The sequence below is a fragment of the Anopheles coustani genome, chromosome 3 (genome assembly GCF_943734705.1).
Source record: "Anopheles coustani chromosome 3, idAnoCousDA_361_x.2, whole genome shotgun sequence".
Lineage (NCBI taxonomy): Eukaryota > Metazoa > Arthropoda > Insecta > Diptera > Culicidae > Anopheles > Anopheles coustani.
Genome location: NC_071288.1, coordinates 84,832,650 through 84,895,802, shown reverse-complemented (window position 1 = coordinate 84,895,802; position 63,153 = coordinate 84,832,650). Strand labels below are relative to the sequence as shown.

At 43.4% G+C, this 63,153-nt stretch overlaps 3 protein-coding genes across 3 annotated transcripts; 1 reads left to right on the top strand and 2 right to left on the bottom strand.

Annotated features, from left to right (window-relative positions):
- Nucleotides 1-2,708: 2,708 nt before the first annotated feature.
- On the bottom strand, nucleotides 2,709-44,695 carry LOC131268218 (lachesin-like). The gene is made up of 10 exons (XM_058270803.1): nucleotides 44,629-44,695; nucleotides 26,042-26,188; nucleotides 24,499-24,699; nucleotides 24,024-24,145; nucleotides 22,899-23,046; nucleotides 15,103-15,200; nucleotides 12,576-12,697; nucleotides 8,031-8,211; nucleotides 6,760-6,930; nucleotides 2,709-2,894 (listed from the first exon to the last, which is right to left on the bottom strand). Exons 1-10 carry the CDS (start codon nucleotides 44,693-44,695, stop codon nucleotides 2,709-2,711), a joined length of 1,443 nt encoding a protein of 480 aa, XP_058126786.1.
- On the top strand, nucleotides 18,444-22,733 carry LOC131271013 (proton-coupled amino acid transporter-like protein pathetic). Its single transcript, XM_058272497.1, has 7 exons — nucleotides 18,444-18,846; nucleotides 20,018-20,077; nucleotides 20,180-20,330; nucleotides 20,405-20,526; nucleotides 20,608-20,925; nucleotides 22,013-22,225; nucleotides 22,319-22,733. Exons 1-7 carry the CDS (start codon nucleotides 18,746-18,748, stop codon nucleotides 22,731-22,733), a joined length of 1,380 nt encoding a protein of 459 aa, XP_058128480.1. The 5' UTR covers nucleotides 18,444-18,745.
- Nucleotides 44,696-48,044: 3,349 nt separating the features above from the next.
- On the bottom strand, nucleotides 48,045-49,097 carry LOC131268202 (fibrinogen-like protein A). The gene has a single exon (XM_058270802.1). The coding sequence runs from the start codon at nucleotides 49,095-49,097 to the stop codon at nucleotides 48,045-48,047; it is 1,053 nt and encodes a 350-aa protein (XP_058126785.1).
- Between the last annotated feature and the right edge of the window lie 14,056 nt (nucleotides 49,098-63,153).

Below are 63,153 nucleotides of genomic sequence, written 5' to 3'. Positions count from 1 at the left end.
AAATGCTGTAACTATTTACAAACTTGCATCCCGCAGTTCCTCAGCGAAACGCAAATGTGGCTCGCGAAACAGCTTCCTAAGTTTAGTACAAATGTGTCGGTTGCTTTCGGTTGGTGGGCGAGGATTCGTACTTTGGGGGAGTGGGAGGATTGGTAGGGTGCAGGAAGAAGTGCTTGATGCCTAATGTGCATGCCTAAAATTATGCTACCATTTCTTGCCACCTATTTACAGTGTTAAATAAATTAAAATCAGCTTCACCAATGTTTACTTATGGTAAGGGCTTTTTTTTAATTTCACTTTTTCCTCATCTTTTTAAGAAATATTTCCATATAGTCCTACTTTTCTTTTTCTCTCCTCTCAGTTATGTGGGACAATATTGCTTTAGAATGATACTAATGAACTATACATAAAATTTCTGCTTTTAGTTTTGGACTGTTTCATTTACAATGAGAATAAAACATGTGAATAAAATATGGACTTCATAAATCGGGGTTTTCTCTAAAAAACAAGCAATAAGCTAAAGAAAGTATTTATTTAACTGTAGGAAGTATAAAGTTTCTAAACACTTACTATAAAGCAAATGTGAGATGAACTAATTTTAACAAAAAGTCGCCATCAAATCTTTCGTTTGGCAATTTTTTGAAGCATTTCAAAGATCAAAACAGTACAAAAAGGATTCGTCACAACATTATTCTGCAATAAAGCTTTATGGACAATCGGTTAGAAGATTCTTTTTTGCTTGTTGCAACGAATGGCTGGTTGACTTACTTTCGATTTGGTGATAAAACCCGTGGAAAGTAAGTCCCTTTTCATCCCGAACCCGGCTAATGCACCTTCCGTTAAGATGTCTTCAAAACGTGCCAAATGCTTCCGGTTGCCACTTCCCTACCCTTTGCAGTTAGTTTCATCAACCACACAGCAACCGCCGGGTGGCAAAAGAGTTCTCAATTTATTTATAGATAAGGCACTTTAGTGTATGTTTTTCTTTTCTCGTTTTCAATCAAAGATTGATCATTTTCGAGAAGCAAACTTTTGCCTCCCAGCCGCTTTGAGTGTTGATCAGCAAAGACAACAATCGATTCGATAGCATATCGGCACTGTCGTTGTGTGTGTGTATGTGTGTGTATGGATTTTACGTGGCACACCGCAACCACAAAAGGAGGCAGAATGCTTCCTGCCCGCATTAACACTCTTCCAACGAAGGGCGTCCTAATGCTAACCACATCCGAACCGGTTCCGAAAAGTGGTCAAAGAAGGAAACGTGAAAGAGGAGGGGAAAGGATCAAGGATCACTGGTCGCCATTTTTAAAAGCCTGCTCAGATTGGACGACGACAAAACAAAAAATGTTCCCGAAAGCCGCCTTTCTTGGGAGTTTTGCGAGTCAGAAGGGAGGTAGGAAAATCCATCATCCGGTCTGACGGAAAAGTTTTCCATTCTCGTGCCGCATCGGAAAGGTATCGACGAGCGTGGCAAATCGGCAAAAGCCACGGCTTTCGCCGGAAAGTTTTGTCTTCGGTTTGTTGCCGGGCGCTAAGTTTTCCCACCCCGGGGGCAAAGGGTTGCCCTGAGAAAAAGCTTCCGGTGGGCCGCTTATGCGCATCCCATCTTTGCCGGTCGGGGATTTGTTTGGAATGGATGAATTAAAAATTTACCTACACTCCAGGGACAGTCGGCAAAGCCATTACATCCTGGCGAAACAACATGCTCTTCAAACCCACACAAACACAAAACACACACATACAAGGTTAAGACTTGCTAAGACAGCTTCCACGGGGTGAAAACTTTCGATCCATCACCAGGACGAGATTTTCCGGTTTTTTGGTACGAATCCAATGCACGACCACTAATGGCTACTTCCGGCAGCCTAGAGCAATATCTCATCTAGCAACGAGGACGAACGGTGTGGGCTAATTGTGTCGGCCACACGCCGATGCGAGTTGCTAGCCGGATAGACGATTTTATCCGTTTGTTTAATTTTGATTATATATGTACAGCTAGGCGAACACTTACATTCTGCTCACGTCTACGGTTGGCCTACGGATTTGGGTGTCTCGGTCACGATTAGTCCTCTGCCTTCCTCTTTCATTTTTGCGCGCATGCATTCGGGGAATGGCGTTTTTTTTTCTTCCTTCATCTCACCCGCACCCGGCGAAGACATCCTTTGAATCTTATTTCGACTAAAAAGGTTTTTGCTTTCCTACGAATACATTGAATGCTCGCTCGGCGAGTTATTTTTTTCCTCAAACATTCACTTTTTCCTCTCTCATTATCTCATCTCGCTTCCTTGCCTTGCACACAAATGGTGTCCTTACCACCGTCTCTTCTATCACGCACCCTATCTTCTATTACTCACATAAAACATGATTCTTACCGTTGTATACAGTTACCTACCGCTAGTGATGTATGTGTATATGGATTAGTGTATGCAGCTGTAGTTTTCGTACTAATATTCCAGGGACGACTGAGTGGACACAACGTGCGTGAGTTGGTGCCGGCTGCATTCTTTTCGCTTCCTATTATTATTCTATATCACTTTGTATGTTCTGAGATGAAAGGGAAACAACATAAATAAAGCTTGGAAAACAAATAAAATCACTAGACAAGTCAAGATATGCTCTTTAATCAGGGAACAAAAAGAATATAGAAAAAAAAACATTAAAAAACATGAAAAATAAAGTAGGAGTGATTAATGTAAACAATCCCTATTTTAGCGAACGGTTGTTGACCAACGGAGAATTAATAGAACTGTCAGAGAAGCCGCGAGCATCCGTAGGCTGGTCTCGAGGGAAAACATTTTCCAGTGGCCACTGTTGGAGATGGAACTCATCACAAACTCTAGCTCGTTCGGTGTGAGTTCAAAGTTGCGCGTGTAGAACTGGTGAATGTCGCTGATCTGGGGAAGACGAAGATAAATATTACCATACGAGTTGATAATAGTGTTTTATAAGGACGAATGAAAGGTTGTGATATATCAAACTGTATAGATATGACACATGATTAACGTGAAAACTTTTAATTAAAACAAACTATTCTTCTGTTTCAAACTCTGGTTCCCGTGTAAAGGTTCAACTGTTGATAATATCTTCAAGGTGAAGAAAAATATGGGATGAACATTTGGTGTCAAGGTACTAGTATTCAATGGATATGAAAAATAAATACACTATTTGGTAAATTGAATAACATCAAAATGCAGCGATCAAACTCTTATTCTCATTATAAGGATGTGTTCATTTACAATAAAAACAAATTGAAATGCCTTACATTGTTGGCTTTCTTTTAACTGAAAAAAATATTCAACATATTGTAATTTTTTCTGAAATGTTCAATTAATGTTTCCACTATCGGATAAACTGATGAGGTGGATATTGCATTTTGCTTATGACTACGGTATCTTCTAACTATTGGTTTAGTTTTGATGAACATTTATTCTAAATTTTTTCCAATACTTTTATAACAAAAAGTTTTGTTTAGCTATAAAAATGTAGAAACAGTCATAATCATTCGTAGACCAGCAAAATAATTTTAAAAGAAAAATGAGATTTTCTCCAAAATATGGCCAGCTATGTGTATTCTTTTTAATAGAAAAGTGTCAGTAGAATATCTCTTAACTGGTGTGAGTTCATTATTTGATCTAACAGGTGAAACATGTTCGGTTGGAAAATCACATAATAATGAGGTGCGCATAATGCCGTCCCAGAATCGAGCTCACAAGCTAGGAGTTAAAGTGATTCGATTAGCCCGGAAGTCGGCCGCCATTTGGCCGGTTCTCGAGAACCCGAGAGACAAATGTTCCTCTGCGGACGGCGGATTTGGCACCCTCCGGTGCGAAGCCACGGGGGCGAAATCGAATTAATCAATCCAATATACATATCGCCTATGATAGATATTTCACGCCTTTCTGCGAAGCCATTACGCTTCTTCCCACGACCGTCGCCGCCACGACGTCGCTCTCCTACTCCTTCGATCTAGTCGGAAACACCCTACGGAAGTGGGCCTCGGAGCGGCTTGGATTAATGCCAGCGCAAGTCCCGAGCCCTCAGGCACGGTGATGAACAGAAATAATTAATTCAAGAGGATACTATTTCCATCCTTTCGGCCCAAGCCTGGGAGCCCTAACTTCCCCCCTTCCTGAATACTCCCCGGGGCAAGCATCGTTATCATCGGCACGTCTCAGCTTCCTGCCGCCGCTTGCCCCTGACTCCCGAGCCTGACGTGACGGCTCGGAAAAGGGCTCGGGACCGATTCGTTCGCCAAAAAGGAGGTCGCCGGTCGCGCCTAATGATAATCGGTTTAATAGTTGTTTAGCAGCGAACAATACGATTTAATCTATTGTGATGATGGTACAAGTTGAAATTAATGATCACCCGAAATAGAGCCTATTGTCGACCGGCCTCGGGGCCATCGTTTTGGACGCCAGTTTTCCCGCTCCGGCTGGACGGTTGTGATGGTTGGGCTGCCCGATGAAGGTTTTCGATCCGTGGACTTAACCGAACGCCGTCCGATCGATTGACAAAAGCGGTAAAACCAATTATGACAAATCCTCTTAGCAAAGGATTGCTACACCCGGGGATGTTTGCGTGTTTTATTCTGAATCGAACCGCTTAATCAACTATTCCTCTACTGTTAACAACAAAAAATAAACTTAATGATGTTCCTTCGTTACAATTAATTTTCACAGCTTTTATTTCGCTGTGGAAATTTGATATTCTAATAATTGTAAAAATAATCAACCATCAAACAAAGTTTCATCTGACGAAACGTTCTCCTTTGGCCTGCATGAAGGTTCTCCATGTCGCATTAATCCATTACGGGTAGCTCCAAACAAAAATAAAACAGCGGACTGTTGGCAAGATGCTTTCATTTGCTCATTCCTCCGCACGTAAGCGCTTGAAGAAAAGCTAAGATTTTAAATATTCCTGTACACAACCGGCACCGTTGCTACTTTGCATTCCGATCGCATAACAAAACCTCCGGACAGCCTTCGCGACCCCGGAAAGCGCGGTACGGCATTTGCATTCTCAAGAAGCTGGCGAAAATTAATGTAGGCTCGTCCGACCGCCAATCGAAGTTTTCGAGGAGCACCCTCGGAATATTTGTTTTCCTTCCAGGCAAGCAAAGGCTCACGATCGTCCGTCCGGCACGAAAGCACTCTTCTGGAGGCGCTTAACTTTCAGGCGGTCAAACTTTGGTATCGCTTACGCGGTCCTGCTAAAAGTCGCTACAATCGGAGTCCATGTTTATTATGATAATAAGGATTACAGACATCAGCGTGGGATGCAAACTGACCCGATGGAAGTGAATGGAGGCTTGTTGATGTTTTTACTGTCGGTTGGATTTTTTTTTTTAAGTGAAGGCGATACGCGAAACACGGTCTTCTTTTTTGTGTCGCTTGTTTGTTCTAGGGTTGTGTTGATATTCGATTAAATCGTGTTTGCAAAAATAAAACAAGAAGTGAAACTTTACCTAGAATATATTAAAATCATATTGTCACTTGTACTGAAGGACACTTTCTTGCCAACATTGTCGAGGATGCTTTAAATCATATAAGAAAGCAATCAACAAATTGCTACCAGCTTAAACAGCTCTTGCGTTGGCGGGAAATTCAGTTTTCCAATGCAACAGGCCTGCCAGCAAGGCGAAACGAACGTGCGCTCGAAGCTGCCCGAAAATCCGTCCAAGCGTAAGAAAATGAAAATCATGCTTATAAATCATTGTCCGTCCGGTACGTCTAGGAGGGCACACGTGTTGAAGAACGTCCTAGGACGGTTTTGTCTGTCAGTGCGGAGTCCTGTTAATATTCCATCTGATTAACAAATGATGAGGCAAAATCGTAAACCATTCTCCCCGCCACCAGTTGGACGAGATGCCCAAGTCCGATCTGTCCACATTGCCGAGATTGAACGGAACGCGCTGACTGTGTCTTTTTGCTATCTCATAATGAATTCTCACTAATGGATGATGAATAAAATATCTTCCGATTGGAATCGGACTTTGCGAACTCAAAAAAATTCTTACATAACTTTTGGCCATGTTAGAAACCTTTCGAAAGCTGCTTGAATGGGGTTGAGAAGAATCAAATGAAATATTGGGAGCAATGATTTGAATGAAGTTCCATTACCTCGACATTTGTAAAAGCCGTATTGAGAAATTGTTTCTAAAATCTATAAAAGAAAGATAAATTGGACTAAGTAATAAAAAAACAACAGTTCTGCTCTACAACAAAAACCAACAAGGTCTTATGAAATCTCATCTTGTGTTAAACAAGCAATGCAAGTCATCGTGTCCTTGGCAAAGGGAAAATTATTCTAGACGCCACACGGAAACATCCATCTAGCAGTAAATCTGTCCTGTCTGCTTTCGTGACAAATTTCGTCCCATTTGTGCTTTCTTCAGCTGCGGCTCAATTTTATCCATTTTCACCACCGAACCTGATGAGGGAAATTCGAAGCAGCACAGCGGCGCACTTTCGCATGGAAAACGTGTAATGAAACAATTCATCAAATCCATCCGGAAGGATGGAGTTGTTGGCGTAAAAGTCGGGTAGGAGAGAGCATCCTGTAATTCGCACGCAGACCGCAATGAAGATTTTAAAGACGTCACAAACATCGCCACATCGTTTGTGCTGCTGTGTAATTCCCTACCCTCTATTAGGGATTCACTGTTCACTGTGCAGCTCGAGATGGATGAAACGGAAACGGGCAACGAAATGCACAGCAAACACGTTTTATCAACGACAAAAGTGGTCGACCCGCACTTACCTCGTTCCAGCCGTGCACGTTTCGCGCCTGGATCATCACCTCGTAGACGGAGTTCGGCGAAAGCCCCTTTATCACATGCGACATAATAAAATGTGTAGGATCGGATCTGGTTAATGTTGGCACTAAAATCGTGTCCTCCCAGCTGCCCGGATGTTGATATGTTTCGTTCATCTGCAAATTCGATGGTTTCGGGTTTCAGGTTTTGCAATGCAGTCGTTTGTTGGCGGTGTATGTATGTGTTTGATGTGCACGTGCATTGTTGCCACACAAAGGCGAGCACATCATTGTCGCATCATCATCACCATCACCAACATCGTGATGGCAGCGGTACAGTGCATCATCATTATCATCGTCAACAGTGAGAAAGTAACAAAAAACATCACGTACGACACCCCACCAGGGAGTTTCGTCGTTTGTTTGTGGGAAAAGCGGGCGTTTGTGAGGGTCGGAAAGGAGACGAAGGACGTGGCCGAGATTTGCGTGATGATCCATCCCGACAGCGCACGGCGACACGCGGTGACATTGGTGTTGACCGATGATAAATATTCGCGACCCGGGAGGTCGTGTACGATTTTCCGGCGGTGTACGCATTTCCGGACCGGGTACCGGAATGGAGTGAAAATGGAAATGGTGCGCATGGAAAGAGAAAAGAGTGTAAAACAAGGGTATAAAATGTAAGATGTGATAAAGGTAAATTATGTTTCGGTTATTATTTTTCATGCGGCCCTTGTCAGAACAGAGGTTAACATTACTTTGACATGAGTGATGACCGAAAGTAGGGTAAGCTAATTGAACATTAATAACTTCGGCAAGTTATTGCAGCGAGGCAAATGGAAATACAAAACATTATTTTGTTGATATGCGTGTGAATGGATGATAGAAAACAATGGATTGTTTTTAGCATAAAAACACACTTAAATGATAGGAGTAATTAATTAAGTTACCTTTAGCAAATAATGCCATTGCCAAAACAATATGTAAATAAAAAACTCATATAAAGTAAGGCTTGCTCTATCTGGAACGTTGTATCTGATAATCAACGGAGTTTTAGAAATAAATAAATTAAATTCTAAAGTTTAATCATCTATACTTCATTTAACATTGATTGGTGCTGCCACAGCACAATATAAACGATCCAAAGCTCTTTGTATTAAGAAGAGATGTTATCAATTTAGCAGACTTAAGAGTTGCTAACTAGTTTTGAACTATTAACGAAACAAAGAAGGAACAGAAAATCTACTTAGAAACTAAGAAATAATAATTGCACTCACCATCAGCTTTCGGTAGAGCAGCTTGATTTCATCCAGCGGTGGAATCGACTCTATCGTGTAGGTGAGGTTGTAGCGATCCAGATAGTTACTGTAGGCGGCCGACTGGAATGCCGCCGGCCCGGGACGGCCCGATACTTCGATGTACTTCTTCGTGCGGCCCAAGGCGTTGTCAGCCACACAGCTGTGGAAAAACGGCGGGAAAGCGTTCCACGGACAGAGAGAGAACGAGAGAGAAACAAAGAACACGAGTAATGAGAACGAGAGGCGATCATCAAGAAACGGCGGGCGAAACTTTTCCCGTAGCTCGTGGGAAAGCATCTCGATGGCGTGCGGGAGAAAGTGGTGGACGTTCACACCAGCAAGCCCCGAAGACGTCATTAACACAAGCCCACGAGTTGTTGCGGTAAGCCGCGAGACGGTGGGAAGGCTTGCGGTGGTTGCTTTAATTCCTGCAGATAAGCTGCAGTTTTTCGCCTTCGCGCCCACTGTGCGGGCTTGGCCTAGAACGGCACAGAGTCGGAAGTAGATTTCCTGCAATTTTCACGACCGTAAATCATAAAATTAGGAAGAGATTTATTATGTACTGGTCGCTGTAGCTGTCGCTTCAAGAATGTAAAAGCGAACTCAGTCGAATGAGCTGCCAGCTTAAGATTTACGAGCCGTGTTAAATTTTAAACGGAGCTGTCTGGTTTTTGCGGGCCGGAAACTAGGATAGCGTCGAAGGAAACATATTCACCGTTTAATTGAATTCTAGCTTCGAAGACAGATTCTACTCACTGACAGTTCTGATATCGTTTAAGAGCTAGAATGTGCTTTTGAACGTTGGTCTGCTTTAAGGCACTGCGAACTGCGACACACTTATGCCGTGTTGCCCGACACCTACACTAACCTTTGGTTGTTTTGTTTTTGCTTTACCCACAATTAAACCCGTCCTAGTTTTCACTCAATTTGTCAAATACCATCCCGAATGAATTTCTCACGAACCAATTTGCAGCCCTAATTAATCCTATTATTAGAGCCCGGTTTCAGCTTTCTTTTCCCTGGCCGGGCTTTTCCACAGAGTAAAGTGCGATGCCCGAATGCCAATTATTGTGCGGGCGGCTCGTATGCGAATCGATTCCCGAGGCTCCATCACAAACCGAAGAGCTCAACCGTTCTCGACTCGAGCCGTTCGTTATTTGCAGCTTAAAAATACGAGCCGGCGATGCGATAGGAAATTAGTTCCAATATCCAAAGACGACGCAACGCTCTGGGGTCATCTTGCACCTCACGCTTGCTAATGGAGGCGAGCCGGACACGGGCACGGTAAGCAAAGCCATCCCGTCGCACCGTGCGCGTGGTTGGAGTGGTTCGTTCCAAAAGAATAAATTGCTTTTCTCATTTCCTAAAATACCGGCCCGCTTTTCCCGGGAAAGGACGTTGGATGAACAGTTTTGGAACACCGCGGAAATTGGGTATTCATTTTTGAACAACTCTGTCCACCCGGGAAAGTGGCTTGTGCGCTGCTGCAATCCCCGGGTGAAACAATTGAGTATGAACTGGGTGTTCCGTTTGTCGACATATATTATGTGCCCCCCACTGGAGGATGTTTCATTCACGAAGATGATAAACTTAATCCGGCCTGGTTAAGCTGTGTCGTAAGGCTTAAGGATTGAAACTTCTCCAAGTCCATCATAATTTGATGATTTATTTGAAAATATTTTCAAATGAGTTGAACACCATAAAGCTTAAAATAAAATACACTTCATCGCAACGTACGAAGGTGAAAACAAAAAGTTATTCGTCATCAACCGTTGGCCCTTATCATAATTATTCAATAATGTATACTACAATATTCAATTTCTTAACATGTAAAAAGTTATTTTATTGTAATGGGACGTCAATGGTTAAAACAAAGTTGTGGTTGGCTTTCAATACTTAAAATAAGTCTTTTTAAACCTTAAGTTGAAAATAAGCAATGATTATCTTTTTTAGCAGAAGTGTCAAATTTCATTTCATTGCAGTGAAATATTGCATCAGTTTTAGATATTAAAGTTGAGTACAAAAGACCTGGTTTAAGGTGAATACAACAAACTGGCCAAATAACGTTTGCATTAAAAAACATTAAAATTTTCATCGGCGATAAAAAAAAGTTAACGGAGCTAATTTTATAAAGTAAATTTTATTGTAAAGAGACATCTTTTAATTACATTTTAAAAAATATTCTGACGGCCAGTGTGCCGGTCTTACGGTCCTTGGCCGAAACTTTAGCCATAGACGACAAAGCCAATCGTGTATGATGTTTTTCAGTTGTTGTGTGGCATTTGTCAAAAAATGCTAATCCGTTTCGACTTTAAAATGTTCGAATAAGACCTATATTTACGTGTTGTGAATGTTTTTTTCCAATTGGTTGTAGTTAAGAAGCATAAGAAGGGTTAGCAGTGTGGAGTGTATCAATTATATTTGACCCGTTCAACTCCTCCGATGCTCTTTGAGCATAATTTACTGTAGCTAGGTATGTCCAACCCATTGTATCATACTCTTTACGATGTTTTCTGATAAAGTTCCTTTATTCCGGATGACACTGCACATTATACACTTTCCCATACTTTGTGCAAATCCTTCTTGCTGGTTTTCAGCCACGATATGGCGTTCTATGGGAGTTAAGAGACCCCAAAACATTTTGAATATACTGTAACAAACTTCAAAACCAACATAAAGAACCAGGGTTTTTTTCCCATTTGACACCGTCTGGCTTTAAATAATCTTTGGTCATGTTTTAACATTCAATCAAACGTAGAAAGTTTAATATTTTGGCCACGGCCAGTTGTCAAACTTGTTCTGACTTTAAAAGAATTTCCACCCCTAATTTGCTTTTCACAGAAAGTTGCTAGCGTTGTCCGTTTTTGCATGAAAAGTCGTTGAAATTTGTCTATTTTTTAAATGTAAACGTTAGTTTCAGCACATTCGGATTAGAAACTCTTGTTTGTAGGTATAAATTAAAATAACAATCGATAGTTTAGTAGTAATCAAGTATCCGATGGGACCAGACTTCAACTTGGTGCACTAGTTCATTCAAATATTCTTCAACAAAACCCCCAACTCATTTTTGACTTATTAGTTTAGGACGGTACATCTACTCCACACTGAACCTGGAAAAGAAAGTTTGTTAATAAACTCTAATCCACCGCACCATGTAAAGCCAATTTGGAATATTTAAGAAGCTTTCACGTGTCACGATTATTGGAACAACCCTCCAAACTACTGAAACAACTTTGCTTCTGCTCATCTCTCGCCTCAAATGGTCCATGCTGACCATCTGCTCGGATAAACTTTGCAGCAACCAACTCTTTGCCAGAAGCGTGCCGCACGACGCTTGGAGTTGCGTCCTTATGAGGTGGTACATCTTTATTGCCGCTCGAAGAAACACAGAACTACAACACGGGATCCAATAATGAAAGATCAGCACTATTGCTTCACCGACCCGGTCGGTAACCGGCCTCCAATCGTAACATCCTTGGCCACGGATGATGGACAGTTGGAAAGTGGTTTCTGTGAACTAAATCCCACCTCTCGTACTTCTCTCTCCCCTTCCAGTTTATACGGAGAGGGAGGAAGCGAACTTTGCGAAATGATTTCAGGCCAAGAACAGCGAAGCCACAGTCCGGCCCCTCCGTTGTGGAGGATGATTAAAATGATTTAGATCTGAATTTTTAAACGCTCTTTATGACTCCACCGGGAAGCTTTTCAAGGCGCCCAAGGGGAAGGCCGAATGTGGCGGCGGAGCGGCGCACACAAGGGGAATCCTTTTTTGATGGATCATCTGGCAGGCGAGAACCGAAAAGTCATTTATGGACGTGGTTTTCGGTCGGTTCCCCTCCGCCCCCAAGCCTCGCTCGGCGAACCGACGGGCATAAAAGCTTAAAAGTTTGATTATTTGCCGAGCGAACGGCGAAAGGTTCTGTGCGGTTAGTGCCGGTTTCGGGTCCCGGGGCATCCTTTACAAAATGAGTTCTTACTCGGCGTCCGCTTCCTTGCGGTGACGAAGGTATGGCCTGGGAAGGCAGGCAGAACGGGTAAAACTTTCTCCGGAATCACTTTGCCAGAAGAGTCCCTCAATCACCGGGAAAGGGAGTGTGGGAAAGAGAGCGACCGAAAGTTGATGTTTGATGTCCCATCGGCCAGCCCGCCCGCCCGCCCGCTTCCCGTGGCAACAGATGAAAGATGAAGTCATTTGGTTAATTGTTAACGAGCGATTGCAGCGCAGGCTTTTCACGGTCGGGTTCGTGCGCCATTCGGGCGATTTGTTTTGCGATAATTTTGCCGAGAGTGGAATGCGAAAAGTTTTGCTTATTTTGGTTTTAGTTCGGGCAAGGTACCTAATTGCCGCATTAGATCCCACATTTTGACCCCTGAAAGGGCACCTCCTATCGTAACTGGTGCCGATTAGAAAAAGTGCTTAAAGTTGAACGATTTCAATTTCATACTTTGCTAAAGAAATGTTGAGTCCAGTTCGACCCGCTTCAATGGTGCCTCATAAAATCGAACCAAACTGAAAGGACTCACCTGTAGTTGCCAAAGTCGGACTGCTGGAAGTTCCTGATGTTTAGCGTGTATTTATCTCCCCTGGAGTACATCGACCGCCGATCGGTTGGATCCAGCAGAAATGAGTTTTGGTACCAGAGCATCTGGAAAACGGGAAAGGAATTAATTTGCATACCCGTGGAGTCTGGCTCCTGTAATTAGTGTCAATCAACAGATTTTCATTCATTATAACGATACGATAATCGATGAGGATGGATCGGGAGGTCCCTCCCGGGGAAGGAGTTATCGGTTCGTATTAATTTTTCATCAACCAGCAGTCGCCGTTATCATCATCTTGAATAGTTTTTCATCGTGTGGTGTCAGGTTCTCCGCTTGCCGTTCTCCCCTTAGTGCTTGAAACAAAAACCCCTGAACATTGTCATCAAGCTCCCAAGTAATGACCATGAATAGTGTATGCAAAGTGGCCGAAAGAAAAAGCAGAAGAAGCAACGGGGCAAAAAATGAACTTCTACCCCGCTGAAGTTTTAATTAATCTATGAAAGTTTCAGACTAATACGGTGCGCAGCCGAGAATGTCTGCTGATATTTCCGTACCGGGGAGACTTCCGGATTTTCAACTTCCGTTATCGTGCGTTAGGATAAGTTTCATTCTTTTTCGTCCTGTCGAGCTCGGCGCGCATTTCACGAGATCACCGTGTTGGGACAGTATTATTTCAAGCGCTTTCCACCGCTTCAAAAGGTGGGTACGGAAGGGGATACTTTTTGTCTAAAAATTCTTTCGTCGTAGCACAAGTTGCATGCAGTAGCAGCAGCAGCATCATCCAGCAGTGAAAAAGTTTCATTCCGACCTGTCACCACTGCCGCTTGGCTAGTTTTGTGGCTCGCAATGGCAGGAAAGTAGAAAAAGAAGAAAATGAGAGGACAGGAAACACGAGGTTTCCTTTTTTATTTCAGAACCCACTTGCACAAATTTCGCAAAGGATTAAAAGACAATTAAAAACGAAGCTCTTCATGCCGATGATCCATTTTCTTGTGCTGCCACTCGCGCACAGGGAGTTCACTTCACTTGCTTGAAGAAAGTCGGACGTCGCGCGTGCTACATACAGCCTTCAGCTTCATTTTGTATAAAACTTCCCGCTCGGTAGTCGGTTTTTTTTTAACTCCTTTCTCCTTGTCAATGCCGATGACATTTGCAAGAGAAAAGAAAGAACCCCCACAACCCCCCTTTCCCCCGCGATCGATGGAGTGCTTAGGCGGCTGACAAAACGACGATTGTACCGTACGAAGGTGCAAGAAAAAGGAATCTAATATCGAATTAAGTGAATGAAATCAACGTGCGAAAGGATTGGAGTTTTAATTTATAAATGCTAATTTACTGAGCAGCTTCTTGCATGCAAATTGGAGAAATTAGAAGGGAATTCCAATTGCGGATGGGAAAACTACAATCGGTAGTGATGTCCTAGTATTGAAGTGAATTGGCCAATTTAAAAAGGTGTTCTTTTTTCTGGTCGTTTTGTCTTTGCCTTTGGCTTTGTCTTTAAACGAATTTTAAAGCTTGTTTCATACTAAGTAAAAGTGATCTAACTAAGTACTTGTTTTAATCAATTAAATATTTCCTTCCTCATCAATGTTCGTACAATTTGACTTTCTTCTGGTTGAATGGCGAAGAGTTTCAAACTGGAAATCATATTTCACGAACTTTAGAAAGATCAGCATAAAATCAACATCAAAATACAGGCAACGAACGTAGAAGTTTCGTTCGCATCTCATTTGAGTGACATTTATTCCGCGCGCCGATGCTGCAGGCAGAAAGCAGCACGTATTTGGAAAACTTATTTACCCGTAACTGCTGCAAGAGTTACAGTGTAAATAAATCGTTAGCAATTTTATTCGCCAGCCAAAAAAAAACGGACAAGAAACCGTTGTGCAAAAGTGCAGCACCGAGACCGGAATGTTTATCCCAAAGTGGATGACAAAGTTTGACAGGAAAGTTGTCACATTGCTGTAAAATCCTAAATGCATCCTGGACAATGTGCTGGTGGGGGGGAGGGGAGGGGGGAGTTTGGAAGGGGTGAAACAAGTACAAACATCGGCTGTATCGCTATGGAGTGCCTTGGGAGGAAAACAAGATGGTTGTACAACCAAGCGGTGTAGAACACTCAACTCTCGGTAACGTGATCCCTCAACCTCTCTTGAGAAAACTATGAACGAACCGTCTCGGATGCCGGGTTTCGCTGCAATCGTTTTGACTTTCGTCGCCAAGCTCATCGCCTCATCGTCGTCGGCGTCGTCACCATCATCATCGTCGACCACCGTGCAACATATCTCATCGGGAAACGATGCACACTTAATCATATACCTTCCCGCGTGCGCAAGAGCCCATCTTCCCGGGCAACGACAAAGTTTTCTCGACTCTTTGTAAGCTGTCAGAAATCGTAACAATTAGTAGAATTTTTCCTAGTTTACTTTTCACTTTTCCCCGAGCGCGTCGTGAGAGGCAGAAGAGTCGGGATGTTGGTTGTTCGGCAGAAGTTTTAATGAATCCTTACCTCGGAGTTAACGTCCCCGTGCACGATGCACACCAGATCGATGTCAAAGCCCTCGCTGGCGTGAACCCACGTCTTCTCGACCGTAATGTCCGGGGGTGCTGCATGGAAGGAAGGGAACAAGAAACGGAGATGATTACGATTAGCTGACTCGGTAGGGGTGTGATCTGTAATAACACATTGGATGGAATATTTAAACGTTTAAGAATGTTCATTAGCACTGACAGATTGATTTTGCGATGATTGTTTGCTTTTGATTGCCATGCGTTCGGTAATAGATGTCAATGTTCTTTAATAGTAAAAAGTTTTGATAATTGCTCCCTTCAAACACACCTGGGCACTGTCATATGGAAATTATATATTCTCCGACATTTCCCAAATTCATTCACGATGCATATGCAAACACGGCGAGCTGGATGAATACAGATTTATCCTCTAAGATTAATGCGACGAAAAATAAAACCACATAATCATGTGAAATCCATGCAAATGTTCTGCTAAGTGTTTATGCAATTTTCGTGACGCTTCACCCGTGCTAAACATCCGCCGTTCAGAAGCGTGTACCGCTTTTTCTTTCGTAACGATCGGGCTCGTTACGGAATAAAAAGGATTCCCTCACCCAAAACACGTCCAGGCACGTACCAAGATTGCGGAATGGAATCGTCGCCGTGGCACCTAGAAAAGGAAACGGAACGTTTCCGGCAGTGCACATTCCCGAGCGCAATTGCACATGCATGCTTCTCGTGTGCAACAAATTGGGAAATACGCCATTGGCACGAAAATCTGAATAAAGGTAAACATTTCGTTGGAGAATGCCCGACTCGCAGCGGTCGAATCGATTGAACGCCAAATGCGACGCCGGGTCGCAAATATTATTGCCAATGTGCGAATGGCGATGCTGGCACGACACGAACACCAACACCGGCATCTGTCCACCATCCATCCCAATGGTGCATATCTTGCGTCTTCCATCGCGATGTCGCTGTAGAGTTCACGCATAAGTGCCGCCTTTTGGTTGTTTTTTACGTTCTTTTTCTAGTGCTTTACGACGGGATGCGCGTTCGAATAATATTCTGAATTTTCAATCGTTTGCTATGCTTCTTGAGTGAAATTATTTGCCCTATTGAGTGAAACTGCGCAGATGCCTTTTCAAACTGTGAATAAAAGTGTGATGCAGGGAAAGGAAAAGATGCAAATCCATGGTTTGAAATGTTCAAGAACGGATGTTTAAACGTTATTGAAAGTATATCCGAAACGAACCACATTTTTTGGTTTCTTGAAATGATAAACCCTGGCACAACAGTGGATAACATGAATGAATAAATAAATTCATACCCATGATCGATTAGATTTAATATGCTATTTTAAATTTGCAAAAAAAACATTGTTTTTTAATATAAACTTAATACAGGTACTCCTAAAAGTAAAGGTACAGTGTTAATTACTATGTTTGACCTCAAATTTATTTGTCAATCCTCGTCGTAGCTAGAAATTACACAAGTAATATGTAGAAGAACAAAAACCTATCATATGAGCAACAAATTATATGTTTATTGGCTTTTTGAGCTTAGTTTTGTACCATTGACTAATTAAACACCATTTAAAGAAGTTAGAACTCGTCACAAAGTTGTTACCTCATGAATTGTAAACCACTATTGATGATAAAGCAGAGTGCACTATAGCAATTTTTAATATTTTTGATTGATTCGCTTATACTGTTAAGGATTTATTAAGGCCATTTTACAGCTTGAAACCATTACTTTTGCTAAATTCCGATACCATTCACTATGGTAATTCAAATTTTTGCTTGGGTTTTTTGTAGGTATCATGTATCCGAAACAAGTTTTCGGAAATGTTCGTCTACAGTAAGAGTTAGTTAAAATATTTGGCGTCAAACGTATTCAATATGTGAATACATTTTCGGTAGAAACTGCTATGTTTTATTAAATCTTAACTAAAAGTCGAAATGTCAAAAGTACTCGTTTTACGTCACTCATTATGGAACATTATTTTCACTAAGATTATTTTGACACATTTTATAACTACTCTGGTATCGAGTTCGTGTATGAAAGGAAACACTGGGGATATTGTTATTGAATAAGTTATTCTTTGAGCTTTAATGAGTTACAAAAAGCTTCGTCTGAACTGATAACATAGCCGCATATAAAGGAGCGCAGTTTTATCGAGCCACCGCATTGTATTGTGTTAATATGGTTTGATTGACGCGTTGATTGACACCCGGAGCGTTTTTCCTTGGGAGTTAAACTAGATCCTAACAAATTATGCTTTGGGAAGTTAATTAACATTAACGAAGCGTGCATGAAGTTAAACCCTCTGCCCTTCTACAAAGCGTCACGACAACTGCATGCAATCTTTAATTCATGTGCCAGTCGCAAACACAGACAAATGGACTCCGACTCCGAGTGGATTTCGCCGGCTCGCAGTGAACGGTGCAAAAAACATCGCGAAAACTATGTTGCCACCGCCAGCAGCAAACCCGCTGGCGATCGGTCAGATCGGTTCGGTCGGTGTCATAATTAACCGAACCGGCGGTAATGAAAATAACGATCTCTTGGAAGTGCGGCGCGCATGGCGTGACCTTGACCCACATGAAAAACACATCACTCCAGTCAAGTGTAATAATTGGTACCCTGCGGTGGTCGGTGAAACGTTCGACAATGGACACGGTTGCGGTTAAGAACGGGAGACGAGGAAATAAACACTCCGAAATGATTTTTAATTCCGCTACGCCGGCGCAAGGAGCGGAGCGTTGAGAGCGGGAAGCGCGAAGACAAGAAACGCTCGTCAAGACATCAGCCGTCACAAGATAAATCTTGCAGCAGCATGACGAGTTTTATTGTTTTCATTGCGTAAGACAAGACACGCAGTCTCACCCCGCCCGCCCTGTGAAACCCCTTCTAACAGGGTGGCATATTCTTTTCATAGTTTTTTTTGTTTCGCGAAAGCGAAACCTGTTCGTTCCGGCCTCCAGGCGGGGAACCCTTTAGCGGCCCCCGGGCACGGGGAAGAACACTCCTCCACTGTGGTGGAGGCTCGTGCTCGAGATGCAGCGTCGATGAAGCATCGCAGTAACCGTGCAACGGTGAACCGAAGTGGACGGTTTTGGCATCTCCTCCGGCAAACCTGCAAGCCCTTAACTCCGAGCATAACACCAGAACCCCTGTGTCCCTCTATCGTCATCCTCGGATAGGTGACAACGCGTGATCTTATCGCCCAAGACCGCAGATACGCCATACGAATGGGCAATTAACGTGAGCAAGGCCTTTATGCGCGACAAACATATCGAACGTGTTGTTTATCTTCCTCCCCGATAGAGGGACCGTCTTTCGAACGTGTCTGTGACCCCGGAGACGCCAGTCGTTGTTTATGCCACCGAGAAACGCGTGCCGGCCGTGCTTGTGTACGTCACATCAATTAAGTGCGCTCGAATCGCAGTTCCAATTGAAATAAATCGGATACCAACACGGCGCTCGGTTTTGCTCCCTGCGTCTGGCTGATGAAATGTGATTCGGGGTTGACGACTCGACGGTAGATGGTTTTTGCCTGCAAGCTTACAAGTGTGCCCCAGTGAAAATCCTGTTCATCTCGAGAAGCAGCTTAGAGTCGAGCGGTAAACCGCGGTGCGATGGATGCGAAGAGAAATGGTCGCGGTGTGGGTAGTGGAAGCGTGGAAAAGAATCCGCCACCGGAAGGTGTCGAGTTGCTTCCGATAAAAGCTGACGGAAGGTAATGTGAATATCAAGTGCATGTGTAGTTGTTTTGTGGTAACCGTCTAGGACAATTAACAAGCTGCTTGAAGGATATCCTGTCGCGAATTACTTCAAACACAAATAGATAAAGGCTATAGTATATGTCTTCACTGGTTGTTCAAATTAATGGTTCTAGTGCCCGAGCAGAAACTACGTTTCATTAAGTGGTTACTAAACACCAGAAGAAAGTTTAACATAAAAATGCAAAGGTGCAAGCAAACCTTATTTTTAGGAACAAATTGATATAAATTTATATTCAGTAATTAAAAAGGATACTTTCGTGAACAAAGTTATGTAGATTGCATTTAGATAACACATATTACAAGAAATAAATTTAAATGTAATGAAATCAACAAATCTTTCAACAAATCTTATAAATTGAAATCTTATTCCTTTGGAACAAAATAATATCAAACATTCTTTTACATCTGTCACAAGCTTTAGCGCTATGATTTATTAAATGTTCTCAATACATTACTAATAAAACGTTAGGGCAAAAGTTATTAGTCGGAATGTCATGAAAAATTCAGAAAATGTTTTACTCAAGTGTTAAAAGATGACCTGTTCTTCGAAACAGTGTTGCTTTAAGTGACAGATTCCTAAATGGAATAACGTTTGCATTTATCATTTTAACCAAGAAGTAATTTCGAAAAATTGGTACAGAGTATTGAGTTCAATGTACTTAGTATTGTCAAACAAATAAAAATTGGCTTTTTCTTCCTCAATGCTCTTAATGAAATGAGTTGGATGAGTTTTGTTTTCAAAACTTATTTATGCATCTTCATTGAATCAAATAAGACAGAAAGGGGTTTCCAACTTTACACTGCAATAGTAAATACTCCATGAACTTTTTAATACTGGTATTAAGTTCTATAATACGTATAATCTTGCTCAAGTGTTCAGTTACTGTTTCTAAAGCAATTGTTTGATAGTAGGATCGAAAACCTTCACAGGAAACCTTGTTTATCTCATAATCACCAAATGTTATAGCCTAAACCGTTTCAAGGTTTCCCAGCGTCAATTTGCGTTCGACGTGTTCGAAGCGAGTATTAAAACTGTTAACCGTGAATGAATTGCGAAAGCTCACCGACTGACAGTTAAGCGTTTGCCTGGTTTTACGATAAGATCGACTCCATTACTCGTTTCAGCGCAATCTCACCGTGTCTGTACAATCCCTACCAGCACCGGAATGTGCCAAATCCGACCTCGTAAGTGACGCTTTCGCGCGCCGTCGAAAAGAAACCCCACAGCCAGAGCACAATGATGCCTAAATGATCTTTATCTGTCTCACGCGCACCTCCACCCCACAGCACCCTCGGTACGTTCGTGCACGTCATGAAGTCGGCCCTCGGCATTGGCATTCTGTCGGTGCCGTACGCGTTCAAAAATGGCGGCCTGGCGTTCGGCGTTTTCGGCGCGTTTTTCTTCGCGATGCTCTGCTCGCACAGCGCGCACATTCTGGTACGTTCGAGGGGTTCGGCGGTGGCGAGGTGAATCCGGTGGTCGTAAAACATGGTTCAGTCTCCCGGTTTCAGGTTCACACGTCCTACATGATCTGCAAGAAGGAGCGCATCCCGATGCTGGGCTTCGCGGAAACGGTGGAAAAAGCGTGCTCCTACGGGTCGTCGGGCGTGCGCGTCCTCGGTACGATCCTGAGGTGAGTGGTTCTTCCGTTCGCTGGAACGCATGTTTGTTTGCTTGTTTGTTTGCCCGACGTCCCGCAAATGAATCTCCGTAGGAACGTCATCGATTGGTATCTGATGCTGACGACGGTGGTCGTCTTCATCGTGTTCGTCGGCACGACGCTGCGGGAGGTGGTGAACTTTCGCGCCGGGGTGGACTGGAGCGAGCGGACGTACATCCTACTGGTCGGCGTGCCGATCCTGTTCATCACGCAAATTCGCGAGATCAAGTATCTGGTTCCGTTCTCGGCCATCGCCGGCTTTCTGATCATGGCGAACATCGTCATCTCGCTGGTGTTCATTTTCCAGGAGCCACTTTCGTTGGAAAATCGCCGCATGCTGCCCACTGCGTCAACCGTCGCACCGTACATGGGGTGAGTTGCTAATTGCAGCTCCAATCACCAATCATGTTTTAGCCAGACACCTTGTTTTTTAAAACATCGGTATATTTTTGATAGCAATGAATCTTTCCTCTGTTCGATAAAATGGAGCAGCCGCTTTACGTAGTTCTCGAAAGATGGAAATCTATTGTTTGTATACATCGATTACATTTCATATTTAGTTACTATTTGTGTACATTTATCTTTGAAACTACTAATGAATTAATTCGCACAATAGACTATGTTATTGATAAGACACAGCTTTAAAAACAACAGTTTATTGTATTAAAGTAAGATGATTGCAATTCACAAACTTCTAAATTCAAGACATTGTTCTCTACACAAAGAAAAGAGAATTTGAAAATATGGAATTTATTGCTTCAATTTGACCATTGCATAAAGTTGACTTTATTGCAAAATGGAAAAGGAACTTGTTCAATGAATAAGTTCTCATTGATCATTTGAGTTTAAATGATTGATTGATTGATGGGATAAAGAAGTATTTCATGTAAATGTTTCCATAAAAATATTACTTTTTGGATATATCTGTGTTTCTAAAACCCAAAGAATGAAAATCTGTGACCACTCAAGCTTATTTTATCATACTTCACGCATGTTATATTTATCATCCATCAATTATGGTCAATCCACATGCATTGTGTTAGTTTTTTATTCTACAGGGGTAGTTAATCTAGATTAGAACTAATGTTCAATTTTTGATTGACATTTCAGAACGTTTTTCCAAAGTAAATTGAAAAAGAGCATGTTGAAAAGGTATTGTGTTGTCATCCTACCGTGTTAGGTTCGTTGAAAAACATCACGAATGCCTGCATCGAAGCTCTTGGAATGGTAGCTTCTGGTAAAGACAGTTTGTACTTCTGCCAATGACTTATCTGCTTTCGAGCAACATCAATAAAATTCGTTACGCCCAGACGAAGCTTTTAGCTTTAAGATGTTTCCCGGCTTTGTTCCCTTGACTCCTAATACGTCAAAAGTCGGAAAAACCAAACGCTAGATTAGGCTGCCCTTTTTCCCGCCGGCCTCCTGATGTGTTGTCTGCTTTTGATGGTCGAAATTGCAGCATCGTCTACTTCGCCCTGGACGCGACGTGCCTGATATTCCCGCTGGAAAACCAGATGCGCCACCCGCAGCACTACCTCGGCTGTCCGGGTATCGTCAACCTGAACTACGTCTGTCTGGCCGTGCTGTACAGCTTCTTCGGCGCCGTGGGCTACATCCGGTACGGGGACGCTGTCGAAAGCTCCATCATACTTAACTTCCCCACGGAAAACGTGTAAGCCGCCCGGGAAGCAGAACGCTGTACTTGATCGCTTGCTCCTGTTTTTTTTTTCTCATCTCGTTAAATGCTTCTCCGTTGCTCTTTCAGGCTCGTCTCGGTGATACAAGTGCTGTCCGCCGTGGCGGTGCTGTTTTCCATCGGACTGATTTTCTACGTGCCAACCGAGATCGCCTGGAAGAAGCTGCACACGAAGGTTCCGAAGCAGTGGAGCGGATTGGCGCAGAGTGGCCTCCGGCTGTCGGTGCTGGCACTTAATATGGCCGCAGCGTGCGGCATCCCACACTTGGGGACGTTTATGGGGCTCCTTGGGGCCGTGCTGAACCCCATCCTCGCCCTCTGGATACCGATCGTGGTGGATACGGCCTATCGCTGGCCGCTGGACGACTTCGGGCGACTGCGCTGGCGACTGGTGAAAAATGGAGCACTTTGCTGCTTCGGACTGTTCCTGCTCGTCACCGGCACCATTTCCAGCGTGGAAAACATTGTCGCCTTGTACAAGTGATGTTTTTTTTTGTAAATAAACTTACCGAGGTGAATACAAATGGACTCATTTATCGAAAGCATATCCCGAAAGTGTTAACTAACCTTTAACCATTGGAGTATTTGGGTCTAGCCATATGCAATTCATGCAATCGGTGAGGGAATGTGATTTTAAAACAATACTTACACAACACTGTCACTTCGATGTCGACATGCACCGTCTCTCGCACACCGTTGTCCGCCGTACATTGGTATACGCCAGCATGATGCCGGTCAACACGCTCCAGAACCAGCGTAGGACTCTCCGACAGATGAGACGACGCTGCGAGGGCATCCTGTTTCGAGGAAAGCGTGAAAAACCAATTGAAACAAAGGAATGAGAGGGCACGTAAGCTGTCAAAACACGAACGAAAACTCTAGGTGGCCCCCTGGGGTCATGCTGTAGTGGGCGAATGTTGGCACCCCACACACGCACGTGCGGAATACTTGCAAAGCTTCGCTGTCGTCGATGAAAAATTGAATGTCACGGTTGACAGGCGCTTCAAAATCGATAAATCTAAATCATGGTTTAGGCGATGATTTATAGCAGGCGTTCCTCGTGCCTATTTTTAACTTATTTTAAACGAAAATATTTCCTGTCTAATGGATACATAAGCCTATTCGGAGGAAAATTGAGGAACAACAAGAAAATTGTCTCACCCTGTAGTATATTTTAATAAATTAAGCCAAGAAGAATTCACCCAGTCGTTAACCTCAAAGCCGTTGAAACAAAGTCCAACGAGAATTGAATTGATTAAGGAACGGATTTATCACAACCTCCTATTTGTTAGCAGACGTTTTCATCTTGCTTATTTCGTTGAAAGATTCTATTGCTGCTGATTTAATCATTGATGGACGTTTAAGATAACTTTCTATAAACTACCCGTATTGAGACTACCAACAGTGAGCAGATTGTCTCACAAATTGCCCAGTGCATTAGCAGTAACAAATGGGCTTACAATTACATTCCTAACATAGGCGAGTAGGTGCAGCTACGCGCCGGTTTATTGTGTCTGTGTGAAAAGCGACCTGTCTCTTATCAGCGTTGGCATAAATCAGCCCACACCATTCAGCTCGCTTCTCGTTAATGAAGCGAACGAGACAATATTTATTCATGAATGATATCAATGATCACCATCGTCGTAAATATGGCACGCCCAGGGTTGACCGACAGAATCCGGAGCGTTTCGATTTGCCGGGCTGTTCGAGGTTTGCGCTCGGATGATGGTAGAAAAACAGAGCGCCCGACAGAAGTCAGGCACGGCGCACTTACCTTCTTGTGCCAGTAGATTGCCGGAACCGGGTTGCCGGATGCCTTGCACTCGAGCGTCACGGTGCTGCCCTTCCGTGCCGTGATTTGCCGGTTCTGGGGCACCACTCGTATCGTCGGAGGCACTGGAAATATTATTACACGATTAGCACACGCACGGGAAAACACACCAGCGATCGCTCTTGGCCAGCTACCCGGCCGATGAGTGATTGGAACGTCCGCAAAGCCAATCACTGCCACGGCAGTTCGATTCGATGCTATTGGTTCGCTTCTAACTGGCGCGGCAGCGTCTGCTTGGATAGTCCTAACCAGAGCGAAAGGTCAGCCGAACGCAAACAACGGCTACTGTGTGACCTACCCGTGCCTACTTCGATAGGATATAAAATCACACACCATCCAATCCAAGCAAACACACTGTCGGCCATTAATCGATTTCGGTTCGCAGGCAGTACGCAGGCGGAAGTAGTGGTGGACTTACCCAGAATTTCGAGCGTGTGGACCTGATCCCGGCTCTCGTTATCGCCGATCTGGCAAATATAATCACCGGCGTCCTGAATTTTCACGTTCGCTATCTGCAGGTTGTAGCCCTCGACCAGCTTGAATCTCGGATCACGTGTCACCATTAAATTAGCCGCCGTAAGCACCGAGGTCCCCCGTCGCCACAGCAACACATACGAACCTGAGGAGTGGGAGAAGAGCAGATGGAAGCGGAGGATGATAACATCCGGAAAGGAAACGCACATTAAATCGCCGCATTTGTCGATCCGGCCCCGTCGCCCTGTGGGGTGTCGCCTCGAACAACCAGCAGCAAAACGGCCGACTTCCTTGTGGTTTGTGGACTCTCTTTGGACTTGTGGGGAAACCGGGAAAAGGGAAACGCTTCCTGGTGCGGTGAACGGTGAAGAACACCAGCGCAGTGGGGCGCATAATAACAATAATGACAACGAGCTTCCGAACGCTATCGAAAATTAAAGCATCAAACGAGCATTAACATGCAAGTCCGAAGTCTGCCGTAGTTCGTAGTGCTTGGTTCCTAAATGGTTCTGAAGGGAGCAATTGCCGGGAGATTATTAAAAACACAAAGTACGGCGCACATATTAACAACATGCAAATATGGTTTCACGGTTTTCCACGGTGAAAGCGGGTTTTACCCAACCAACTTGGACCACCATCATCGATCGATCGCTCATCGGAGAACGAACAACACGTAAACTGATAGCACTAGCGTCAGAAAACAGGGACTTGCATCAACCCTTCGAGGCGACGGTATCAAAGATGGTATTTTGAAACATGTTTTACTTGAAACCGTTTATAGGATTTTGGTATAAATGGATGAATTACATAAAAAAGAAAACATAAAAGATTTAGGGACCAGCATATAGTATAAACAAATAAAATAAAACCAGACCCACATAATTCTAAAATTGAAAAAAAACAAAATAAATTGTTGATTCAACCGTCAGTATTTTTGATATGAACATTCTAACGTTAAAAAATACATGCTAAGCTATATTATGGTTTAAAAAAGTAATTTATCAACTTAAAATAATATTGAAGATGCATTGTTATATCATTTGAAAATATTAAACACTAAATAAATCAAAGCACAATGGCCATTCAACGGTTCAAATAACAATAAAGCTTCCTGGCACGCCTGTAGATATTTGTGGCTGACAAACTGGCCCCGGAACAACACAACCGGAGAATGGAGCACCAGCTTCGCCAAAGCATCTCCACAGCTTCGCTCTCGGGAGCCTCCAGTCCACACAGACAATCGGTGCCAGAAGGCAAGCAAAGCTCAACCAAAACGGTGCGTCCGGTGACCGAAAGCGAAACCCGATAAACACATAGCTCTGCGGTCTCGGGTGCATGCGAGAGCGAGGCTCCGGCGCGGGATCTTATTTACGTTGGCACAGCATACTGGCTCCCGGGTGGCTTACAGCAAAGGCGCTGCAGACACCATTCTCGATACACACATACACACATACAGACATAAACACACGGGACAGGACAGTACTTACCCAGGTCCTTTACTTTGCACGGCAGCTCGATCGAGTCGCCGATGATGGCCTTGTAGAGATGGCCTCGAGTCATAAATTTCGGTGCGACGGTTGGTGCGTCAGTATCAATTGTGGAAATAAATGGCTCCGGGAAGCAGTGGCTTAATCCTATTATCGGCCGACAGGACAACGGGACCGTCCGGACCGGCCGATGCAAAACCGGGCGCAGGTTTTTCCGGGCGGTAATCGAATTCGAATGCAGAACATGGAACGCAGAGGGAAAGAAAGAAATGGATACAGAAACGAATTAATGACCTGATAACAATTGAAGTGGTGAATGATTTACAGAACTGTGTAAGATATTTCCTCGCTATCCACTTTTCTTTATCAAATTGTTTATTACATTTAATCACTTCTATTTATCTTTTCTTGGTTAACCTTCTTCAGTTTACGATTTGTTCCGTCGTTGTTCGACTTGTTTTCCCCACAAACATGCTTCGCTCGCCCTTTAATGGACACCTTTTTAAATTGCACTCTACACGCCGACCTTTTGCTTGTACTTCCTAGTTGAAAAACAAGATCCACTCCCTCTGGGGCGCGCGTCAGAAAGGTGTTATGTGGGGCTGATGTGTTCGTGCCATCGTGACTCGGGCCGGTTTAGTTCACGGCATGCATGTTGCGTTTAGTACTACGGGACGGTGCGTGTCAGCGGTGACTGTGGAGAGGGAGCGCGGTCCAACTTATGAAAACTGAACTGGCAAGTGGTTGTATTTCTTTCGTTTTTTCAACACCATCGCATGCAGGGAATGGTTTTTCATTTTTCGTTCACAAAGCAAAAAAGGGGTCACCGAGCGTGCGGAAAACGGCTGCATCACGGGGAGGAAATAACCACCCGACCCTTAAAAGTCACTTGCAAGAGGTTCATAACGATAGTTTATAGAAAAGTATACGCCCCAGCTGCAATCGCTGCTGGTTGTGTCGTTAATGTGCGGTGGCCATTTTCCTGGAACGGAAGCAAATATTCTCCATAACCTGCCCCGAAACCCGGCCACGGGTTCGGAAAACCTAGGAAAATCTAAACGAGGAACTGGAAAAGCGTGTAGCAAATCCGGTTCGGGTTGAGTAACAACCCGTTTCGCCGTATCTTGACTCGACATAAACACTCCAGAACGCCCCGGAGGGTGCTAATAAGCGTTCCAAAATGCACCCTTGTTGGTAAAAACCACCCCGAGCGTGTATATGGAATTTGTGGCACCAACCCTCGCTCACCTTCTCACCCACCACTCCAGGTACCAGGTGAAGATGGAAAAATAATTGATTAGTTGCGTGATTCGATTCAATTTGTGCATGAATTAATCACCATTTTCACGATATAATCGTTGATTATTTTTCCATCGTCGAAATCAGTTCGCCGAGGAAAACTTTGTCGATCGGCTTGAATTAGAAATACATCATCCAATCGCAACAAAGCAAGTTTACGTAATCCACACGACGACGCTGGATATTGGCCGCCCTCAAAACAGGGTATCCATTATACGTTTCCGTTTCCGCTTCGGGTGAAAATCATCCATTTCGTCCCCATTTGATGGCGGTTCGAATCGTTTTAATAAATGACGAAATTTACGACCGAAACCGGCCGATTTTCCGTCGTCGCACCCACCGATGTCGCCTGATAAGAAAGGAAAATATAATCATCCCCCCATGCAGCTCCCACCCACCCCCACGTGTTCTGTGTTCGAAAAATTTGGGGGAAGCCCAACAAAACCGGATACAAGAGTTATTATGGGGCAACCGCCGAAGAATGAATGAATAAAGCTCGACCAATGGAGCCGCGCATTATTCTCGTTTTGGGCCGTTTTGGGGCTGGAATTATTTATCGTACGGCATCCGTGTACGCGATAAATATCGGAAAAATTGGGGGCTTTCTTGGGCACGGTGCCAGACAGCACCAAATTTCGGTCATTAGCCTAGCAGCGAAACTCATTAACCATGGACAGTTGGCGCATTATAACGTCTACAGAAAAAAAATACGGTAGTTGCTTTAATATAAAATGTTATCTATCAGTTGTGTTAAAGATTATCCTCAAAAATATTGTTTTTGAATTTGATTCGATTGCATGGAAATGAACTGGCGTATTTATCATTGATATTTTAATTTCTACTGCAGTTAAAAAAAAACAACCCAATTGCATGAAGATGTTTTAAAATCGCAAAAAAAAAGATAAAAATCCCCAGCACATAATATTTTAAAGCAGAGTAATTAACGCCGCGATACGAACGCTAAGCCAGACATCCGGTTTAGAGCATCGACGGTGGGAGCAAACTGGTATGTATTATTTATCCAGAACGGCTCCGGAGTGATAACTTCCTCCATTATTCACCCGCAAAAGTTTTTCCAACTAATGCATATCGTTGCATTTCCCCAGACAAGGCCCGGTATGCACTAAGAATGCACCTCAGCACTGGCGCGCCAGCGACGGCGAGGCGGTGGCGGCGGCGGTGGCGGCGGCGGCGGCGTGGTGTGATTATAGTTCAGTTTGAATTTATTTCCTTTTCAATTATGGTGCTATCTTTATTTCATTGCCACCAGAGCGCCGCACGCGAGCTGCCGGAGCCAAAGTGAAAAGCCAAGGATGTCGGTGGAGGCGCCTGGTCGCTCGTATCGTTCCGCAATGAAAGATGTGAAGGCTGCAAGAAGCAGAAAAAGCTTTGGCGCTGCGCACCACCGAGCAAACCAGCGAGCATTTCCCGTCTATTCCCATCGCGTTGCTGGCCTTTTTATTTATTAAATTCGTTTCAAAACAAACTGCGCCGCAGTTAGAAAGCAGACGGAGGGAGGAACGTTTTCTCAAGGACTCCAGCGAAGGAACAGGAGCGATGCGACCCGCGCCAGAACGAATGGCGTGCAAAACTACGGAGCACAACAAAGCAAATTATTATTTATGTCACGCTATCACTGCACATAACTGCGGCTTTTTATTGGTGTCCGGTGGTGCGCTTCCTCCGGGGTAAAGCTTCAATTATGAAAATCATATTTATCCCGAGGACGATTGTGGAGGACACTCGCTGGTGTTGTTCGTACGTGTGCCATACAAATTCTTCATACACACAAACAATATACATCTCAACACGATACAGACACCAGCGAAATGTGTTTGGTTCTATCACTTTCAGGTAAACCTAACCCCTATTTCGGAGAAACTAAACCAAATGGAACGAACGCTTCGACACTTTCCTGGGTGCATCGAGCTTCTGGTGAAATTTCTAAGCCTTCCGTGCCCGGATTAGTCGTGTGTAGCTGTAAGACCATCTCCCAGCAGAACGTGGCAGCAACGTGAAACATCTCCGCACAGCATCACTCACTTTAATCTTCGCAAAACCCAACACCAACAGCGACGTCAGGTTCCTTAGCACCGAGAACGGCAATGTTCCCGAGCTTACCGGGGTTTTCCCAATTTGGCTGAGTAGCTGCACAACCACGCCGTCGGTTTATTGATGCGTATTGTTCCGTGTGCCACGCATCGGTGAATACCAATGTGCGCGCGAAATTCGGTTTCCGGTCGCTCCGCATACAATCCACCTCGATGCTCCCGGGCGTAAAGTCGGTCGGATCGAATTGTGTCTGGCGTTTTGCCCCGGCACAACTTCGGGGGAAAAAACTTTTTCCCGCCCACTCGGAACTGGCGCTGGAACCGGCGGCCTGCGGGTTGCCAAGTCACACCGGAAGCAACCGTCCCTGGCAACTGGTGCTGGTCGACCGAAACAAGTGCGTAAATATTAGTCCAATAAATTGCTCACGGCTGGCGGAATTAGCTCGGGTTGGCAGGGCGCGAAAATGACTCCTTGGGGAGCCTTTCGGTGCTCGGCTTAGGCCAGGGATCGGCGGGAAGGTTGCTACGGTGGATTAGAATTAATGATTAAATTTATTGCCTGCCGCCGCGCCGGTGCTCGGTGGCGGAAGCAAAGTGGCACAATTATGGCGGCACATTCTCAGACGTTTCCTTCCGGGCGGTGCCGTTCGGTGCGGGCTCCAGGAAACGAGGGAATCGGTTCGCCGAGGCTATTATTCTTCGCCAAAAAACGGGAAGTGGTCTCTACGCACCGCGGCAAGTTTCGCAATAAATATAAAAACACCAACTGAAGCTCGTGCACCCCAATTATCGCCCATTTAAGCGATGCGAGGAGGTTTGGCCAACAACATGAATAACCCGTAATCGAATGTCACCACGAAACGAACTAAAATTAGACTGGTTTCATCAAACCAAACAATCGCAACAGGTTTCACGGACGGCAACTAAAGCCGTTAGCTAAATAAATATTAAAATAGAGCATTGTTTGCATGTCAGGGGTATTTTCAACCAGTTTATGTAACCCAAATGAAAGCAACAAGTGTTCAACAGACATTTGCGTCGAATGGCTCGTTCCAGTCCTGGTGTTGACATACGTTTCGAAACAAAGTCAGCACCTGCTTGTATGAAAACAGACCATGCAGACATTGGCATCAACAGTTGTTTAGCGAACGAACATGATCGAGTGTGTTTTTTATGATACTGCTTGTTTAACACATTTCATGTTTAGCACTGGTCACATCTAAAATTCCTTTAAGTTTTTTTATAAAAACTCAATGAAAATATCAAGTGATTCGTTTAGGTTTACAAAAATATATTTCTTTATGTTATTATTATTAAACAAATAAAACTATAGAGTTTGGCAACATTTCAAAGAAACAAAGAGCACTAATATGTATAGCTAGTAATTAAACTGAGGATTAGAAATTAGTTTTGTATATTTAAGCGGGGAACGGAACAACTTTTATAACTTGGTTACTTAAGTTACGGAGGAGTTTTATACTTAATCCCTTCGTTTACATCTACAGTTAAGATACAAGTTTTGTCAAATTTCATCAATTTATGGAAAAGAATAATCCTATTAAATATTTCAGCTTTTATTTTTGTGTAGAGTTTTGAGTACACTAACTTTAAAACTATTCACTCATTAAGTTTAAACACCGCAGATATTGTTGAAGAATTGTTTGTTTACAACTAATTTTACATTTAGAATTTAATTTTACTAACACGAATAAAACAACCATGAAAAATCTCCTCAGCGTTTAATAAAACACAGTAAATCATAAAAACACAAGATTTTTATTTGTGTTGCACAAACCTAGGTAATGTACGGTAATGTACGGTTGTCAGTAATGTACGGTAGTTTTTACGTAGAACAATAATTAATCGTAGCCATTTAGAGGTTTTCATTAGTATTAATCTTAATTTAGCCTCAAACACGATACTAGTGAAAATAACCATCGTACCAGCGGCATATGTTAAGGAGTATTCATCAAAAGTTGTGGGTGTGGGTGTATACAACTCGGGAAAATCGATGAAATATCAATCATTTTAAATATACCGAAATTGACCGGTGCTTTGTGGAAGTGTTTTAAATATAGCTTTGTCGGAAAGGTTTAAAGTATTATTTTAGAACAAACGTAAAAATATAACTCCCTAGTAAAGAGTAAAAAACACAACCTTTTTTCTACGCTCCTTCTTTACCAAGCATCGTAGGTGCATCAAGCTATTTTCTTTATATTCATTAGAAATATGAACATCCAGAAATAAATTCAATAAAAAATTAAAGTAATCCAGCGATGCGTATTGAGTATGATTTTGAATTCATTTTCATTAGTTGGTTTTAGCTTTTCCTCTGTACTTTTCAATGGCTTCCTAAACGCTTAAAATTGAAACTATGTACCCATGAAATTAGAACACACGAAACCTAGAACCAGCATCCATTGGACTTTAATTAAAACCCTAAACCGGGTCATTGATGAAAATTAATTTTCCCCCGATAATGTTTCATCATCGTATCACGCAATCAATCAAAACTCCTACCGTGATCGATTTCTATTAAATTAATGTCCGGAATAACGGAAGCCCCTCCATCACTGTGGACGCAAGTGCCGAGAAAATTGCCATCACATACACGGTTAAAGCAAAACCGCATGTTTCATGGCGAACGCTCACCTCACGCGGCTTCAAAACGAGTCCGCACCGGGTCTAACCTTCCGTTGATGGCTGGCTGGTAAACATGTGAAAAGCCACGTAATGTTATGAGTATTCTCGGGCGTCCCGGTGACGCGTCACGTGTAGCAAGGCTCGTACCGCTCTGGAAAGCATGAATTTTAATTAAATTCAAACCTAATAAAAACGGCATACAGGCGCGCGGTGCAATAAAAGCCCTCCTGCGGGTCCTTCTACCGAGTCCGAGTGTGGCTTCACTTGTCGGCCAAACCAGGTACGCCACACACCGTGAAGAAAAAGCCCGACCGAAGTGCACCTCAGCAAGGAAACCCTCGAATGGTGGAGCCGAGAAAGGAAGTCGTCCATTAATATGCACTTCCCCGTGGCAGAGAGTGAGGGCCTTTCGCTCCAACGCCTCCCAGTGCTAATGATACTGATGACGTTCTTAACACTACACAAGTCATGAAAGTATGTCGAGCATGCCGGTGACTATCGCTACCTGGTTCGTGTGACCCGGCTCTTGAGCGGTGAAAAGCTAGAAAGGCCGAGTCAAAAGCGAAAACCTGAAGTGAATTAATGTAAACGAGCTTACATGACCGAAAGTACAAAAGTATGTGAAAGTCACACGATTCAAGTGGAAAAGGAGTGTCGGCGAGTACGGCAAGTTGTTTAACATAACAGAGATCAAAACGTTAACACCTTCGCTTAGAGTTTCAGTGTTTCCCTTGACGCTTTTAAAACACACCCTACCGATTTCCGTACTATTTTGAGATTTTAATTTGACATCACTTATACATTTATTTTTATTCGTTGAAGGTTTTTCAGTTAATTCAGCTAAATAGTATATGAAAACAAAATACATATGTCACGAAGGAAAAACGGTGGTCAATAAAACAGGTTTTCAGATGACCGGAAAAAAGATGTCTTAACAGCATGTTAGTGAAACAAAAAAACAAATCTGTTGATGTATAAAAAATACGACAAAGACAAAAACCTTGACCACTTCCGACACCGGCTGAAGTGAATATGATTATGCTCTTCGCTCCCCGTTTGTTTTGAACAGTTTATGTTCATGCTTTCCCATGCCGCCGTGGGGAAGGAAAAGGTACGAAAAATATACCTGTTTTTACTTGGATTCAATGTTTTTTGTCGTCCCCTTTTTGTAACATGGACATGTCTTAGTTTTTTTTTCTGTTTTTCCCTTTTCAATTCTACGGTTTTTGTATTTGGTTTTGATCGTAAAAGATGCAGACAAACTAAATAAAACCTAATCCTGTTAAACATGTTTGCCAAAAATTCAAAGTACCTGCCGCCGGATGATGGAATTGTTGATTGAACTTTTTTACATCTTTTGAACGAGGCACATCGCACTGTTTGCAAAAAGCTTTCCTACGGTTTGCCGAACATTCGTCATATGTAGCAGAAGCACGACCCAACGCACCGATATTCCAAAGTTTACACTTCCATCGTAAGTGCCACCGTACTAAAAGACGTCTCGGGATTTGGGGCAAGTTTTTCCATAAACCGAAATACAGCTTTTATGTTCAACTGCCACTCAATCAATTTTCATACGGTTGATTGAAATGAACACTCACAGTTTTTCATTCGATTATCAGTCGAGTACGGGGAGGATCAGGAAAAGGAGTGTCCCCGAGTAAGATGCATTAAAATGATTAAATGAAACAACCTTACCTTACCGTATTTTGCAACCATCGAAAGGCAGACATAAACGACGTGTAAGTTTTCCTTTGCGAGGCTCGAATCGATGGTCCTTTGGCAAAATGAATTGAAATGTTCAGCCACTAAGAAGAGGTATTTCCACATGGGCGCACTCTGTTTCCCATTTCCCCGAGCTGTGGCACTTCCAGACTATTCTGCTATTGGGTTTATCGTCATCAAAAAATTATAACCTAATAACAGAACGTAATATCTTGCGTGAAATGTGTTCACTGTTTCACAGCGTCATTTTCGCATCAAAGAGGAGTCTTCTGCTGCTCATCCGTTCCTCGTCGAAAAATACAATTTTCATTTCCCACACCGCACCTGAAACGTCGAGACAATCTTCCGCTCAGTGGTCGTTACATTTCAATTTACGTAAAAACATACACACGGAGGCGCCCAACAAACTCTCAAAAAAAAAAAACAACGACAAGACCAGCGGAAAAGCGCACGACAATCCTAGCCGCTCAGTGAATGCCATTGCACGATTTTTTTTTCCTGCCTTAGGCTGAAAATTAAAAGAAAAAAGGAAAGGCAATAGAATTACGTACGCCCGACTGGCCGGGAAAACTCGACGCGAAGATGCCCGCCCGCGTACCGCACACGAAACCGGATTGAAGAAAACACGAATTTCTCCCCCAATTTTCCTTCCGGTAGTTGATGGGAAAATATGGATTTTCGAGGTACTTAGCGCGGCTTTCCACGCAACCTGTGTACCGCTGCCCGCTGCCAGTTCGCATTGTTCATTTTCCAGGACAATCACTCCCGGTCGTTGCGTCGGAAAAGCGTTTACTTTTTGCCTGGTGCTGCGGGAGGAAAATCTAATTTTACCAATTTTTTTGTTTTGTTCTTCCTACATCCCATTCTTTCCCCGGTGCCGTTGCCAGCGTTGCCCGCGCCGAAGTTTCTGGTTATGATTGTTTCTTTCGGAGCGGGACACGTGATTTAATTCAATTCAAATGAACTTCATTTCACCCTCTTGGTGCTACCATGTTTTCGTACAGAGTTCACTGTTGTAATGAAAACCTTTTGGAATTTAAAATTCCAACGTGATGGCACGTTTTGTAATCGAAAATATTCATCACAGTTGACGTTGAAAAATCTTCAAATGTCAACAGTTTTCGATGAGAAACTTTTCCGATAACTTAGATGTTTCATTACAAATAAAATAGTACGAAAACGTAGAACAAAGCACAAAGCTCCGAGAAATATTAAAACATAAACTTTATGTAAGTACTGTATTACTTTCAAAGGATGTTGCAGGCATAAAATGCAGCCGTAAAAAGCACCCAGCCCAACCTTCATATTACTCATTTTATGCCTACATAACCCATACATTAAACATCTTCCAGGTCATCGAGTCATCGAGGTCGGCATTTGCCTCCCCAACGAAGTCCGCAGAAAACCCGTTATCTTATCGTTTTTATTACACTTTGCTGAGCTTTCCACACCGGTTGACGGGGAAAAGGGACCAACAACAAGTGCAATCAACAGTGCAGAATCTGGGCAGGAGGAAGTATATTTTGCTTGAATGTTTTCGCCTTCTTTGAGTGTGTAGGTGTGTGTTTGTGTGTGTTTGTGTTTTTCCTTCGTTCGCGGTACGTCTATTTCCCGAAGACCCTCGACGGTCTTCGTTCTCCTTCATTTCCCGTGATCATAATTCATAATTTTTGTTGCGAAGTCATGCTTTTCCCACGGCTTTTGCCACCGACACCACCGGGACGGTTTTTCCCGGGGAAAAGTTCGGCCACGGTTTGACCTTACGCGCGCGTTTGCGAAAGCGGGCGGAAAAAAGGCGAACCGGCAGCGCTCCGGGGTGAAGTCAAGTGTTTAATTCGCTCAACAAAGTACTTCGTTGATTTCGCGATTATGTTCCTACACGCTATATCGCTCCTGGAGGCGGGCCCAGTTTCCCGTCCCGAGCGGTTCTTTGATGGTTCCCGGTTCGTGTCCATTTCACCACAACGTGCCCATAATTGAATACTCAATCGGGGGCGGCAGATGGCTGGGCCGGTGGCAGGCGTTGAAGACGTTTGCGACCGGTTTTCGAAGCCGACAGCGAGCAGTCGGCATTTTCTTGGTCGCGAGCGATCGATCGAACGGGCTCCTGTGCCTTGAGCCACTTGTGGATTTTGAACACCCACGTCGCGCGAGTTTTCCGCTCCACCCGGTCGGAGCCGGGGGAGGTTTGTTGCACGCGGGCCATGGTTCAGTAAGCAGGAATTCATTTGCCCATTGTCACCGTTTTGATTGAGTTTGCTGCGCTTGTCTTTGCTCGCCCATGTGAAGGGTGGCTCCGGCTTTGATCCTTCGGCGTCATTTATCATCTCCGTGGGTCGATATCGTTTGGGGTCGATTTTTGTGGTCCTCGATGATGAAAGGACGAGATGCCATTTGAATATCCCCCCTTCCCCAACCTTTCACCGCTCGACGGCCGTGACGTTGATTGAACCATCGTGTCTGTCGCTGGTGGGCTCCGTCTTCTCCGAACCCAACCCGGACCTTAGACCGGCTGGGCCATGGCATGACGGACATGACGCTGAACAACTTAATTATCGCGCTCGAACCGCCCGGCCCAGAGGTGGTGAGAGCACTGTCGGCACATTTCAATTCAATTTCCATTTACAGCGATGGGCTTCCCACTAGTCGTGATTGGAAAATGATTACCAATCAACCCTCGCACGGTGGTTATTTGAAAAATGGATATAATTGCGAATTAAGTAGCACCATCCGATCGGCATGGCCAGGGTGCGCTGGAACAGACCAGGGACAAAAACGTTCACAAAACGCAAACCACGCTTGATGGTAACGAGAAATGAAATAAAGTTCCTACGGAACCAGGGTTTCATGAAAATAGGATTGAATAGTCCAACATTAAACTATTTCTTGTGTTAAATTATCAAGTTTTATAAACCAAAAAGCTTGTATTTCTAAAAGTAAAGTATTTCTAAGTGAACAAAAATAGCACAGAAAATTAAATCGAGGATTTACCCTTTAATCATAAAAGAGGCGTATCCTGAACATTTCTATTCATTTGAAAATTAAAGAAATAGGAAACAATTAATTTAATTATACTTCTTCTCTCAAATAAATAGCATGAATACTAGTGATAAGAAAAAAACTCTTCCAAGAAATTTAAATAAGACTAAACAATCATCCCGACAGTTCAAAACTTTGCTTCCTACTAGAAGAAACAAAAGTAATTTTAAAAAATATATATACTACTCTTATGCTGACTCAGAGAGTATGTTGCAGTGCCATTGTAGGTTCCAAGTTTTTTCAGAGAATTTTGTTTCAATTCTGTCTCGTTCTGAAACTCATCATATTCAGCATATCTATGACTACCATTGAAAGCCTTTAGTTCAACCAACAGCTCGTACGATCCTAGCGATGTGAGTTGTTGTAATCGCTCCAAGCCGATCCAGAACTCCTTGTTGATGTTGCCAAAGCCTTGTTTATATTCCGTCCAGTTCTGGTAAAAGACAAGGGATCCTTCAAAGCGCAAGTGAATTACCAGCCATCCACCGCCTAACGTTTTATGCTCGCAAAACATTAGAGATGTTTGGTCGGAAATTCAGCTGCCTTGGATTAAATAGACTCCGGACAGATTATCAGGAGCTGGTTTACACAATTTGTATGATTCCTGACGGCAGTGGGAAGTCAATGACAAAAGGCTGGAATTGTAGCTCACTTGGATCCAATAAACATTGGTTTACAGACATGACTTTGCCGTTCCATTGAAACCGGAAACTGTTGTTGGCAGCATGGAGTAGGAGCTAAAAGATTGGTTAAGTTGTTGAGTAAGCTGTGAGAACTAATTGCGCATCTTTTTGTGGTTGGCGCAAGATGTTTGTTACGCAAGGATCTTCCGGGAATTAGACTGAAGAGCCATTAGGAAGTATCCAGCATCCCGATCATGGCGGATAATAACCTAATGAATATCTTCGATTGAACTTTTAAGTTTGGTAAATTTTCTTCATCACGTTGCTTCTACTTATATGGCTTTGCGCTCTTCTCTTTTATTCAACTTTGTATTCCAACAGAATTTAGAAAAAAACACTTACTGTGAGCTGGATACTCATAGTGATTTTTAAATATACTGTACCACAATCAATATAATTAAATAATAATCTATTCAGAAAAACTGGTACGATGACCAAATTACATTTGACCGTACTTGAAGTACTGATGGCGCCAGTTTTGACCCAGGTCATTCTTTGAGCGAGTGGTTGATTTTAAATGTAACAATAAAAAAAATAGCAAATATAAAATTAATCAATAAATTACTAGGGTAAGCGCTGTGGGCTATTACGTTGTTTTTAATGTATCCCATGTCCTCTATTAACCTTTAAAAATAATGCACTGTGGCCAGATATTGCCCAAACACTGTAGCTATTTCTGATTATGTTTTGTCATAAAAGTGTCTATTTTGTTAATTTTAAAGTTCTTATTGATTAGCAAAAATCTGCGACATATTGAGGTTTTCCAATGGAACATGTGAGCTTCACATGCGCAGCGTCAATAGTACATGACTAAAATATTTCATTCAGACCACATGTTTATTCACACGTATTTTTTCAGCTGATTTGACTTCTAGCGCCTTAAGGATGCAATCATGATTTGTAACATTGTTACGCAATCGACACAAAGCCAAAGCAACCAATAAGCCATTTTCACTTTTCCGTTCCTCTGTTCATCCCGTTCAATCTAGGAAGTCAAGATGGAAATTAATTTGCACATTCGGTCCCGGTAATGCATCATCAACCACAAACACGGGAAAAGTTCTTCGTAGTACGGAATAAAGGCTTCACATTTCACATTTCAAGCTTCACTCCCAGTGAATTGATTCTAAAACTTCTCGAACAGGGACTGCTATAACCAGATGCACTTGCAGGTTTCTATGCTTTTCCGACTAATTATATTTTCCTGCCATCAAACCCCACCCCGTCATCCTCTTTCGTGCCTCCTCCGGCTTAAAGGCATCTGTGCCGAGGAAGAAAAAGTTTTCCCTCGGTTCGAAATTCAATTTACTATTTTCTAAACACTCAGAGAAACCCGTCGGCTAGTCGAGGATACGGTGACGTGGTACGCAAGCGGACGGAGGGAAAAAACCTTCTCCTGTCAGCAAAACATTCCAATTACGATACATCAACTTTCTGGCACCCGTTACCCTATTCCGCGCCAGCGACTCACTCTCGCACCCTCCCGTTCCCTGGTCGACATCTATCACATGTCGTGTTTTTCCTACAACGAACACCTCGCCACTCGCTTCCGCCTGCCCGTTTCCGGAAGGGGAAAAGATTCCGGCTGAAGCAGCACTAACAGCTCCGGTCACGAGCACGCAGTAAACAACGAACTTATCCACCGCAGGCTTTTGCCACCGAAAGTCATTCCTTCGCATTTCCCGGACGTAGGAAATTGGCTTTCCGCCGGAAAAAAGGGGCACCTCCCCCAAAGGGCGTCTTGCGCGGTGGGGGGAAAATAAAAACCTCTTGCCAATAAATCCCAAAACCTGACCACCCATTCGGACTTCGATTCTCGACACCCCCTCCATGGCGATCTTCCCGTCGGAAAGGTGGCCCTCCGGATGCCGGTATTCTCCGGTTCCCCGGGACATTGCTTCTCCACCAGAAACACTTGGTGTGACCGTGACCGGGACTTGCTGGTCCTAATGGTCGCGCGGGCGCGTCTCGGAAGCGGACCAGCGCCAGCTGACGTTCGATGTTTTGTCACCCGGTCGTCGACGTTGGCCGTGTGTCGCACTATTTTCGGCCGAGCTTAACGTGTACAACAAATGGCCGCCCATTAGTGCTTCCCAACAAATATCGCTGCCAGCCCAATTTCCTTCCCATCGCCCGTCGTTCAGCCCTTGATTTGTAAGGGAGGGTTTTTACGATCGTCGCATGTTTCTATCTTACATGCGCTTCACCGATTGGTCTGCCTTTCTGGTCGCCTCAGATCCCCGCATAACACGCGTTCCCTCCGCCCTTTCGATGTCAAGAGGCGAGGCAAACAATCAGCCGTCGAAGAGAAACTACCATTTTCCTTATCGGTATCGAGGTTTCCTTATACATTTTTTTTTGCATGACTCCTCGCGTACATTCCATCCCTCCCCTAGATTTTCTCCTTAGTAAGGCATTTCCCAGAACGGCACCGAAAAAAAGTACGCTGCCTACTCACCACCTTCCTTGTATTTTTCCCTCCGTTTCTTGTTTTGCTACATTTTTGTTTGTTTCTCGTGCCCGTAAATTTCCGCCGCTGTTTTCATTTAGCCTTTCGCTTTCCTTTTCGTCGGAAAAAGGCACCATTTCCCCCTTAGCCGGGGGGCCGGGACCGTTCGAAACAAAGAACACGAGGAGGGAAAAAAACAACCGGTTGCGAAGGGAAATCACCCTTTCTACCACCCTCTCGTTTGCCGGTCGGCCGAAGCATTCGGCCGGATCCGTTTGAAGGACATCATCACAAATAATGAAAAAGCTTTTATCATGATAATGAAATGGCGTATTTATACATTGTTTTATATTCATTTTGTGCCCGTTTTGTCGGAAAAAAATCCTCCCCCTCTCTCCGTTTCGTCGTTCGGTTTCCGCGAACCGAGCACGTTCGGGACATTAATATAACTATCACTGGCACACTACCACACCTTCGTTGATTGACGATAGTTGATAGGCGCGAGGGAAGATTTATATGTTTACGCTGCACCAAGGGGTAAACGCAGGAAACTGTTCCAGCGAGTGCTGATTAAATCAAGGAACATGGAAAACACATATCTATAAAGGCGATTGCATGTCAAATACTAAAAGCACTAGACAACGGACGCAAAGCTAAGTGGTTTTAAAAGCTTGGCAAAGCAAGTGTTGAGTAAGATATTTTTTATAAATTTCAATGATTGGTCTTACTTTAAAAAAAAATGATGAATTGACAGCTTATAACACTAACTTATGAAATCCTTCCCTAAATAAATTTAAAGATAGCATAAAATAAAAAATCAAAAACTTAAAAGGACACTCTACCCAACTTTAAACAGAGATATTTAAATTAAAGCCAATTGTGAAAAGTGCGACGAAGAAAAATTTCTCTAACTTCCGGAAGGCCGATCGGTTAGTGAGCTTTCCCGAGAAAATTATTCCGAGAAATCCGACGATAAAGAAAACGAAACTAAAAATCCGTCCATCCAGGCTCAACCAATTCAGCGCTGAAAACCGTTCCGGAATGTATTTTATGTTCATTTTGTTCGTGATAAATTTGACTCCATTTAAATTGAAATTGATAAATTGTCCTTTGGCGTAGTTAAGTTTTTTCTTCCCACTCTGCGGCGTAGATTTCTTTTCCCCAAGTGAAGAACCCTCTCAACGAAGACTGCACTGAAATACTGCCCAGGCGAAGGTCATGTCGTCAGCTTTATTGAACTCGCAAAGACATTTTTCCGAGCAACTGCTCGCTCCCGGGCGTCCCGGTGTCGAATGGGAGCTGTATTTTTCAAATTTCCTCCCCTTCAGCAGCTAATGTTGCGTAGGGCTGCAGCTCATCAAGAACCGGTTGAAGCAAGCGTGACACGACGATGCTGACGATGGCGATGGCGATGATGGTGATGATGATGATGATGACGATGAGAACGATAAGGACGATAAAGTGGGTAGTTCTCCGGGAGAAAAAGGAGGCAAAAAGTGTCCTCGATACACGCTCGCCATCCACAGGCCCGATTCGACCTCCCCCGCCCCGTAACGCCGTGCACGCAAAACTATCAACTTCACAATCTGACGTTTATTTATGTTATGCGGGGAAAGTGATTTCCTCGGTCTCGCTCGAGCGTCAAGTGCCATTTCCAGCACCATTTGTTGGTGTTTTTTTTTTCGTTTTGCTCCCTGTTTTTGACGCAGCAACGTGCCACTTCCTGATAGTTTCCAGTGTCGGACCGCCCGAAGTCCCGCAAAGATTGATGGCAGAGTAAGAGACTTGTTTTGAAGCAAATGAATAACATCTTTAAGTGAGCTACTTTGGTTGCATCATCATGGTTGACTCTTTTTTCCATACTTTTAAAAAGGTTGTGCAACGAATGACTATTTTCTTCATCTTAATTGTTGTGTTGAATAAAACTACCGTGAAGCCACGGTCCAACGAGCACAACCGTACAGAACTAGCGAAATAATGAGACATTTCCTATACAAATGTGTTCCACCTTTCGCAGCGCAAAAGGAAAATCAATTTGCGAGACACAAATCAATCCCTTCAATTAGCGACAGCAGATAAGGCTAATTGAAAAAACCTTTTTCTGTTCCCTAACTTTCCTAACAGCTGCTTAGGACACGAGAAACGAGACGGCACACTCACACACAAAGATGGAGACACTACGGCGAAAAGAAATGGCCCTTTCCGTACCGTTGGCATTCTTACACCCAGCACGCCCATCGCTTTTATTACCGGTGCCACCCCGAAAGCAGTCTCATTTTTCACCTGCCCATAAATATCAGTCTCTTTCGTAAAAGAAACCATAGTGGACGTAGGGAGGAATGGCGGTGAAAAAGGAAGAAAGAAAATAGGTGCCGCTCGTTAGACATAGTATCAGAAGCAGGGCAGGGGCATGGGGCATGAGGCAAAAGGAAAACCCTCAGCGAGAAAAACAAGGACCTTCCCACGCGACCGGTAGAGGGACATAAATGCCAACACGTTTTCTTCAGGTTCTCGCCCTGCGAAGGGCTTCGTACGGCAGCCAAGTTCCAGCGTTCCCTTTCAACGAAGCCCCTTTCTTTTCTTTTGTGAATGAGGAAGGTGGAAGAGGGTGCATTTTCCGTCGACAAGAGTACCAACGAAGGGCCGCCACCGAGTTTCCGGAAGAAAGCCTTTAGCACAAACATATAGTTAATAAATTTTTACGATTATTATTTGTGTAACGAACGGTGTGGGAGGAAAAGGTTAAGGACTGCGCGGCCCTTCCTCCCATACCTCATTTCCTTCCCGTGACCCGGTTCGCTCGGGTTCGTCTCGGTGAACCATCATATCTTTATTTTCCCTGCCGTTGACAGGTTTCCGATGGGAAAAGATAGCTCGCCCGGCGAAGGTGAGTGAGACTGCGCTGCTTCAAAGCATCAAATATGATCGTTATCGGGCATGATCGACTGGAGGCCCATCGCAGCGCTCGCAATTGTTATCAAAAGGTCAATAAAAAGCTCGTACGGTTATGTACCTTTGATGGCATATTAACCCTTGGGACCTTATCGTAAAGGTAAACCCCTCGTACGGCGAAGTCAGTGCCTTAAAAGAGGTCTGGAGTGAAAATAAAAACAAGTCAACAATTCTTCCCAGTATAGCTCGTTGTGATGTCTTTAATTGTTCCTAAAAATTTTATCTACATATTTTTCATTCTATTTTTAGTTTTAAAATTTGAGCCACCGTTCTTTTGTATGTTTGATAGATTTTAAAACATGTCTATGCTTGCTTTTCAATTTTAAAGAAACAAATTTTAAGTCCATTTTTACATGCTGAGAACACTTAATCCTCTCTCGGATTACATAAACGGAAATTTTCTTTTGCATTTGCAAAACCCATCTCATCCGCACGACTTTTTATCCCATTTTCCAAAATGTTCATTACACAACTGCTCCCGGCCATCTCAAGTACGTCATCGCTTACCATACCCCTGGGACCGGGTCTGGGTTTTTCCCGACCAGGGCCAATCCGGGCAAACGTCGGAATGGCAAATCGATTTCCTTCGACGAGAAGCAACAAAGCGGCCGAACACCAAAATACACAGGCAAAATATGTCGCTGCTCGGGAAAAACACTGGAAACATCTTACTTCTCCCGCTTCTGCCATCCCCATGCTGCGTCCGAAACGATCAATTGGGCCTCCGGGAGCCTCTCGGGTGATTTCACAATTTTATTCTATCCAAATCGGACACAACTACGCTCCCCTGCTCCCCACACTTACGACTGTGAACATATTCGATTTAATTTTATGTCCCACGCCACGGGAGGGCGTTTTGCGAGATCCGATCACTATCGGCGCTTTGCGGAACGTTCTGGGAAAAAAGCTCTGGGAAATAACAGCGGCCCACCCGAGGTGGCGAATAGTTTCTCGCTCCGTTTCGCCCACCGGCAGTCTGGAACGGACCGAATATTGCCGGCTGTGGGGTTTGGTTTTGCCCTTTTCTTCGTTTCACACTTTTGCCGAAGGGCCATCTGAACGGATTTTCCCCCCTTTTTCCCAAGCTCCTGATATCCTGATGTCTTTTGAGCGTCGGCAAGTGTGCGAGACCAAAGCCCACCCAAAGTCCAAAGTCTCGGCTCGTTGCGACAGTTTCTCAAATCCATTCTATCGCTTCCGATCGATCCACTTGCGGCAATTGGTTCGATAATGGGCCGATCGCTGGCCACCTGGGCGTTAAAGGGGTAAATTTATGGGGGCAAATTGGTAGCCCTGACGCGTCGTTTATGCTTCCTTGTGGGGTTAGAAATTGACCCGTTCATGCAGATAAAATCGTTGCGATAATAAATATGAGAACGGAAAATGTGTTGCGTTCGGGCGAAATGGAATGTTCTCCATAATCAAACCTACGTTCGGGCGGAAGTTTTGATTCCTTAAAATGGAAATAAACGACAATTCTTCTTTCGCTCATTCGGGCAACACCGGAACAATTAATCGTGGGCGATACTTCATCCAGCGAGATTGTTGATATTTTATGAAATACGAACGAATCATTAATTACTTGTCATCTACAATTGTTTGCAGCCTTTTCATCCCGTCTGTTTTGCGAACAAAGGCTGCGGAAAGAAAATGTTGCGTGCCTTTTCCCTTTTTTCTTTTTGCTTGGGTTGGACCTTCCCTCAACGAGATCGATTACCAATAACGAAATTGCCCGACAGGACTTACCGCAGCTCATGAGCAGAATCGGCACTAGCGATGCCCAGCAGGGGACGGCTCTCATATTTTTCCTCATTCTGACAGCTTTTCACTGGTGGAACGGATCGTTCGCCTTTCGCTTCCACGTTGCTGGCCGGGTTTTTTTGGTTGTGTGACTAGAAAGAGAAAAAGAGAAGGAAAACAATGAACAATGGAAGAAAGGTGAAAGTGTGCGACGTATTATTTGTACTGGAAACACTGGCGGCAGGAAAAACAGTCGGTATGGACTGGTGATACCCCACTGGGAAGCGTCTTCAAAAAGGAAGCGACCTAGAAGGTACGGACGCCGGGGCATGTGTTAAGCAGCTGCAGGCAACACCGGGTTGCGACCAACCTGAAGCACCTTTGCTAAGCCGTCGCCCCAAGTAATCATGTAAGGAAATCGTAATTAATTAATGGGCCAAATAATGCCCCCGGTGGTATTAAGGCGGCGGTGTTTGTTTTCTTTTTCCCCCGAAACACCGGCCCGGTTGCAAGGCTTCCCTCTGCCCGTTCCACACTCCCTTCAGGAATGTTCCTGAGCCCCGAATGGGGGAACGTGAAAGGATTTGGCAACAATTTTGAAGATTTTCATTTATTTCGCCCCCGGCAGGGTTTCGTTTTCGGCACCGCACGCCTTTCGCAGCCGCTGCGCCGCTTGACAAACGATATCGAAGGCTATATCGGGCACCTTTTTTCGCCGATGGGCGCAGGGAAAGCGAAGCAACACGACAAGGGCGGCCTGAAGAGAAAAAAAAAACAAGGAATGCTTCCGAGAAACCGTCGGAAAACGGGCGCCGAAAGAATGCTTCCGGGTGGCGAAACCGTTGAAATTCATTCCACTTTATTTCGTCTGCGTGCGGTAGGGATCATTAATTAGGTGAAACTTTGGGCCGGGGCTTTCGTGGGGGTGCAAACTTTTGTTTCGACTAATTTTTCATATTGGAAAAGTTTTTCTCACCGTACCGTGGACTCGTGCTTCACACTTTCATTTCGGTAGCTTTCTTGCGTAGGTTGTAGGAGAAAAAAGCCCTTTAAACTTATTGGTAAATTTAACCCTACCGTAATTTATGGAACATTTACTTAAATCACAGCTGACTTTTTCGAGTTTCTTCAACGACCCATAACATGAGTAAGCGTGAGAATTACTTTTAAAGCCGGTTTAAAACGTTTGCTACATTATTCTAGTCATTTACTGAGTTCGTAATGAATGTTTAAAAGAGGAATGATATGTCACACGCATTTGATACTTAATAACGTTTTGAATCATTACCATCACTGAGAGTAATGTTGCTACAAAAGAAAGTAGATAATGTCAACTAAAACTACCTCATTAGAACAAAACTTTAAGTCTTATCCAAAGCAATATCTTGAACCGTCTCCTTTGCTGATAATCATAAACTTCAAATCGACCGGTGAAAAGTCAAATCATTCTAGAAAGAGATTAAAAGTGACAGCACGGTTAACACAACTTTTCGAGCCTGCTATTGAATCACCTTTGAGTATCATTGAGACTTTGATCCAATTGGTGATGAGGCACAACATCAGTACCTTCTTTTCTCTGAGTTCGTTCCGACGTCCCGAAATAGCTCTAACGTCAAAATTAAACCAAACCACCCATCAACAAACCACACCTTCGCGACGGCCTGCCGAAAGACGGCACCAGCAATAAGATTATGTGATTCAATTCACTAATGAAATTACAATCCCAAATAAATTCTACACGCTTCCCCTTCAGCGTAGGTAACCGACCGCCTGCTGATCCAGAACTATTTTAGTTCTTGGTTAGTCTCGCCAAAAGGTGCGCACGGGGTTTGTAGGCCTTCAAAGAGAGAAAGTTTCCGTAATTCGTTTTCGAAAAGGTACAACAGCTGCTGGGCACAAGGGCGAATGAGCTTAACCTGACGTCTAGAGGTTCGTTGGTGTTAGGGAGGATAAGATTTGTACAACCGAGCGGGTCTTGCCTTTTAACCTCGGCTTGTAAAATATTTCCCGGCACGCGCCCCATCGGAGGAAAAAGGGAGAACAGACACTCGGTAGAAATTATTCATGGTTTGAGGCCACTGGATGGGATGAAAAGGATGCTGCTGCTGCTGCGATGTAAAGATATTCACAAGTCTTTGTCGACGATGAACTTCATCATCTTCAGCCTGCACCTTCTGGTGATGGTCGGTAAGATGCTGCCTCGGCCTAGCAAACAATTTGCGAAACCCATGCAGAGGTTCCCGGGTTCCTGGGAATGCTGGTTGGACTCCAGTCAACCGGGTTGATGTTCTTTCAGCCCACGAAAGGTTAATCATTGGCTCGGACCTAACCAAAATCCTTCGAGCCTCCGTTGGCTTTCGGATGTTTCGGCGTGCAGCAGGCAAACTTGCCCGAGTGAAAGATTGTTAATTAACTTCGCCAAACGTTCATTTCTGGTGAGCCGTAAAGATAATTTCTGAGTGTATGAATAAATTAAGCTTATTCAATTTTCATTTTGCTCACTCATTTTCCTAGCTCGAATCCAGACGAGCCTCATCTACCTCATCATGGTCGTCATTTTTGAACAGATTGGATTTTCAAGTGATGTAAATAGAAATAAGAAGAAAATAAGAAATTGAATTATTTTTGTTCGTCAAGTGACAGAAGAAATCGTGCGATAGTTTTTCATTTGCAAATTTTATATTTATTTGCATTTGTTTTATTCAATTAAAATAGTATTAATCATATTGCGATGCTCCCGTTTGCTTTCTTCGACTCTGTAGACCAACGCACCCAACACACATTTTACGAATGACTTCAGATAATGACTCAACAAAAATCTGAATCTCTAAATTCGAATGTTCTCAAATTCCGAAAACATAAGAAACGAACTGGGAAATATTAGAACACTGCCTGAATTAATATTTTAAATGCGTTGAAGCCTTTTATAGCTGAAGCAACAAGATGTACCAGCTGATGTAAATCCAGTTCTATCTATTGAGTGAGCAATTGATTGAAAACGTTACAATAAACGTTTTTTCCGTTGATTTGTAGCAAAAAAATTACTGATTCAATGACTTCATGCTGTTGGTGAATTCTATTGTATTCAACCCATTACATTACATACCCATTCAAATTTCTCTCTATGGGCATTGTAAAACACAACCTTTAATATTAACTCTACACAAGAGTTTAATGATAATTTTTCATTCATTCATTGCGTTTTGTAAGTATCTAAAACTTGATTCGTCCAATAATTGTTCCGCATACGGATCCTGATGGACTATTTTATAGAAATAAATTGAATAAACTATTAAAAGCAACCTATTGCATTGCCGATTTGCTTGAAGTAGCGTATTCACATGGAGTTGTGAAAGGACAGTGATCTTAATTGTATAAACTGCTTGATAATTGTCCAGGAATCAAATATAGTGGATTTCCTTCTAAATTTTACGAATCATCATTCTTGAATATGCCCATCCTTGGGTATTAGTAAAGCCTTCCGACCAAAACATTGAATAAGAATTGTCTTGGTTCATGTACTTCCCGTTCAAATTGGAATCAGTGCAACTTTCATACCACCACGCACCTCCGCGTTCAACAGCACAATTAGTGCTACTTGCATCATTATCTCGGTCTTTTGTACTAAATTTCATTCCCTTCTGCCGAATCATAGCATCTTCAGCAGTGCCACTGTAAGTTCCAAGTTTCTTTAGGGGATATTGCTCCGATTCGCTCCAGATCTGAAACTCATCGTATTGAGCATATCTATAACTGCCATTGAAAGCCTTTAGTTCAACCAACAGCTCGTAGCGTCCCTGCGATGTGAGTTGATATAAACGCTCCAACCCGATCCAAAACTCCTTGTTGATATTTCCAAAGCCTTGTTGATATTCCGTCCAGTTCCGGTAGAAGTCAAGAGATCCATCGTAGCGGTACTGAATTACCAGCCATCCACCGCCGAAACTATTTTGTTCACAAAACCCTTCGAATGTGAAGGAATTTCCACTCAATTGGATCCAATAGACTCCGGAAACATTTGCAGGAGCTTCTTTACACGATTTGAACGATTCTCGCAAACGAGAGGGCACTGATGAAAAGATGGAATTGTCGCTCACTTGAATCCAATAGAGTCCAGATTCATTTGCAGGAGATTCGTTGCATGATTTTATCGTTCCATTGAAACTGGACGCCAGCGAAGACAGCATGGAGTAGGAACCAATAGAATGGTTTAGTTTTTGAGTCAACTGTGAGATTTCGTTACGCATCTTTTCGTGGTTGGCGCACGCCGTTTGTTGGGCAAGAATCTTCCGGGAATGAGCCTGAAGAGCCGTCAGGTTGTGTCCAGCATCCTGATCGTGGCGGATGATGGCCCACTGAATGTTTTCGATCGTGCCTTCAAGTTTGGTGAATTTCTCGGCAAACTCTTCGTCGCGTTCCTTCTGCCCGAGTTCCATTTCGTGAAGCTTGTATTGCAAGTAGTCAAGTTTGGCCATCATCACTTCGAATCCATATCCCGCGATCGAGTTTTCGGTGGAATTTGCACCAGGAGCACACGCGGCACTTGCGAAAAGTGTCCAAAATAGCACAAAACGATAACAGTGGATTCGTACATTGGAACACATGTTTGAGGCCAATTTGTCACAGTGACTCGACACGCAAGACTGAACTCGTTTAATTTGGTCGACTTGATTTTGGGCTGTTTGATGGAGCCTTTTATATGGATAAATGCAGGGGTTGGCAACCCTCTTTTTTGAGATAATGGATGTTTTAACTATGGTTTATTTATTTTAGATTTAGACAACCGGTTCAGCAATAAATTTGTGGATATCGGGTTGACGTATTCCATGAGAAGAAAAATTAGTTTGCAACTTTTGAAAAAAAGTGTAGTATTATTTTAGCGCCTTTGTGCATGTTAATATTTTAAATGTACCCTACACTTTTTAATAGGTCTGATTGAAATTTTGATTTTATTTCTTAAAGTCATTTTATACATTCTACCATCATTCTGGTTTATATGTTGGGCTTTTTATAGTATTGTCTTTTTGTGAGTTGTTCACCCCTGGATGGTCGACCGAAACCGTTTGTGGACGCGAGAAACGATAACGATATCGACATCCGCGCTTGTTTTGCGACACCATGAAGTAAAAATAACTCGACTGAACTTGATAAAGTTGCTCTTGGTGATGATGCAAAAGAAGAAAGAATTGTTAGCTAACTAACAATCATGTTAAAACCTTTTACATTCAAACTATCATCAGTGGTTTGAACAGGAATCAAACATTAGTGGAGTCACGAACCTGTTGGTTGAGAAGATAGATGCCATGTAGGTGACGATAAATCTTTAAACAAAACAATACTTACGCCCTATAAGCAAGTTTGATTTCACTTCAACCTGATTGGGACGCATGCATACAGCATGAAATAAGCAGGCGCACGATAAGTAGAATGATGTAACTTTTCAAACAAGATGAATCTGGTTGTGTTATCGTTTGTCGATGCGAACGAAGCCTTCGCGCCAGAACGAACCAAGTGCAGATCAGTAGGCACATGTTTTGCAGGCGGGGTTTGAGTGATATCGCTTTGCACTCTTCTCTTGTATTTAACTTAGTTCACGAGCAGAACCCAGCAAACATTTCCTGATAGAATTCAAATGATGGATAAAAACATACCCGAAATAGTGTTTTAAATAATTTTTTTCATAAATAAAAAAACACAAAAACCTATTTTGCACGCTGTTCTTAACACTGTGCATAAGGAGATATTTCAAAACCTTTGAGTGCTGCCTGAATTTATAAATAAAAGTACCAGAGTGTACTTTTTGAAATCGAAATAAATCTTGCTTGAGCTTAAGCGTCTAGAGCGCATTCTGATGGATACAAGTCAGCTGTATTTATGGCTCGAACCGAAATCCAAGATGCAAATTATTCCATGCCAACTTGTGTGCAATTACTTTCCACTCAGTCTGGAAGTCTTGTTTTTTTCCTTCGCCACGCCGCGCGGATGCTTGCACCCATTTGTACACTCGGTGCACCTCGGAGGACTTTATTTTACAACAACCATTTACGCTGGCCATACATACAGTTCTCGAATGTGACATCGGCTCGGAGGACTCTCGCTGTTGGTTGGAGAAATGAAGATTTCCGCCACTCGCCCCGGTGCATGGTGTAACGAAGTGCGATGTGATGCCTGCCGGCGATGGCATGGATGCAAAAGCCGACAGCCCACCAAATGTGGCTTCAGCATGCTGTGCCCAGCGAAGGCACTAACAGCTTCCTACCAACGGTTCCATCGCCGTTGTTGACGCCGTCGTCACCGCGTTTGCCATTTGGTAGAAAATTAAACACTCGTACCACTCGTTCACCTCACGCCACTCGACCCAGCCAGCCGGTCCGCGCTGTCATAGTGTTTGCAGCGGAGTCTTTGAGGCCGACGGGGAGAAATTTGTGCACGCCCAAAACCACCACCAACCTCGGTCCGGGGGGAAAAACCTACACCGGTTTTAAGGAAAGCGATGCAGCTAGTGCGCTGGAAATTATGGCTTCCGGATAAAGGATTATAACCGATTATAACTTTCCACCAGCGTGAGAGTATTTTTAATTTCATTTTGTCTCCCGGCTGGCGCTGGCAGGCGGCAGCAATGTCCCATACCGCAGCGGTTCTAAGCAGTACCCTGATGGAATGGAGGAAGGTTTTTCCGTTCGCGCCGGGTAAAAGAACGAACGTAGGATCGGTGCGTCTAATCTACATTTAATTTGTCAGCCAGCTGGCTGTAGCCAACTTCTGCGGGAAATGGTGAACTGTGTGCGCAAAACCCCACCGTGGAGTTTGTGTGGGGCGCAACTTTCTGTTTTATAACTGGCATAGAATGCTTGTTCACGTGTTCTATTAGGAAGCAAACTCCGAGTATTCCCTTAAATCAGATGTAGAATATGACAAACTTACTCTATTTTAATAAAAGTTTTGTTGATAAAAAAACTGATAGTTGAACCTGAACTGATGATTCAAAACAAAAAATAGACGTGCCATAAAATATGTGTTTTGAAATGCAAGCTACGATAAGATCAAAAACAAATATCGAGCATGATGTCAATTTGATCCATTACAAAAAAAACATTAGCATTATCAGCAAGAAGTCACGTAACTCTTTACGTTGTAAAAAATATTAGAATTACAAGAAAAACTACGAAATCTGCTTTGGGCATGTGTCTAGCACGATTCAGTTTTATCTCTCTTTTATTCTCATCCAAGGGTTTACAAATGGCGTTCTCGAACGGAAAGCGCACTTACCGTCCCCTCGTGTGTGGCGTTTTATCATTTTCAACGACATAAGTGCACCACGATAAGTAGTTACGCCAAGCGGCCGGACTCCTGCTCGTCGATCGCCATGAGAATGCATAAAAATGCATTTTATTGCACTGAGCTAGGACCGTAATTACCAGAGGCTTCATCGGAGGCACTCGGAGCAGGAAAAATATCAGAAAAGCTTTTAACGAGTGTTTTTCCTTGTGCGCTGTTTTTCCTCCACTCATCGCGCACTCGACAGGACCACGAAGAGAGGTGATATTGAATAGATAGATCAAAATGGAATCATTTTATTTAATGGGTAAAGTCGTGACGCGCATTCCAAACCGAACAGTTGTAAAAAGAACAATAAATAAAGTGTGTGGTAAACATATAGATTTTATAAATGATGAACTTCAATTGGCATAAAAGGGCTTACAAGATGTGTAAGCGAATCATAGCATCAGATGATTTTGAATGTATGTTAACAAACTTCATGTACTTCACAACGGTAAAAAAGAATGAAAATCGTTAAATGCAGAAAATAATAACACACATTACTTTCATTCGATGCGATGAAAAATATTCACTTGCACCGTATAGGTTTATTGTTAAACGACCGAACTGTTGCATGTCCAAGGCTCAAGGCGAACCATTGAATAAATTGCTATGGACATTTATACAACTGCATACTCATCGTACCACACGCCAGCTACCAAGCCCACCAAACGCATAAAATAAAACGCCATGCTACGGTAGACCAGCGTGAAAGGGAGTAAAAAATAGAACAACACAAGAAGCACGTAAATCTAGTGCGAAACCCGGAAGGCGGCTGTCATTTTGCGAATAAATCATGCAATCATGTCAATGTCTCCGGTGCCGCCGACGCTAGTATCGTCGCTTGTTTCGAATGCGCAGCATGTTTTTCTTTAGAGCCGGTTTCGTTCCCATTGTACCGCTTCGCTTTCTGCTAAAGAAAAGTTGGCAAAACACTGTCAAGCGACAGGAAAATTGGGCCAACGTCGGCAAGATAAACTGGTGCAAATCTGCCCGGAGCGACAAGCCGTTCCTCTTCTTGGTTGTTTGTTAGTGGTGGTGTGAATTGCTCATTGGGGATTGCATTTATGTGATTCGCAATTAGTAGTTACGCATTAGTTAAATTATTTTGAAATGTTGTTATGAACTAAACCAAAATACCCTTTCTATAACAACTTGATATCATAAAAGAGTGCTCGCATCATACATCATTAAGTGAAAAAGAAAATACTCCAACGCGAAGTGGATTCGTGGAAAAAATTCTCTGTGCCTTATATTTAGATTTTAAATCATGATATCAACAAAGTCAAGCACCAAGAGCGGCAAGTTTATTCACCCGGATGGGTTTCCCGGCTCACCGAACAGGGCGTGCCGGCGGGAAAACTCCACTTCTGTCAGACAAATCTTCAAAATCTGTTCGGCCTAACCCAGCCCTTGTTAGCGAAAATCCTCTCCGTAACCATCGAGCAGCCCAAACGAAACATGAGATGCCACTCAACTGTGACATTTATTTGATGTTTCCAGCGCTTTTGAAGCAATAAGATTCAACCGGGAAAGCCGTCGCGGTACGGAAAACAAAAAGAAGCAACCCACCTCTGGAAAAGTTCCGGAAAAAAGCGTTGCCCAAACATTTCTTTCCATGTGTGTGCGAGCACCCTTTTTTCCGGATCATTCTTATTCATTCGAACACCACCTTCGTCCACCGGATGGGGCGGTTCGGGGGAGTTTTCGGCGAAAAACTGGCAAAATGTACGTGCATCCGGGAACGTATAATGTTAATAATCCCGGCCAAAAGTTGGTTGCCCGTAACTCATACAGCCACACACACACACACATACACAAGTACACGTAAAGGACTTACACATGGCTCGTCTGGCTCTTGCTTGATTAACAAGAGAGTTTCATCCCGGGTTTATTCAGCTGGCAAGAATCGGGCAGTGGGGATTGTAAACACGGGGATGGCTTTAGCGAAACAAGTGAAAAACACTCTCAAAAAGGGCGGAGTTGGGTTTCAATTTGGCTCACCTTGAAAGTGAACTCAATTTCTCCAACGAGAATTCGAAAATAGAAACCATGCGGAAAAGAACAATTCCCGGGAAATTTAAATTGAAGCAAAACATGTTCAATTTCATGATAAAAAATAAAGACTAAACGTATTTTGAATTCAAGTCAAGTATGCGTGTAGTAAAAGTAAAAGTTGAGTTTGAATAATGTTGCCCCGTGTTATTATTGTTATGGAGCACATACTTCTGTATATTTCTCTTATTGTTTACCATTTATTAACTTTCATTCCTCTTTTTTACGAAATTATGTAAAAAAGAGGTGTTTAATGAGCAACGATGTTTGACATTATAACTTTTAATTTTCTGTTATATGACACACACATTTTCACGACGTACGATCGGACAAGGATATGAATTAATAAACATAGTGTTCCTAGCAAGACATTAAAACACGGAAAACCTATTGTCGTACTGCTAAAGGTAGATTATTACTTAGCACACTTTTCAGCAGCAGCGTTTGCTTGCCAAAAAAGGAAAATTGACGTGGTTAGGAATGGAAGTGATCACGAGCATGGATGCAATAACGCATAGACGCAGCCATACCTGGGGGTGGTGTCATATCTTACTCACACCATTCGACGAACACAAAACACTACACAACACCGACGGGTGAAATGAGATTGTCAAGCGGAAGCAGCACTATCGGCCCGGAAACCATGCTGGCTCCAACCGAGCCATATTTCAGCACCCTTACCACGCCCCGAGCATCATCAAAGCGGCCCCGTTCCGTTTGCTATCGATGTTTTTGTCAGTCCAACACGTGTAATTACATTCATTTGGGGAACGAAGCTTCCAGCGGGTTGGCAGGGAAAAGGCCTCGTCCCGAATGTCACCGAGACCGAGAGTGCCGTTGTACGAGCAGCTCCCTGGCACGACCCGGACGTACGTACGTACTCCGACTTAGAAAGTTCCCGGTATCAAGATCAAAGTGTCCCTCAGCGTGCCAGAAAGATTCACCGCCAGCATCACGCATCGACGAGGGCGCACACACTCGTGTGCGTCACCTCAGGGCCCTCGCCCTGCCGACAAAGGATCTTGGGGGAAACCTCCGCCATTCCAAAACACCGACCCACGAGCACGGCCGAAGTCATGCGGTTTTCCGCTGGAGGAAATGAAATTGAGCCAACTTTTACCCTCCCCCCCGACTCTTTTACGTTTTTTTTCCTTTTTTTAGAGAATGTGGGGTTGTATTTTTGCTCCGTTCCATTTTCGGTTGTGTATTTGAATGCCGGTGCGTTCAGGCCTAAACGAACTCTTCAGACAAGACCTGCATGATAAAACTTTGCGCTCGACTTTTACAGAATCCGACACTCGAAGGGCGCTACACACTTCTAATGGGACCGTAACCAACAAAAAACCTACCCCTCACACATCCCGACACACACACACACACACACACACATATAGACATTAAGCCTGCGCAATCAGGTCACCGGAAAGTGAGTTTGCAACGCGTGAGCTTCCGCCACAAAATTCACACCTGAAAACTTGGTTCCTAAGGCAAATTTAAAAGTGTGCACTCGATCCGGTTTATTTTGTTTCTTAGTTTCCTTTTTCCGCGCCGAAGCGAGTGAGCTTAACTTTTATTTTTCTATTACGGAACTTTTCGATGCCCGGAAAAAACAAAACTTCACTCCATCGCTCGACGGCCTATCGATAAGAAACTAGGTAAAAGCTTTTTAAGCACTGTCGTGAAAGTTGCGTTGCTTGTGGTTTTCATGTTTTCTGAGTGTGGGTGAAGGATCATACTAGGGATGAATTTTTGCCACCCGAAATCGATCCTGTCTTAAGCAACACATGGAAATCAATTTCCCCACAAACAGTTAGATGCACAAAAAAGACTCTGAAACTAGTTTTCGTAAAGACGTAGATAGATAAGGATAATGTTGTGTCAGGGGAGTTGGAAAAGAATCGACCAACAAAACGTGTCTAAAACAACTACCGAAGAAACAAGAGTAGAGATAGATAGTGGAAGTAGAAAGCAAAGCGCTGCTTTAAATAATTCATCCTCTAAAATAAATCAAACATTTTCCATTCTAACCCACCCCCCGGGGTTGTGCCAATTCCATTTGACGGATTCCTCACAGTCACACGCACACACACACAAACATAAGTTCCAAAGTGCAGTCATGTTTTCCCGAACGACACGGTAAACGTACCGACGCATTATTCCGACGCCCCAATAGAATGTGTTCAACTCACGCCAGAGAGTCACACGCTTAAAAGCATCGCACCGCAACGACGCACGGTAACCGTTTAGCTAAAAGCAAATTCCACTCCACGCCGGAGCCCACGTACGATGGCCAGAAGGTCTCGGTACGCGCGTCACCTGCCGGCACATATGTGCGTTAATAGAGGTGAAAATATCAACCTCGCCTCGACCTCTGTGCAACAACCCCCTTTCCCGGCCAGGTGTCACCGGAAAACGTCCTCGGAAAATGGGGCGCCAATGGATAGAGGCGGTGCCGGCGAAAGGATGGAAATATTTTCTCCATTTCAATTTTGATAACAACGACGCTTGCAGTAGCGGCAGCAGCATGCGCCGGAATGTGCACGTCTCTCGATGAGGAGAAACATTATGCGTACGGCATTTGCGGCATTCCCGGTACATCGGGTCGGTTTGAAGGAAAACTTCCACGGGTAAAACTCCACCCGGCACAGATTGGTGATTGCGAGCAGAACAGGCACGTGACCGGTACATGTATGCAGACGGAAAACTTCACATTATTTTAGCTTAAATGCATGTACAGATTTTTCTCGTACATTGAAGGGGATTTAAAGCAATTAGAATCGCTTTACAAATTGCGTCTCATACTGTAATGTTCATTTCTAATGCACAACAAACGTTCTCCATACTGATTCATTTCCCATTTTTTTCTCATTAGTGTTTCAATCTTCTCACAAACATTCTTTAAAGAACGAACAAATAATCAGAGTACGCTTTAAACGAAATGGAATGCTGCCCGATATTCCGATTGTCTTATCCGAAAATCAGTAGGGCAAGTTGCGTGAAAAAGATCTGTCCACAAACTTCGAAACTCGCCCTGTGATATCGAATGCAAACTCTTTAAGCCTTTGGTCTTCCATCTTCATGCGCTTTAAAGAACCAAAGAAATAGAAATTTAAATAAAAACCAAAGAAATAAAAATAGAAATTTAAGAGAAGATTTCAGAGCATTGTGAATATTGTATGTAGAAATGACATGTTGTGAACAAAAAAGGTACGTGTAAAGTAATTGAAACCATTTTGTATTTTGAGGAATGTGAAACATTTGGCAGAACTTCATTTTTGGATGGAATACTGGCCATAATCTAAGTGAAACGTTTACCATGCATACCATGTACATGGAACAACCGTTAGTTTATGTCGCCCTTTCAGCTGTTGCATACCGAAAATATCGAAAAATTTTTATCCTTTAAACAAATACGATGAAAAACACCTCTCAAGAAATAACTATCCAACATAAATGGTGAAGGACATAAATCGAAATAGTTCTCGGTAATAGCTTTCCGTTGCATACCGGCATGAGCATTATTCGGCATAGCGTTGATAGCATAGCACAACACCCCTGGAACCGCCTAGAACTACCTGGTCGTATCAAATCTCAACAACAAAATAAAGTGTTTGTAACGTAAGATTTTTCAGACAACTACGATTCGAGCGCATTCAATAAACACGGTTTTTATTTATGCACCCCACGTGTCAGATTTATCATCTTTATTTTCAATTTTTTTTTCAATTTACTTACAAAACAATTGCATAATATGGTTTACTCTGTAATGTTAACAAGACAGCGTCAGGACGTAACCGAACCCCCAAAACACTGCGCACCGTTTTCATCGTATGCACACGAAGTTTATCTGCCGGAGGCTTCGTCAAGTGGGAAGGAGTTTGAGTCAAACTTTCATTTTTCACCCGTACCGCCCCCGCCCGCCCTAAAGACCAAACAACGACCATTCTTGTTATGACATCGAGGGCCGTTGTTTATTTCATCGCTTTCAGCATCCCTTTCTAAAACACTTCACCACAATATCATTCATCACGTCGTCCTTCAGTCGGTGGTACCCGGGGCCATCCTTGTTGATCCTGGCTGTGGAAAATGGAGTGTTGGTCGAACGAACGGACGAGAGAAAAAAAATAACACAACTCAACACCAGAGCAAGAAGAAAAACAACAAACACTTGCTTTCCGGGACGGATAACTTTCACTTGTTCGAAGATAAATTGCACTTTTATTGCCGTAGCCGGTAACACCGTCCGTGGAGCGTTGATCGGGCAAAAGGTTGCCGCGGATGGGATGGAAAACCAAAAAAAATAGGGAAAACGAAAACCCCCGTAACCCGTGGGTCAAAATCAGGGAAAAGTCACCAGAAGTGGATCCGGACGTACCTGGGTTTTACGGGAGAAAAGCACACGGCGTTGGGTCGGGAACACAAAAAAAAATCAAGTACACGAAACAGATTTTTCTCTGTCACTTTGGGCACTTCGTCTTTGCGAAAGTGGCCAAGGTAGGTTTGAAAAATCTACGACCGAGGCAGGGACAGCTTGTCGATGCACCGCTGCCAAAAAGGGGAGGTATTTCGGAAACTTTTCAAATACAATTTAACGAATCACCAGATTTTCGACGAAATGAACCCCCAGAAGTGAACAAGCGTAAAGTTGGGTCATAAAATTAATAAGTGGAAACGTTGTGATTTAGCCCGGAGTTAATAAAATATAATTTTTCTTCAAGAAACCTATTACAAATTCCTTCTCTGAGCTGAATATTGAAATATCACATGGATTGATTAGGTTTCCGCACTGTTAAAGTTTGAAGAGCAGACCGATGTTCCCATTTTAGTTATCGACATCAAATCCAGCCTAGTCTAATGATGATGAATATTTGATTATTACGTGATGGCGTGAAGTTCAACCAACCATCAATGGCTAATGTGTGAGCATTATCTAACAGGACGGCACGGCTTTGGCAAACCACAAGATTGATTAATAAATCAATAGGCAAGTGTGAAGGCAAGGTTACACTTTGATGTGGTTTCCAGCCGCCATCAACTAAGCGCACGTGACAGAATCTGGTCAATAATTGGCACCGTGCTGTAAGTAGCCGTGAGTAATCGGCTCGACTTAAAGCTACGACCAATTAATCACATACCATAATTGAACATTGTCCTAAAGAGTTTTACAGTTTGATTAACGATAGAAAACAAGAAAATTTAAAATACTCGTATAATACAAATGTTTGTTTACCTCCTTCAAACAAACTGGTACTTGTTGCATCTTATCATCACGATCGATTTCTTGATAATTGTTCTTAAAAATGGTTGTGAAACGTAACAAACATGCGTCATTTACATTTTGATGCAACGAAACCCTCATATGGGATAAATTTCGATGTAAAATATAAATAAAACGAATAATTTTACAAAATAAGAAAACTAAAACTGCAAAAGATATTCAAAAAATAATCAAACAAAAAGATCAAGTACATCTTTGTTTGAGAAATCTTGGAGTGTTCGATTAACTATCTGTTTTAATAACGCAATCTCTTTACATTGCAAAGTTCCACCTCAAACAAACCAATTGAGAATTTTTCCTTCCAGCATGTCTTCCATGCCTTTAGAATGATTTTTGATATTAGCTCAAAACCACTAATCAACCGACTGAATCTAATTATTATCCTCTTACAATTTAAATGACCATTACTTCAAGTGTAACGCCACTCCACGTGCCGCTTACTAACCGCAGACAATCGACAGTCGAAAACTCCCTCCACTCCTTTCTGGGTGCATCCCGAAAAAACCACGAAAACCACAAGCGCCTTTGAAATCGGAGCCATCAGAGGCAGCAACTCCTGCGCGTTACCCAACACTTGAACGCGCTGCTACCGAACACCAGCCCGCTTATGGTCAGCAGTACTCGGTGCTTAACACTTTTCCGGACAATTATTCCCCGGAGCGCTGTGCACTGGTTTTCCACTTTTTCCACGCCTTGGAAAATGAAGCTCTCCGTCAAAATGAGCATGGGCACGAGATTGCCGAGCGTCCCTCTTCCTCTCTCTCTCTCCACTGGTAGCGTAAAACAAACACGTTACGACGAGGGACGGTGCAGTGGAAGCTCCTTCCCACCCACCCCGGGCCCTTTCGCACGGGCCGGAAGTGGAGCGAACAGATGAAGTGCTTTCGCAACCTTTTCCGCCCATTATGCAGCCTTGGGAAATTTGTAATCTAGCATACAATTAACGTTGGCTCATCTTTTGTTCGTTTGCTGGCCATGGGATTTTCTTGCGGGGCCTGGCGGGACTTTTCCGACCAACCATCGTATACGGGCATGTGCAAGCGTATCTTTTCATCGCTAGCATAAACACGGGAGTGGTTTGGAATGTAAACACTTTTCCTGGTCTGCAGCAAAACCCAAATAGCCCCTGGCTACAAGATGGTGGCCATTGTTCGACCTCTCTCGAGTTGTAACAATTAAACGTTTGCATGACTGAAGAATGTTGATTGTCCTTTTTTATTATTACTCTTTTACTATTTGTTGACTGTCACCTTGGAAAAACATTTCAAATTTGTTTTATTTATCACTTTTCAGCTTTTCATTTCACTCATCTTTTTTATCAACACACACAAAACTAATTTTTTAAAGCGATTTAAAGCTAATCAATATTCCAAAAAAATGTAATTTTGCTCTCCAGCCTTGCTTTTAACAAGCTCAACATCCTTGACGTTCGGAAATTCCCAAATTCAGCTAATGCCCAAAACCAGCTCGACCACACGGTACGACGCCGATTCGGTTTGCAAACATCTAATCCGCGCCGCTCTCGGTGTGCGTGCGATTTTTAGTGCGTTACGGTCGATGTAATTCTAACTGCGGAGCCCCGAATCCCAAGCGCCGAGCTGCTGCCAATACCATCATCATGGCCATCGATTAATCCCTTCCCCGGCCAACGGCGACACCAGCTCCACAATCGAAAACGGTGCGGAACGGCTCGTAACGGCAAAATAAAATACCACACGTAACGAACGGAATCTCCCTGATCGGCTTAAATCGAATCGAACTGGGGCGAGAAGCGGAACGGCGCACAAATCGGCGCACCCAACCCATCAACATGCCGGCTCGGAAAAGCTTTACCCAAACCGACCGCCGCGTGGGCGACGACGAGAATGGGCGGTGACGAAAGGGGCCGACGCTGTGTTCGGTGGCGGGCCCAAAGGGATCAGCACGGACCAGTGGTGCTTCTGCTTAAGGACACATTCTAGAATTATGTATACAGGGAATAGAATGGTAAGCTTACGTCGCATGACGCCGAATGACAAGCGTCTGAGGCCCATGGGAGCAATTCCTGATACTAGGCTATTGTTTTCCTTTTTTTACCACCACAAACATTGCCATCAAATGCGTACAATAGCCGTCTGGTCTAGCTGACGGTGTTAGGACCGGTGATAAATGGATGGAAAGGATAGATACGTCCAACAGATGATACAGAGCTATATGGAAAATGAAAATTAAAAGCAACAGAAACTGCAAAACTATTTAAAGTTAACGTACATATTTTACCACTTCAAGCACATTATGGTATTATTATATTTAAAGAGTACTTTAAGAAAGTTCTAAGTCTAAAATCCGATTTAACCGATGGCAACATACAGTTCTGAACGTTTTCTGATCTTCAAACAAACAAAGTAAGCATTTGCGAGCCGTGTATGAAAAAAAAGGATCAAGAAATTCCTTGTCCACAGCAAGAAAGATGGTAGAAAGTTAACAATCGTTTAATGCTGCTATCATTCACTTTTGACCAAGGAAAACATGTTCAAAAACTGGTTGAATTATCATAAAAAGGAAAGCTACAAAATTCCACAACATTGCTCACACTGAGGCAAGCAGCCTAGGTTAAAGTTTTCCCACATCAAAAACGTCGAAACAAAAGGCCTCGTGCGGTTTTTAGCTTGGATCGATTTTCCTCCCTCGTTGTAGCCCCTTCTTTGCGGAAATGATTGGACGAAACCCTCATGCGGGGAGATGAAGCGATTAGAAAGCACCCTCGTACCGTCTGCTATTGACAAGGCGATTGAAAATTCTAATTCCCAGCTAGCTGTCAGTGTTGCCGAGTGACAATCAGCTAATAAACTTCTCACGCGACCGACTCCGGGCGATTGATTTGGGGGAAGGGGGTTGGATTTCATGACGTCCTCGAAGCCGTCCCCATCGGAATTTTTGACGGATCAATTTTCTTTGAGAAACTCACGGCACGTGGAAATGTTTGTCTCTTTGGCCTGAAATGACAGCCGATTGTTTTTTGTTGGAACGGAACGTTTTCTTTCTTTTTAAGACCAAAAGCAACCTCACAATGTCGACAAAATTGCATGCGCCTAAGCTGGCAAAGAAAATCGGAGAAAATCAAATTAAAGGCAAAAAATCGCACACTGATTTTCGAATGCAAGCGAACACATCCTATCGCAGCGCCAATCTCAAGTCGGCAAAGTGGCCGGGAAAAGTCGGAAAGGAAAACATCGTTGCGAAGTGTATCGGAACGATGCTGGGTTGCACAAAAAATACACACCTCTGACCAGTTGAGAGAACCGGTTTCGAGTTCGCATGTTTTCTCGTCTTCGTTAGGTTTTATTTTTGCTTCCCTTTAGCCATTTCATTTGAATTAGGACTTTCTTATTCGACGAGTTGTCGAGCGGTCGAGGTTTTCCCCCCCGCAAGCCGAGCTTTGACACTGAAAGGAAGTGAAAATTCGATTGATTCAAAGTGAGATGTGGAAAAACGTGAACAGTTGCTCAAATCAATTAACCCGGCATTTTTCTACTGAGTAAACGCAATGCGACATCGATGTGTTTTGGGTTTCGTTGTATCCTCCTGTTCAGGATAGTCGCTTTCAGTGGCTGATTTTATTTCTTTCCGGCTATTTTTTGTTTTGTTTGTCAGTGCTCATGAACGAGTTGTGCAGTTCGCATCCGATCTGCCGGTTTCGGTTTTCAACGGGTTGGTTCGAATGCAAACCCAACGCACGATAACGGGAATGGCAATGGCACTGTGCGAAATGCGACAATCATCAAAAGGGGTGAAATTTAAAAGTCCAAAGAGCTTGGACTGCTGCTCAACATCTGTATTTTTCCTTTCCAACAGCAGAAGTATGTCGGAAACATCTTGGTACAAACATTACTCAAACA

What these genes read in the sequence shown, in the direction of transcription:
- LOC131271013 (XM_058272497.1), top strand. Translation starts at nt 18,746, where the DNA reads ATGGATGCGAAGAGAAATGGTCGCGGTGTGGGTAGTGGAAGCGTGGAA. An exon ending in AATGTGCCAAATCCGACCTC is followed by an intron (nt 20,078 to 20,179) that starts GTAAGTGACGCT and finishes TCCACCCCACAG; the next exon opens with CACCCTCGGTACGTTCGTGC. An exon ending in ACCGTCGCACCGTACATGGG is followed by an intron (nt 20,926 to 22,012) that starts GTGAGTTGCTAA and finishes TCGAAATTGCAG; the next exon opens with CATCGTCTACTTCGCCCTGG.
- LOC131268218 (XM_058270803.1), bottom strand. Translation starts at nt 44,695, where the DNA reads ATGAGGAAAAATATGAGAGCCGTCCCCTGCTGGGCATCGCTAGTGCCG. An exon ending in ACGGGGACGTTAACTCCGAG is followed by an intron (nt 12,698 to 15,102) that starts GTAAGGATTCAT and finishes CCCGTTTTCCAG; the next exon opens with ATGCTCTGGTACCAAAACTC. An exon ending in ACGTGCACGGCTGGAACGAG is followed by an intron (nt 2,895 to 6,759) that starts GTAAGTGCGGGT and finishes CGTCTTCCCCAG; the next exon opens with ATCAGCGACATTCACCAGTT.
- LOC131268202 (XM_058270802.1), bottom strand. Translation starts at nt 49,097, where the DNA reads ATGGCCAAACTTGACTACTTGCAATACAAGCTTCACGAAATGGAACTC.